This window comes from Parambassis ranga, unplaced genomic scaffold, assembly GCF_900634625.1.
Source record: "Parambassis ranga unplaced genomic scaffold, fParRan2.1 scaffold_188_arrow_ctg1, whole genome shotgun sequence".
NCBI classification, from domain to species: Eukaryota; Metazoa; Chordata; class Actinopteri; family Ambassidae; genus Parambassis; species Parambassis ranga.
Window position 1 is genome coordinate 1 of NW_021144745.1, and position 50488 is coordinate 50488.

Here is a 50488-nt window from a genome sequence, read left to right on the forward strand (position 1 = left end):
TGGGGGTGGTTCCAGAAAAGGAACTCAAGGCTCTTCTCTCCACTTCTTCCATGTAGAGGTTGGCCACAATAGGAGACACAGATGATCCCATCGCACAGCCGTGCTTCTGTCTGTAAAAGTTCCCATTGTACTGGAAATAAGTGGTGGTCAGGCAGAGGTCCAGCAGGTCACAGATGTGGTCTGGCGTGAGGTTGGTTCTTTCCTTGAGTGTGCTGTCTTGTGTGAGGCACGTCCTTACCATCTCTGTGGCTTCTGATGTAGGGATGCAGGTGAACAGGGAGGTGACATCAAATGAGGCCATAGTGTCGTCTGGGTCCATTCGGATCTTCTCCACCTTGTTCACAAAGTCCTACCAGTGGTGTCAGGAGTTCAGCCAAGTGCTTAGCCATGTTGTATGTGACTGAGTTTGTGCTGCTGACGATGGGTCTGAGGGGGACTCCTTCCTTGTGAATCTTGGGGAGTCCATACAGGCATGGAGTGGCTTCCCCAGGAAGCATACAATGCAGTGATTCCATCCATTCCCAGGAAGTTTGCACATACTCACAGCAAGAACAAAGGGCTGTCAACCAGCCCCCCTCCGGCAGTTTCATAGTCGTTAGCCAGTCGTTAGACACACCTGCCAGATCATCACAGGTAATTATGGAAACATTTAGTGCTATTGTTTCTAAGTTTGACCCAGACCCACCCACTGAGGTCTGCAACCACATATAAACCATGTTTCCCACCAAACAGTTAGAACTGATGAAGCTGCTTGGATGAGCAGCGAAACGTCTTCAAGAAAACTCTACAAGTCCAGACGCCTTGCCTCAAAGTCTATATTCTATTCTATTCTATTCTATTCTATTCTATTCTATTCTATTCTATTCTATTCTATTCTATTCTAGTATGGTCAAGATGTAAAGTGGTCATACTGCCACAAAGTCTTAAGCTGCATTCCAGGATAATGAAAATCTTGTCTGATTTTTTTCAGGTCTTTATGAACACACAAATCCAATCCACATTCCTGACTTTCAAATCAAGCACAGATGACCTGTGTTTGAGTCAACTATGAACGCTCGGCTGTGCTCGGGCATTTCTTTCTCAGCCCACCCTTCGATAGCTCAGTTGGTAGAGCGGAGGACTGTAGTGAGACAATAAAACTGAAATCCTTAGGTCGCTGGTTCAAATCCGGCTCGAAGGAGTGACTTTTAACCCTCGAGAGTTTCATCATAATGTCACATCATTTTTTCACTGGTTTTTTGGCTAAAGGGCCGATGTGACATATATGTCACAATGATTTTTATCTGATTTGATTTTTTATCTGAAGTGCATTTGTTCAATACATGTGTTTACAACACGTTTATGTAATAAAGGATGTGTTATGTAGTCATTAGAATCCTTGACTGGTCAAATCTTACCTTTAGCAAGTCGATAGAGCCTTTTTAAAATTTGCTAGCTCTGCATCTGTAAACACAAAATCACCTACAAACAAACCAGCCTGTTTGACCCCAATGGTACAGCAAATCACTCATTAAGGAATATGACATGCAGTTTTTATTTAGTAAACAATGTTTAGCTTTTAATCTTAGTGAAACTGAGGGGAAATCGCTGCATATCAGTTTACGATTAATGAATTCCTCGATAATTTGCATCCCTATTCTGACCTGGAAGATTGAGAAGATCGGACCAGTTGTATTTTGGAATATCTGAATGCTTTTTTGTGGAATACTTGATGCGGCCCAGCCTCACCCAGCCTCGACCCCCATCGCCCCCCGGGTAAATTGAGTTTGAGACCCCTGCTGTAGATCTTTGTTTAAAAAAAAAAAAAAAAAGACCATATGTCCCAGTTTTTGGGCCTCGTTGGTGCAGTAGGCAGCGCGTCAGTCTCATAATCTGAAGGTCGTGAGTTCAACCCTCACACGGGGCACAACTTTTAGAGACAGCATTGAATAAAGAGTACACACACTCACCATTTACAGGTACATAATATTACATAGTAGCATCAACAAGCTAATTTACAGAGGAAATGACCATAAAAGCAGGTGTCTGTCAGTGCTTACTATACAATCCGGTGGTTGCCTACCCATTGTGCATGTGTGGAACACAGACCTTAAGGGGCCCCACACTGAACAGACTGTGTGACAGAGGCTGGGGATCAATGCCACCATTGTGAACACAATACCAGGAAGTTTAAGGCCTTTTTTTCATATACAGTGCCCATGTTAGTGCCAATATGTCTCGTATATGTGCTGGCTACTACTCTTTTTAACCTATGAGACTGACGCGCTGCCTACTGCGGCTGTGGTTGCTCAGAAACAAGTGAAATATGGTCCTTTTTTTAACAAAGACATCTACATTGCAGTATGTTAGTGAGAATATCTCTCATATGCGCGCTGACTACTGCACCAACAAAAATTATTAATTTAACCTTTAGGAGTATGTACACACCTTAAAACTGCTGTGAAAATATGATATGTTAATACGTAGAGAAGATTGAAGCAAGGCGTCTGGACTTGTAGAGTTTTCTTGAAGACGTTTCGCTGCTCATCCAAGCAGCTTCATCAGTTCTAACTGTTTGGTGGGGAAACATGGTTTATATGTGGTTGCAGACCTCAGTGGGTGGGTCTGGGTAAAACTCACAAACAATAGCACTAAATGTTTCCATGGCTGCCTGGGCCAGGTGTGTCTAACGACTGGCTAACGACTGTGAGACTGCCGGAGGGGGGCTGGTTGACAGCCCTTTGTTCTTGCTGTGAGTATGTGCAAACTTCCTGGAATGGATGGAATCACTGTATTGTATGTGGTAGAAAGATGATGTCTGAGGCCACCACCTCTGTTAAGGGAAGGTTTTTCCAGCTTAACATAGATGCTTCCTTGACTCCTCTTTCATACCACCTTTCCTCCCTGTCTAAAATGTGGACATTGTTGTCCTCAAAGGAGTGTCCTTTGAAGATCCTGCAGAGTTTCTCTGATACTCCTGACACATATGGAATGGAGATGTTCTTTCTCCGCCGGTTGTTGTGCTTCTTCTTGTTGTTGGGGGGTCTTGTTTTTGTGGCTTTGATGAGTGCCCACTTGGGGTAGCCACAGGTCTGCAGGGCCTTTCTGGTGTGGTGTTGCTCCTTCTTCTTCCCCTCTGAGCTGGTTAGTACAGTTTGTGCTCTGTGCTGCAGGGTCCTGATGACTCCCAGTTTGTGTTCCAGTGGGTGGTGTGAATCAAACAACAGGTACTGGTCCGTGTGTGTGGGTTTCCTGCACACTTCCATGTTGAGGCTCCTGTCCTCAATATGTACTGTGCAGTCCAAGAAGGCCAGATTGTTCTCCCTGATGTCCTCCCGAGTGAACTTGATGTTGTTGTCCACTGCGTTGATGTGTTCTGTGAACCGTTGCACTTCATTGGTCACCCAGGTGTCATCCACATATCTAAACCAGTGGGTGGGGGTGGTTCCAGAAAAGGAACTCAAGGCTCTTCTCTCCACTTCTTCCATGTAGAGGTTGGCCACAATAGGAGACACAGATGATCCCATCGCACAGCCGTGCTTCTGTCTGTAAAAGTTCCCATTGTACTGGAAATAAGTGGTGGTCAGGCAGAGGTCCAGCAGGTCACAGATGTGGTCTGGCGTGAGGTTGGTTCTTTCCTTGAGTGTGCTGTCTTGTGTGAGGCACGTCCTTACCATCTCTGTGGCTTCTGATGTAGGGATGCAGGTGAACAGGGAGGTGACATCAAATGAGGCCATAGTGTCGTCTGGGTCCATTCGGATCTTCTCCACCTTGTTCACAAAGTCCTACCAGTGGTGTCAGGAGTTCAGCCAAGTGCTTAGCCATGTTGTATGTGACTGAGTTTGTGCTGCTGACGATGGGTCTGAGGGGGACTCCTTCCTTGTGAATCTTGGGGAGTCCATACAGGCATGGAGTGGCTTCCCCAGGAAGCATACAATGCAGTGATTCCATCCATTCCCAGGAAGTTTGCACATACTCACAGCAAGAACAAAGGGCTGTCAACCAGCCCCCCTCCGGCAGTTTCATAGTCGTTAGCCAGTCGTTAGACACACCTGCCAGATCATCACAGGTAATTATGGAAACATTTAGTGCTATTGTTTCTAAGTTTGACCCAGACCCACCCACTGAGGTCTGCAACCACATATAAACCATGTTTCCCACCAAACAGTTAGAACTGATGAAGCTGCTTGGATGAGCAGCGAAACGTCTTCAAGAAAACTCTACAAGTCCAGACGCCTTGCCTCAAAGTCTATATTCTATTCTATTCTATTCTATTCTATTCTATTCTATTCTATTCTATTCTAGTATGGTCAAGATGTAAAGTGGTCATACTGCCACAAAGTCTTAAGCTGCATTCCAGGATAATGAAAATCTTGTCTGATTTTTTTCAGGTCTTTATGAACACACAAATCCAATCCACATTCCTGACTTTCAAATCAAGCACAGATGACCTGTGTTTGAGTCAACTATGAACGCTCGGCTGTGCTCGGGCATTTCTTTCTCAGCCCACCCTTCGATAGCTCAGTTGGTAGAGCGGAGGACTGTAGTGAGACAATAAAACTGAAATCCTTAGGTCGCTGGTTCAAATCCGGCTCGAAGGAGTGACTTTTAACCCTCGAGAGTTTCATCATAATGTCACATCATTTTTTCACTGGTTTTTTGGCTAAAGGGCCGATGTGACATATATGTCACAATGATTTTTATCTGATTTGATTTTTTATCTGAAGTGCATTTGTTCAATACATGTGTTTACAACACGTTTATGTAATAAAGGATGTGTTATGTAGTCATTAGAATCCTTGACTGGTCAAATCTTACCTTTAGCAAGTCGATAGAGCCTTTTTAAAATTTGCTAGCTCTGCATCTGTAAACACAAAATCACCTACAAACAAACCAGCCTGTTTGACCCCAATGGTACAGCAAATCACTCATTAAGGAATATGACATGCAGTTTTTATTTAGTAAACAATGTTTAGCTTTTAATCTTAGTGAAACTGAGGGGAAATCGCTGCATATCAGTTTACGATTAATGAATTCCTCGATAATTTGCATCCCTATTCTGACCTGGAAGATTGAGAAGATCGGACCAGTTGTATTTTGGAATATCTGAATGCTTTTTTGTGGAATACTTGATGCGGCCCAGCCTCACCCAGCCTCGACCCCCATCGCCCCCCGGGTAAATTGAGTTTGAGACCCCTGCTGTAGATCTTTGTTTAAAAAAAAAAAAAAAAGACCATATGTCCCAGTTTTTGGGCCTCGTTGGCGCAGTAGGCAGCGCGTCAGTCTCATAATCTGAAGGTCGTGAGTTCAACCCTCACACGGGGCACAACTTTTAGAGACAGCATTGAATAAAGAGTACACACACTCACCATTTACAGGTACATAATATTACATAGTAGCATCAACAAGCTAATTTACAGAGGAAATGACCATAAAAGCAGGTGTCTGTCAGTGCTTACTATACAATCCGGTGGTTGCCTACCCATTGTGCATGTGTGGAACACAGACCTTAAGGGGCCCCACACTGAACAGACTGTGTGACAGAGGCTGGGGATCAATGCCACCATTGTGAACACAATACCAGGAAGTTTGGCCAAGTGGTAAGGCGTTGGTCTCGTAAACCAAAGATCATGGGTTCAATTCCCATTCATGCCTTCAAAGATCTGTAGGAGGTTCCTTTTAAAGAAAGACAAAACCCATTGAGAGTAAAAACTATAGACAGAGCTTCCGTGATGTCACCCATTTGTTTCTGAAGAGCCGTTCTGAGGCTCGTGGGAGCCGCCATGTTGGAAGCATCACGTCCGCCAAAAACTCCAAATACGTACAAAGAGGGGGAGCACGAGTGGAGTTTGGGGGCGGGCCATCGTGAAAGCAGGAAACTCGCGCTGTTATACGTCAGCCTTCTGCTGCTCAAGTGGCAACTCCTATAATTATGCAGAATTTTAAGTCCGAATATAATTAAAACGAGTAAGTTATATAAAAAAAAATCACCCCCATACAATTGACACTAGAAGAGAACCTATCATCTGAGACCAGAATTTTTTTGTACCAGGCTGTAAACATGTTCATTCCTGCTGTGAAGTCGGACATTTTAACATGGGAGTCTATGGGAAATGACTCGCTTTTGGAGCCAGCCCCCAGTGGTTGCGGCATGAATTACAAGTTTTGACACTTCCGCATGGGCTTCAAGTTTGAACCCCGAAGGTTGCCGCACAGCTGATATGCTGAAATGCTACAGACACTGCGCCACCTACTGGCCAGAGGACCTGTCTTTTGTTTAGGGGCCTTAAACAATTTCCCTCTGGGATTACTAAAGTACCTAAAATAAAAAAAAAATGTAAAAAAATTTCCCAGAATGCGTAATTTAATCCAAGTCTTCAAAATGGTGGAACAAACATTTCACACATTTCATTTCAGATCCTTTATTGTTCTGGAAAGAAAACCAAAACAAAGTCCTGACGTCCCATTACAAATATCATGGCAGCTGTTCATCCCTCTCCTGACGGTTCTCTTCCACCTCCAGCTTGTCCACACTTTCCGAGCTTTCCGAGCACATGTGACACGCGTGGTAGATAGGTCGCTAATTCCAGACAGCTATAGCGCACAGTAGTCTTTTATTCATTTACATTTCAGTTTCAGCTGCTGACACATGAAGATCAGAGGGCACACATGGCTCGTTGGTCTAGGGGTATGATTCTCGCTTAGGGTGCGAGAGGTCCCCGGTTCAAATCCCGGACGAGCCCTGATGTTTAAACTGTATTCCTTGTAGTTGACTCTTTTCAGTTCCTCTCTAACTACCACACAGCTTTACAAAGCTAACAAAGTTCTATTCAGACTCATCCCAATCCAGAGCAGTTGTTCCACAGTAACACCTGCAGGAGGACGTCATCACCCAGTATGTGACCTGCACTGTGAGCTGTAAGGTCTTATACAGACAGGTGTGTGTCTGTCCTCATCAAGTCCAATCAGTATCATCAAAGACAGCTGGACTCAGATGAAGGTGTAGAACCATCTGAAGGACGATCAGAAGAAATGGACGCACCTGAGTTCAATATATGAGAGTCACAGCAAAGGCTCTGATACTTAGGACCATGTCATATTTCACTTTGGCTTTTAATACATCTGCAAACATGTCAACAACTCTGTGTGTTTCTGTCAGTATGGGGAGCTGTGTGGACATTAATGAGGAAAAATGAACTTCAATGATTTTAGCAAATGGCTGCAATATAACAAAGTGAAACATTTAAGGGGGTCTGAATACTTCCTGCACCCACTGTACACATAACAAATGAATGTGACTGAAACAACAGCTCTGTGTGTAATATAAATATACAAACTAATGTGATTTGATCAGAACATTTTAAAAGACAGTGATGATCTGTTCTTATTGTCTAAACAGGAACAGTTGAAGCTCAGCTTGCAGCCCCTGTATCTCAGGCTTCTCAGCTTCTCTTCAGATGTTTGGACGTTTCTGCTGGAACCTCTCATTTAATGACTCACATTTAGAACTTCTGACTTTATGTGGAGGAGGGATTGATTTTGGAATGAGGAGGCTGCAGCCTGCAACCACTAGATGTAAGCATTGCACAGCATTGGTGGTTCAGTTCAGATTGAGAGAATGCAAAGAGTGTGCAAAGCTGTCATCAAAGCAAAAGCTGGCTGCTTGGAAGAATGTCAAACATCAAACATATTCTGCTTGGTTTAACACTGTTTGTTCACTGCGTCATTCCACATGTGTTCCTTCATAGCTCTGATGTCTTCCGGATGAATCTACAATGTAGAAAGTCATAAAACAAAGACAAACCACTGAGTGACTTTTGACTGGTACATTTAAAATGTCATCATATGTCCAAACCAGCAGGGGGAGCACTGATCATAAACTCTCTGTCTCACATGTTATTGTCATGTGTTTTTTGGACGATGATGCTGACTGTTGTTTTCTTGCTTCTTTCTGTAAACAGCTTGTAAACAGCAGCTTCCCTGAGGGGAAACTCAGCTAATAAATGATGCTGTAACCTCTGGGACCTGATCTGCTGGGTGGGAGTCCACTACATCAGTGGTCCCCAACCACCGGGCCGGGGACCGGTACCGGTCCGTGGGTCATTTGGAACCAGGCCGCACAGAAAGACTGAGCAAAACATATATTATTCATTATCTGAGTCTGAAAGCTGTTTCATTTATAAATCGATCAGATTCATCCGCCTGTGCCTTTAAGCACCTGTCCAGACGCTTGTCTCGGTCACGGGATACGGCACCCCAAAATTAAGCCCACAAGCTAGCACAAATGAATAAAAAACAAACGTCTTTGGAGAGCTTCTTCGGAAAGGGGAAAAGGCCTAACGAGGAGACAGGAGAAGAGGAGCCTACCCCTTCAAAGAAAAAGAAACCCGCATTTAAAAGACTATATCAGGAGTCCTATTTAAAATACGGATTTATTGCAACAGGTGATTCTCACACACCAAGTCCTCTCTGAGTGATGTGGCGACAGACTCGCAAATGAGGCAACGAAGCCTTCAAAACTGCGAGACCGAGCACCCTGCATTAAAAGACAAGCCATGGAAGAAAACATGAACAAGAACGACTGAAGCAATTAATGACGGCCAAAACTAAATTACGGAGTGGACTGGACATAAGAAACACACGGGTGTCATGTCTCCCATTATCCCTAGATGGGACCGCCTCATTGCTGAGAAAGCTCAAAGGCTCCCACTAATTAAGCATAAGAGTAAGTTGAGTAAGTCTCTTTATGCACTTTTTTTTCTGTGCCGGTCCGTGAAAGTATTGTTTTACATGATACCGGTCCGTGGTGCAAAAAAGGTTGGGGACCGCTGCACTACATCATCCATCCATCCTCATCCATCCAGCTACACCCTCCCTCATAAAACGCAGGCTGGAGGATGCGGGCATCGATCCCGCTACCTCTCGCTTGCGCTTACTGCATCGCGCTAGTCGAGCCAAAGTAAGCCCAAAGTAAGCCCACATTAGCCAATCACGTTCCTTTCCCTGGGCTTACTTTTGACCAATCACGTTCCTTTCCCTGGGCTTACTTTGACCAACCAATCGCGTTCCTTCACTGTGGCTTACTTTTGACCCTTCCTCGTGAAAACGGTAAGATGAAGTTTACTTCACCTTATTTAATTTACTATAAATCGGCCATTGTCTGTTCAGATACAGTCTGTACCTTAAGAAAACAAAACAGGCCGACATAGCGATATAGCGATTGGACATTATATAGCACACGTTTTCTTCGACGTACCCGTCAACCTGTAAATACCGACCAAAAAATGTCACTACCATTGATCGCTATCGCTGTCATGGCCACCCGCTAACAGGCTATACGTGCAATTGATTCTCTGTAAACCGGTAGATATTGCTCTATTGTTCGTTTTATGTATGTTCACATAACATACTAATATGCATGTAATACCTTGTAATGGTGTAAACCGCTTTTTGTAGATGTAAAGTAGCCTACATGTAGGAGGTCATTCACTATCTCTATAAACTATAAACGTAGGATATTGATCAGTTCAGAAATTCCAGTTTTAACATTAATATAGTAAAGTTAAGGATTCAGACATTGGGGGTTTTCAAAATACATCAGAATAAATCAAAATAGAATACTTTTTACTCTTACAAATTAAGTTATGTTATGATGTTAAAATGGTTTGTTTTCAGGTGGGTGTTTTATTACAATCCCTCCCCTTTAACAACTTACCTCTACAAATATTTAAATAAAGGTACAATACAATAGCTCAATGAAAATAACATGGTTTTGCTTTGTAGGAGACACAGTAGTACACATTATCATAGTAATGTGAATTACTTTATCAATCCCTGTGGGGAAAAGAAGTAGCTTGTTAAATGATCACACTCTAAAGTACAGGTATCTTCAGCTGTAATTGTGTTTTCATTCAGAAAATGTATGCTTATCCGGTTTTTAAGCAGCAGTCAGCCACATCACAGCGTCTCCTCATGGCGCCATCAGAGGAGGCGATGCGAACGCAAAATGTGGAATCTGGAAGGGCCAAACCTGAAGAGGAAGTGCTGGCGGAGGCCAGAACGTTTGTGAGTGTAAACGGTGGAGACCCCAGTGACCAGTTTTTGGTGCTTGCTCACTGCAAGCTCCAGTTTGGGAAGTACCAGGGCCAGAGATTTAGATGGCTCCTGGAAAACTCTCTGGGGTATGCATTGTATTGATGGACAGCATATCTAAAGAGACGGTGCAGGCAAACCCCCTGTCACAAATAAGCAGCTGTTCATCCAGTACACATCTCTTATTAGAGAGATGGCAGAGGAACTGGAGAAGTTTAAAAGAAAGCAGCAAGTGCAAGCAGAAGCCCGGGAAACTGGAGACCAGGGATGTTTGATGGTAGAGTTTGGAGACTTCAAGGGCCGGTCCATGAAGGACGTCTATGAAGACCAGAGCAAGGAGGCCCAGGCTCTCATCAAGTACCTGATCAAGGCAGATGCCAGGCCCAAAACCCTGCAGCCTCCAGTGCCTCTGCACCTACACCTGCAGCCTCCAGTGCCTCTGCACCTACACCTGCAGCCTCCAGTGCCTCCAGTGCCTCTGCACCTACACCTGCAGCCTCCAGTGCCTCTGCACCTACACCTGCAGCCTCCCACATGTCTGCTCCTTCACCTGCTGCCATCCAAACTGGTGTGTGGAAGACTGGCACTGTGAAAGCACTGTTGGCGCGTGGCAAACATTTGTCTCCTTCACAGCTGGCTAAAAAACTGATGTCACCAGTTAAACCCTGTGAGTGTAACTGTGTAACATGTACTGTATATGTATTCAGTTATCATTATGGCAGACTACACAGACTTATCCACTTGCTGTTTCCAGCCCCAGTACCGCAGTGCACTCTGCCAACAGAACCCCCAGCCAACATTTGGCACAAAGGCAGCTCTTCCCTACTGGTAAGTAACATCGTACATTGTTTGTCCTTGTGTCTTGTCAACAGTAATAATTTTATTAACCTATTAATAAATGCTAATAACATTTTATATTTGTGCTGCAGGCACTTCTGTTGCCCCTTCTGGAGCGGGTGACTTTGCTGAAGACGATGATGAGGAGCTGGTATCTGCAGTGTCACAATATGAAGCACAGCAGAATACAGGTGTGGCATACGACACAAATGCAAATATTATGAAAATGTTTAGTGAAAACACACTGTGAAGTATATTTTTGAGGAATAAAAAATCACTGTTTTTTCAAATATTTTGTTTACAGTACAGGATTATGTCGCATCGAGCTTCAAGCGGGATGCATTCTTTGAGTGCACCTCTTCAAAACCTTAAGGATATCCAAAGGTGTTGGTGTTTTCATTTGTGTTTCCCGTTGAGAAACAATCATTGGATAACATTTTCACTAACATCACTTGCTTTTCTCACTCACTATCTGTCTAATCCCCTGAACAGGACGGAGGAGATTCATTGTTTTAATGATCACAGTAACTGTTTTTCATCACTGCAACTGTGTGCACGCTTCATGTCTGTGGGCATCACTACTTTATACTAAATTCATCACAACTTATTTTCTTTGCTCTATTCCATCTAATCCTTTTCAAATACAGCTCTGGAAAAATAAGAGACCACTGTGGTTTCTTATTTTTTTATGTCTAACTATTAATTATAATCATAATCTATTAATGCTTGTCCAAATGTATGCTGTGCAGGCAGATTGTGGACTGCGATCAAATACAACAGTCATCCTTATATTATTTTTTTCTGCATTTCTCCTTCAAAAGCTCCAGCCATTGCTCATTCAGAGGCCCGTGCTGGTCCGCCTCTAGTGGTAAAAATACCAGACCCTCCACATCATCAGCCACCTACTGAGCTCCCTCGTCACTGGAAGGATCAGCTTCCACCTTTCCAGCAGGAGTGGATCCGTAAGACCCTCTTCAAGGCCAACCTACACACTGGCAAGCCAGAGCTAGTGCCCCAGCTGAAGCTTTGGTGGCATCCTCCTCAGCCCCCTCTCATTCACAGTCAGCTGGCCCGCCTCACCTGACCTCTTCTTCTGTCGGCCCCTTTTTTTATGGATGCCGCTGAAGATGTGGCAGTTCCCTCTTGTCTGTGTTCGCCCAGACTGTGGTAAACACAGACTAACAGTGGCAGGACTATATCGTACTGTGCGCAGGGTCTTAGACATCGACGGGTGGTATGAACTTGCAACAGAGTACTTGGAGTGCAAACGCTGCACAAAAAAGTATCCAGCCTGGTCCGAAGACATCTTAGGACAACTGGATATGGGTCACCGCAGTCAGTTTCCCGCTTTATTGACATACAGGTAGTCATAATTAAGATCAAACATTATTAGGTGCTTTGATTTGTGTTATTGTTTAACCAAAAACTGCATTTGTGTTATTACACTGGTCTTTCATTAGATACTCATGTGACAACCGGGTGGTGAGGATGATGAGGGAGAGGACATTGGGCAACAGTGTGACTCAGCTTCACAAGAAGTTGATGGAGCAACATGTGAGGCATGGTCGCAGCGTGTACTGCAGTACCTCACTGCCTGTGAGCCATTTGCAAAGTCCTCCCTTTGCAGCCTCCTGTGTTCCTTGAGCCTCCTCCCTTACCTGCCATACCTAAACCTAAGTGGATGTTAGCTGTATACTCCAGGGATGTTCTGGGGCGACTGCATGAGGTCAAGGCCAAAATTACATCTGTCTTTGGGTCTGTGCTCAAGATTGACTCCACTAAAAAGGTATCACAGCATTTTACCTATACAGAATGTTGGCCAGATATAAATATGTTTGCGTGCATAATGAACACTCTGTTTGACCTTTTCCAAATAGGTCACAAAGAAACTTGCTGGGGCTGCTTCAGGGGACAGCTGCTTGGTGCACAAATGTGGGAAATGAGCACGGCCAAGTCCTTGTCTCTGTGCTCACAGCTGCCGAGGGACATGGATTGGATGCCATGGTAGCTGGCCTGATGAAGCGCTATCGGGAGGCAGGACAGATGCCCCCAAAAGTGATGTATGTGGACAGAGACTGCTGCAGTCAGCATGGCCAGTCTCGTGTTAAGGCCATGTTTTCAGAGTGGGATGACCTCGAAGTGCGCCTTGACATCTGGCATTTTATGCGCCGATTTGCTGCAGGTGTCCACAACAGAGGCTCATCCACTCTATGGAGTCTTCATGGCACGTCTGTCCACGTGCATCTTTGAATGGGATCCAGAGGATGTCGCTGCTCTTCGCCGTGCAAAGGAGGGGGAGCTAGCAGCAAAGAAGACCGGCCACCTCTCAGAAAAGGCACTCAGTGCTCGCATTACCCGGAGGGAGTTGGCACTGCACTGCCGCAGGAGGACCAGAGGGATGGAGGAGACCACCAGCCTGATTGGATCACTGATTGATCACTTTGACAGTGTGGATGGGAAGGACACTCTGGGAGTTCCTCTACTGGACCATGATCGGATCCAGCAAATATGGAAAGAACAGCAGAAACATGTACTGTGTATCCAAGACCCAGAGAACTTCCCACTCTACATTAAGAAGGGGACACTGAAGAAAGGTGGTGTGGAGCTGTGCTGCTACAGGTGTGCCCGTGGCTCTACCTCCCTGGAGTCTTTCCACCTCCACTTGAACCGCTTCATCCCAGGTATCCCATATGGATTACAGTGTCTCTTTAAGTATTATAAGCACTGTAACTGTTTCCATTACTTTAAAGTAATGTCACATTCTACAGTAATATTACAGTCCTTTTCTGATGTCAGAACAGATCTTATCTCACAAGAAACTAATTTAATTACTTTTCCTCATTAATTCTGGTTATAATGATGATTTTTCATGTATTTACATAACTCTATTGCATGTAACCTCATAGTACCTCAAATGTAGCACATATCTTGCGTGTGTGTGACCCTTTTTCCTATTTTATTTAACCTTTAGGAACCAGTGCCAGTGATGCACATTTTCAGGCCTATCTCCTTGAAGGCTTGATGCGATGGAATGAAGATCGGATGGAAGAGGCTGTAAAAGGAGCCTCTTCCATCCGATCATATGGCAGTGCCCTGCGAGAGGCTGTGGACCAGCTCAGCCGAGTTGTGTTGGGAAGCCCTGGGATGAGCGCTACCCCGCCCTCCTGGAGTATACACAGGCAAGAAATACTCATTTTAACAACCAATATAAATCATTTATTCATCAATCCACATTTTTGTATTTTGAAACATTATCTGTATAACCTTTTATGTTCTGGACAAAATATTAAGAACACTTTCTTTTTTGTTTTTTTCTTGTAGGTGAATTGCTGGGGGTGGAGTATCTGTACAGCCAGACAGGCAAAACATTGACTCCAGTGCTCCAGAACCCTGAAGAGGAGGACAGGTTGGTGGAGCAAATAAATGACGAGGACCTGCAAGATGAGGGGATTTCAGGAGGAGATCATGGAGGACATCACAGTATCAGTGCTCTGTGAGGATGACCCCTGCCATGATCTTCAAAAAGAGCCCCCCATCTTTGACAACCAGTCCTCAGGCCTCTGCTCCACCCCACCCATCCACGTCAGTGATGGAGATGGACAGCATCCTGCCTCTGCCTCCTTAGTGCTGTCACAGCCGTCTGACATCTGTCAGGCTGCACTGGATCCTGGAAGCAGTCCATCAAACGAGCCTCAGGTAAGACATTTTAATGGCCTTTTAACTTTTGGTCAGCTTTTATTGCACATATATTAACATTAATCTGCATTTACTAGGGAGCAGTTATTGGCCCTGATGGTGTCACTGGGTGGGACAAGGTCCAGGAACTGCTGGTTACCTTGTGGGTCTTCGTGAGGCTTCTTACCTCACTGAGCTGCAGGTGACAGAGGCCTTCCGGCTGTGGGCAGCGCTTCCTGATGGTGACAAACAACGGGTTAACTACCAGCCTCGACATCAGCCTCGACTGACACACGGCCGCTTTAAGGCACCAAAGCGATCTGGAGTCACCCCGGGTGTGGAGAGTGTAAAACGGTGTTTGATTGGCCATCCTGGGGGGCCAGCTCAGTGGCCTAGTACCAGCCGCTTAGTTGAGGCCATATGTGTAAAGCTGTGCGCTTTACACAGGTCAACAACCAAAAAGGCTGGAGTGAGCAACCCCAGGTGCTCACTCCAGCACCAGGCTGATGGAGGAAACCACGATCCCAGCTCTTTGAGCTAAACCAGCGGACACTCATTCAGTGGTAGGCAGGGTACACTATTTGCCTCAAATGAAGTAAATACTTCTAAACACATATAATACAAATGATGTATTTTCAGGTTCAACGGCGGCAGAAGAATCAGGAAATTGAGTGTCCTTAATCAGGGACCGGCTCCATCTGCCTCAATTCCCTGTGGCTCAAACCCGGCTTACTGCTCCGAGGGAACCACTGGATGAAGCACCAGTCACGTCAGGCCCAAGACACGCATTTGTACTTCCACCAAATCAGGTAAGGACAGGCTCCTCCTCTGCGGCCTGGTCGCCGGCGCATCAGGGAGCGCCCCATCACACCTGCGCCCACAGTACCTGTCCCACAGCATCAGAAACTGCACAGCCTGTTTCAGCAGCTGGGTTAGGCACGTTAGTTCTGAACCCAAACATGACTGTGCCAGTGGTGATGGCAGCTTCTGGTACTGCAGCATCCGGTGCAGGCACAGCCCCGCTTCTTCCTGCGTCTGCTGCTCCTCTTCCTACGTGTGTCCCGTTTCACTCAGAGGAACAGGCGGCGGCGGGCTCTGGAGGAGGAGAGTGGGAGTCAAAAAAAGGAGTATGTATGTTACCTTCAACACATGCAGCAAATGTGGGCATCCTAAAACAGCAGAGTTTGGCCACAGTAGATATGGTAATGCCACATTTTGCTCGCGTTCATCCAGTGGAATGTCTCTGGATGAGTGGCTGCGCCAGCAAAAACATCCACAGTAAACACTATGTTTGGCCTGTATATATTGTATATAAGCAATTTTCTTATGTTTAAATCAACAAGCCTGTCTGTCTTTATGCAGTGCTGTTGAATGTTATTGTATAATTGTACATTGTGTAATATTTGACCTAATATTTGACCTGTATAGTTGTATATATTTTCACATGGGTGAATGGGCTGAATAGTATTTTATAGTCCTGTATGCAGTGTGTGTGTGTGTGTATTCACTTGTATTTGTTTTATATTTGTTCTGATAAATCATATAAACATTTAAGATTCACTCTGATCTTTATCAAAGAAGCTCCCACACAAAAACACGTTTGAATGCTCATTGTTCATATTATTAAACCATAAACAGGTAAACATCACAAGTCATTGGATGGGGCATATCATGTTAAAGCCAAAGTAAACACTAAATAAAGTAAAAAACGTCTGTTGATATTGTAATATATTTAAACATATCTAAACTAAGCTAAATCAATCATTAATTGATTTAGTTAATCATTAATTGATTGAACGTTGTGGGTTTTAAACATTCCAACAACTCTATACATTGTCGCACAGCTGACGGCACAGACTACGGGTTCGAGTCCAGCCCATAGCAGATGATTTGTTTCATATTTCACTTAAACTCCTTTATAATGAACAGGAATATTGCCTCAATACCGCTACACGAGACGTTTGTCCGCGCACAGCGGGGCTCCACATTTTTCTCAACTTTTCCCTTGCGTGCGACAGCGAGAAAATCGGACCCCTTCTTTTGCGCAGCGACGCTCTACCATTTGAGCTAATCCCCCTTGTACAAAGGGTCAATTGCAAGTCAATCAGATCTCACTACACTACATGAAGTGTACTAGTGAAGTATTGGAAGCATCAGACTTTTAATCTGAGGGTCCAGGGTTCAAGTCCCTGTTTGGGCAGAACACTTTGGTACTCCCTCTTGCTTGTACTCCCCTTCCCTCTCTGTTAATGTGCTTGGACAGAGCTCTGTGAACAGCCAGCCTCTTTGTGTCTTGCCCTCCTTGTGCAAGGTGTCAATGGTCGTCTTTTGGGCAACTGTCAAGTCAGCAGTCTTCCTGTGGTTGTGCAGCCTACAGAACTAGCTGAGACCAGATGTAACAAAATAATGTACTTCGCTATTTTAACATCACAATTTGTTACTGAGTACACTTATTTTGAATAATGACCGGCCTTTTCTTAACCAATAAAGATACCAGTTACAAACTGAGCACATAGCTGACGTTTGACTGACTGACTGACAGTCCGTCCTATGACAGCCAGGTGCACGGTCACTGAAGGGGACATCTGATTGGACCCTTGGACCTGATATAAAAACCGTGTGGCGCGAACGACGGTCAGACCCTCCATCATCAGCTTATGAGAGGTAAGACCTGACAATTGATAACGGAGGAGATGAGAGAGAGAGGGGGGAGAGAGAGAGAGGGGGAGAGAGAGAGAGAGAGAGGGAGAGAGAGAGAGGGAGGGAGAGAGAGGGGAGAGAGAGAGAGGGAGAGACAGGAGAGAGAGGGAGAGGAGAGAGAGAGAGAGGGAGGGAGGGAGAGAGAGAGAGAGGGAGGGAGGGGGAGAGAGAGGGAGAGAGAGGGAGAAGAGAGAGAGAGAGAGAGAGGGAGAAAGAGAGAGGCGAGAGGGAAGAGGAAGAGCAAGAGGGAGAGAGAGAGAGAGGGAGAGCAGGAGAGAGAGAGGGGGGGGGGAGAGAGGGAGGGAGAGAGGGGGAGAGAGAGAGAGAGCAAGAGGGAGAGAGAGAGAGGGAGGGAGAGGGGGAGAGGAGAGAGAGAAAGGGAGGAGAGAGAGGGAGGAGAGAGAGAGGGGGGGAGAGAGGGGAGAGAGAGAAGCAGAGGGAGAGAGAGAGGGAGGGAGAGACAGGAGAGAGGGAGAGGAGAGAGAGAGTGAGAGGGAGAGAGAGAAAGGGAGGGAGAGAGGGGGGGAAAGAGGGAGAGAGGAGTGAGAGGGAGGGAGAGAGATAGCGAGAGCTAGAGAGGGAGAGAGAGAGAGGGAGGGAGAGAGGGAGAGAGAGAAGAGGGAGGAAGAGACAGGAGAGACAGAGAGGGAGGAGAGATAAGAGGGAGGGGAGAGAGAGAGAGGAGAGGGGGGAGAGAGAGAAAGGGAGGGAGGGAGAGAGGGAGAGAGAGAGGGGGGGAGAGGAGAGAGCAAGAGGGAGAGAGAGAGGGAGGGAGAGGAGAGAGAGAGAAAGGGAGGGAGAGAGGGGGGGAGAGAGGGGAGGGGGAGAGAGAGGAGAGAGAAGAGAGAGGGAGGGAGGGGGGGGAGGGAGGGGGGAGAGAGCGAGAAAGGGAGGGAGGGAGAGAGCGAGGAGAGAGAAGAGGAGGGAGAGAGAGAGAGGGGAGAGAGAGAGGGAGGAAAGGGGAGAGAGAGAGAGAGAGAGAGAAAGGGAGGGGGAGAGAGAGAGGGGAGGAGAGGGGGGAGGGAGGGGAAGAGAGGAGGGAGGAAGAGGGGGGAGAGGAGAGAGGAGAGGGGGGGGGAGAGAGAGAGAGAAAGCTCTCCACCACCACCAGGTCTAGACCCCGGGGGATCTTATGATCCAGCAGCCTCTCCTCTTGCGTTTTCCCCCTTTCCGGATGTGGTCTTCACGATCACATCACATCACATCAATCACATTAATCACTGCATTGCTGTATATTTATTGTGATTAAATATCACTCATTTGTTTAACCTATACTCACTGGATGAACTCAATTAAATTGAATTTTCCATCCAAAAATGCAGCAGAATAGAAACAGTAAGGTGCATAACATTCCTCCAGGACATAAACCTTTGCATTTCAATATACCAAATTAAGTTGGATGAAACCCCCACATCGCTGGGCTCCTGTCTTCAGAACGTGTAAGCTGCCCTCCTATAGGGTTGAAAAACACAAACACACAACATGAGCCATGAACTTCAATGCAGCGGCTTTATATTCCTAACCAGAAATCTTTGTTCATATCTTTACCAATGTCAAACTAAGAAGAACATGTGCTTGTGTTGTTCTTCCACTGACTGAAACATGAAAAAAGACATGTCACACATGGCTCGTTGGTCTAGGGGTATGATTCTCGCTTCGGGTGCGAGAGGTCCCGGGTTCAAATCCCGGACGAGCCCTCATCTTTGAACTTCAGTAGATAGGATGGCTGCTTCATGTTTACATTTACAGCACATAAGTTCATATTCCAACTTAGTCCCTGTAAACAGCTGTCTGCTCAAACTCTCAGAAGCAATCATTCTAGAACTGCACTGCACTGAGGACCAATGTCCAGGGAGAGCTGAGGAAGAAGTACAGGGGCTGTAAGGCAGGAGTGAATAGAGGCTGCACGACATTTTAGACATTTAAGCCAGTGATCTTTGCCTTTGGAGACGGCTTATGGTGGAGAAATGAACATTCAATGCACGAGCAACAGATCTGGTTGACATTCCTGCTGTCAGCATGCCAATTGCACGCTCCCTCAATGCTTGTGGCATCTGTGGCATTTTGCTGTGAGACAAAACTGCACATTTCAGGGTGGCCTTTTATTGTGGGCAGTTTGAGGTACACCTGTGCACTAATCATGATGTCAGATCAGCATCTTGATGTGGCACACCTGTGAGGTGGGATGGATTATCTCAGCAAAGCAGAAGTGCTCACTATCACACATTTAGACAGATTTGTGAACAATGTTTGAGAGGAATGGTAATATTGTGTATCTGGAATGAAGTTTAGATCTTCAAGTCCATCTCATGAAACATGGGAGTTCTCAGTGCAGTCGTATTCTATTCTATCTTTTTGTGCTGGGTCATGGCCACACTAAGGCTTGCAGTGCATTATTGCAAACCTTTCAACCCTTTCCTGTGGCAGTTCTCTGGAACACAGAGCACACACAGCAGCATTTCAAATGACCAGAAACCTTTGTTTGTTTGCTTTTCAGTCTCAGCGTGTTCCTGCCCCAGTGCATCATGGACTGTCTGAAGCCAAATGACAAGGCTGATGAGCACATACATGAGAGTGCAGACTGGGTTTAAGTCAATGCTACTGCACTCCAGCAGCATCCTTAATGCAATACATGTACTTCACTAATCCTAGCCACATATGCACTTAGTACCAAACTGCACGCTGCAAGCTGTTAAAGTCATGTATGTATTTCAACTTATTGTAAATGTCTGACACAGCAACATTTAAACTTTGCCTTGTTGGTCCTATCATGAGCTACATATTTACAATAAATGTGTTTAGTGTTGGTGGAAGCAACAATACTCCAGATGACCAGAACATGTTTTAAAATGACATTAACAGTGAGAAATGTAGGTAGAAAATAATCATTTGTACACATCAAATATTTGTAGAAAAATCCCTGAATGTGCTTTTACTCAGTCTGCAAATGCAGCTGTCACCTTAAGAAGAGTTTAACAGCAACTCACTGTACACACCTGAACACAGATCTTGCAGTGTGAGCAGGTTTTGGATGCACTTAACCCTCAGGTCACTGTGGACTTCTTTGTCCAGTGGGTATTTTTGCCTCTTTACCCGGCACCATTGTATCTGTGTTGGTGCATATGGCACAGTTTGTGTAACAGAGACTCTCTCTAGACACATTGTCCAGTGTTATATGGTTTTGCAGTGTTTCCACTTGAAAGGATGACTCTTTGTGACTGAAGGTCAGCTGGACTCCACTCAGTCATCGCTTTATTTCTGCTTTGCTTTATTGAATCTTGTAGTGTCAGAATCAGGTTCAGATCAGATCAGATCAGGTGAAAAACCTCAAAAAAACATACAAACAAATGTTCAGAATTGAAAGATGAAAGTGACAGTGCATATTTTAGCAGCTAGCTTAGCACACTATGCAGGTAAGTGCACTTTAAATGAAGGACTGTATTTGAACAGACAGTTTGTGTAACCAGTTCTAACAGTATAAAAGTGAATTACAGTATAATAATGATGAAATCTGGACCAGAACCAGAAGAAACCAAATTGGACAGGAGCCACTGTGCTGAGCAGCAATAATGAGGCAGACACAAGAGGAACAGTTGAGTAGCCACTCTTATATTATTACAAATGACAAGATCATTTGTCTGGTTTGTACAAAATATCAAATAACTCAAAGAGTTAGGAAAAGAAAAAGAAATAGTGTGCACACTATAAAAATGACAGATTTCCCGTTGGGGCCCTTAAACCAAAATCACAATGGTCTCAGGTATATGGGTTGTAGAGTTACGGCAGTTCACCTTGTTCCAAGGATGCTTGTTCTGTGATGTAAGTGTGAATGGGTGTGTATACGTGGATATCTACTCGGTGCTGGAATCTCTTCAGGGGACTTGGCTCGCCATCGGTTTCAGCACAGATGTTGGTCCTGGACAACATCCGTCCTCAAAAAAACCCTGACCTACAGACCAGGTCAGAAAATGACATTCAACACCATGAATTCTCAGATGCATCATTCAGGACATCAAATGTCAGAAACATAAGTCTTTCCATGTAACTCTGACATTAATCTTAATCTCTATTCAAATCTCTAATCTAACTTTCAGTTGTACAACATTCAGTACATCTAAGTATATCATTTCTGAGAACTTGGCATTAAAGTGCTCAAACATTCACTACTGTTCATGTGAGCAGTGTTTCAATAACACTTATGGTCTTATGGTCTTTTTATACCTGGCTACATCTGCCACTAATGTCCCTGAACATGTTTGGATTCCACAGCTTTAGTTTGAAGCAGTGTTTTACTAATAATTTATGCTTTTACCACATGTTTAAATCAATCTTATCAATAACTAACAAAAAAACGTGTAAAAGCGCACATTTACGGAGCGTCATTGAACGCACCGCGACAGCGCCACAAAGATTTAGTTAAACGCAGCGATCGTAGCGCGCTCTGACCGGCTGTGCTTCAGGGTTGGTTCAGAAAGGTCCACAGCTGCGTGGTGCGCTGCAGTGTCTCTCTGAGTCTTTCTCTGTGTCTTTGCTTCTTTTTAACGTCCCGGGCAGGAGCAGGTGAGTGATCGCAGTTCCGCCGACGTCACAGGTTGAGGAGAAAAAGGGCAATCGGGCAGTTCAACACAAATTTTAGAATTCAAATGTAAATGTTTCTGATCCATCACCAGAACACTGGGAAACACATTTACTACCCTTTGTGTCATCAGGGACAAAAATGTCCGCTTCTAAAAACTGCTCTAAAAACTGAACAGATTCATATTTTTCTGCATCAATATGTGGAACAACTTCAGGACTGCTCAGAACTACCAAACATGACATCATTGGAGGAGTTTAACACTTTAAATGCCAGGTAGATTGCATGATGCAAATATTTCATGTAAACATGCACAAAACAAGTTATGTTACAAGTTGGGAGGCTCAGGCATTATTTTATATCTGTCATGTCAAAGTTGATCCAAAATATTGAGTTGGAGTTATTAGTGTTTGTATTGCAGCAGTTTTAAATGGTGTTTTCCACTTAGGTCCATTAACTCCTATTATAATACTACATTTTAATATCAGAGCCATAACAACATGGAATCATGCATTTCTTAATGTAAGGGTTTCATTTGTGAGGACATGTCAAAGTTCATGATCATAAATTCAGCTTCACATTCTTCATTTCACTGCTTCTAAGACAAAAACATGTTCTGACCTGAAATCACAGTCAGTGATTCAAATGAAAGTGAAACATCATCAACATTTAAAGCACAAAGTTGAAGCTGCTGTCACTTCCACACACTCTGCTTCTACACACAGCACAGACTCACTGAGGAACCAGAACCCAACCAGAACCCAGCATGTAGAGGCTGAGTGAATGTGGTGCTGAAGGTGTGGGGTGGATCAGTGTGTCAGAGGAGACTCTGTAGAAGGACAGAGTGCCAGCAGGACAGTCCACATACACTGCTGCTCTGTCAGAGACAGAGGAGGAGATGGATGTTCTCTGTTATTGTGACGACAGAGTAACCACGATCAGAGCAGATCAGACTCCAGGACTGATTGTTTCTCCAAACACGCAGTCATCACTGCTCCTTTCCTTCTGATTCTTCTGTAACTCACTGATATATAACCCTCCTCTCCACTCGACCTCCCAGTAACAGCGACCAGTCAGAACATTTCTACACAGCAGCTGAGGCCACGTGTCAAATCTGTCTGGATGATCAGGATATGGCTGCTCCTCCTCCACATGTGTCACCTTCCTGTTGTTGTCAGACAGTTTGAGTTTTGTGTCACTGAGTTTGTGTCGACTTCAAGTTGACAGAAATCTGATGGAGAGAAAAAGACACAGCTGCAGTTTATCATCTGACACATCTGATGGCTTCATTCTGTCTTTACTGACTGATGTGTTGTTCATTCATACAAAGTTTATCATCAGACTTTTTGTCACTAATGTTTGAATGAACAAACACACAACTATCAGCTTTGTGTTCAAACACAAACTGGATATTTGCAGCAATGTGAGTAAAGACAGACGACACATTTAGAACATGAGAAGAACAGCAGCATCAACTGTATCATTGGATAAAGAGCATCATCCAAAAGCTCCTTCATCAGAGTCTGGAGGAGGATCTGGACTGAAAGACCAGACTCAGACCTCCTGATCTATCCTGATATTGTTCCACTGTTACTATTGTAAATACTTATTCCGCTTCTGTATTATTCTCCTTCTTCTGGACACATTTTCAGCAGAACTAGTCCCACAGCTTTAATGTGAGCGACCTGAAACTTTACAGGACGTCCGGCTGTACCGGGACACCTGTGCTATGACTTTTCTTTCCGTTCCGACGTACGGTTTTCACGTAAATCGCAAAAAACCAGTGGGCGAACGACATAGACGGTGAATGAGAGAGAGAGAAAAAGGCAAAAGTCACAAAACCAGGAAGCCGAAAACTGAGGGAGCCGTTTCCATGGTAACCAGGTGCTCTGACTGATTCTCTGAATCATCAAAGATGCCACAACAACACACATACACACGCATGCACCACACACACACACACTCACACAACACACACACACTCACACACACACACACACACACACACACACACACTGATTTTCAAAATAAAAGCCTCCAAATCATTACAGACCTTACTAGGCCTGGTAAACTACACACAAGCCACCCAGAAATATGCAGACACACACTATACACACCTGCCAACACACAGACACACAAACATGGATTTTCAAAATAAAAGACCCTGCACAATAACAGGATATGGCTGACGTGTATATTTTCAAAATAAAACACTTAAACATGTTTTAACATGCATTAGGGAGTGTCCCCAACCCCCCCCCCCCCCCCCCAACACACACACTTACACAGACACACACTGATTTTCAAAATAAAAGCCTCTAATTCATTCACAGCTAACTAGCGCTAGCCACCCCTACAAATTATACATCAAATCGACCGGCTCGGTCAGGACTACTACCCTCTGAGGTTTGGTAGCGATCGGATAACGGTGTTTGAAAAAATCCAGAAAAACTGCGATCGACCCTCCCCACAGGCATCAAATCACTGTCAAACTTTGAAGGCATGGTTTGGGCATGCTTTCACACAGAACCTTCATTCAAAATGTAAAATGTAGATAAACATTAGACCTCTGACATATTGAGTCCCCATGTCTGTGCCACTTTTTGTTTTGACAGGCAAGCCACTTAAGCTGACCTAACCCCCCTCATAGGAAATAATGGGAAACTGGTGAGATCCCTGACAAAACCCAGCTAACTTTGGAAGCCTATCAGTCTGGCATGCCTCTACACAGAATATTCATTTCAACTGCAAACTGCTCATAAGGAGTTGGACTTTATCATACTGAGTCCTCATGTTCATGTCTTTTACCAAACTTCATAAAATAGCAGCCAAAGTCACATCCACATCTTTAGGATTCCTCCATTCAGAATGAATGGAGAAGCTTGGGGCCTATTAAACCTTATATAAAACCAATCAGAAACACTGTAAAAGCATGAAATGTCATCAGTGGCATCTTTCACATCTGCCGGTGATCAGGAATGAGGTTTGGTGGTATATAATGGGGCGGACCGGCAGCAGTGTGGGTGAGCGCGCATTGGCCCACTCAAAATTTCTTGTGAAATTTTCTAGGTTATATACAATAGTTATTTCTATTTTCTTTCCTGTTTGGTTCTTCTGTCCTTATGTTCCTTTCTTTGGTTGGGATTGTTGGTGCATTATCATTGAGGGTTCTTCCTGTAGAACAGACCAAAAGTCCAGTTCATATGTTCACTGGGCCGAAGCCTCTGTCATAAAATCAATAATGTCATAATATGCCACCAGTACTGTTGTCCACAGGATGAAATCACACCTTTAAAAATGATTATTATTTTATATTTTAACATTTCACCACAAGATGGCAGCAAACATGGTCAAACTCTCACCACCCTGTTTGCCAGTGATCTGTGTTTTTTTATTGCCCATTTCTAAAATGGCAAGTGTGAGTAAGAAAAGGAAGGTTGACAGCGAAGGCCGAAGTTTCAGGACAAGTGGAAATGGAAGAAGAATGTGAGGGCAAGACATCTTGCACATTGAAACCTGTGTTGGAGCCAGACCTGCCCCCTTTACTGCAGCTGAGAGCCCAGTCTCTTCCTTCTCATCAGAGGTCCCTCGTTAATCGCGGGGTTACGTTCCAAAAATAACCCGCAAAAGGTGAAATCCGTGAAGTGATGGGCTTTATTTTTTACAGTTATTCTAGATGCTTTAAGGCTGTGAACCCCTCACTACACACTTTATACTCCTTTCTCTCCTGTTCAAACACTGTCAGAGTTCAAACCTTCATAAAATAAGTCCAGTGTTACAGAATGAAACCAAAGCACAAAGCAAAATAAAAGGAAATATAATAACTGAAGATTAAACAATGGTTTGTGAAATGGAAGTTGTGGCGGCTGCACTAAAATGAATGATAAGTTAATGTGGTCTGTTCAGAGCTGTCAGTAAAAGCTTGTTTAACTGGTTTCGGCTGTCCCGCCTAACAAATGAAGAGATTGCTTCCAAAACGCGATAAATCCAGAAAAAAGTGTTTTCTTTCCAAAAAGGGTTTATATGAAACTTCTAGTTTTCATATAAACCCTCCGCCATGACAGCTGGAAAGCTGCCCCGTGATTGGTTGAATGGAAATGCTGCATTGTGCTGAAAATCAGGGTGTTTGTAGCAGATTGGGGAAAAAGAGAAGAAGCGGTGCAGGGAAACATGGCGGATAACGTGTTTTGTTACTAATTGATTAAAAACTTTAAACAGAGACCCCGTGTGAAACTTATTTTGGTGGTAACTCGTTTTCTTAAACAGTGGCGTTTCTCGCCCTAACCCTAACCCTAATAATGCTGCTCACAGCTCAGTGTCTCAGTGTCTTCACTCTTCAGTCCATCAGTCCAGTCTGACCCTTTGGATGAGATTCTTTGTGTCTGAGTCCTGCCTGCTTTTGGACTGTGGAGCTGTTTCTTCCTGTGTTTGGACCTTTTCAACCCTTTGTGGTCTCTTATTGGATTTTGTCCTTTGTCTGCTTTGGTTGTCTCTGTTATGTCCCAGGCTGAGGGGAAACCCACACACAGCATGTCTGCACCTCCCCACTCGTCCCCACTCTCAGATCGGCAGCTACACAGGCTGGTTTCAGTGTTAGGCTGCAGTTCATGAACTCAGAGCTGAGCAGTGCCCAAACAAACACAGAGACACTACAACACACTAAAGCTCCCTAACAAGAGAAAAAAGGAAAACCAATGACAAAGCTGGAACCTAAAACTCCTGCTGGGGAGTAATAAACTCCAGTAAACACCAAAGAAATCCAACCGCCGAGGCTGCGCTACAACAGCTCTGATGGACTGATAGAACACTGACTCATGCACAATAACATGAGGAAAGACTGAGTCAAACTTACACTTCCTCAGCCCAGGTTTTAACCACTGCTCTCCACCATGCTCCACCCTGCAGGAAGAAACACAGTCAGAATGATTTTCTAACCAACATGAGTCCAAACTGCTGATCAACATGAAGCAGAGTTCCTCAGTTTGTCAGAGACACACAAACAGACTGAAACTCATCTGTGTCGACTCCAGAAGAGTCTCTCCTGATCTGCTCTGTGTTTATTCATGTCCTCCATTCTGTGAAATATTGCTCTCTGTCAGTGCTTTACTGTAAAATCCTCTTCATGCAGCAACAGTGTAGGTTTGATCTCAGCATTGTGCATTTATCCAAAGCAGCAAACAAGCCACACTGTCTCTGACTGTTTGTTCCTTTCACTCTATATGCAAACACAAGCCTGGTTCACATGTGTCATGGATGGAAGAGTTTCTGACACACTTCAAATAAATACATTCACTCATGTCTGTGTGTAGTTTTTACAGTGATAATATTGTAGTGTCTCCCTGCTCTCTGTCTCTGACTGAAGGAACTCCTCCTTCTACCATTGTGTTGTTGTCTCCTCTGAAGCTTCACATATGGATTGTTTCAGGAACATTTGTTTGTGGAAATAATTCAGTGCTTCTTACAGCTGAGGACATTAATAAGTAGGGCATCATTTAGTATTTGATCTGCACTAAGTGTGACTGAAAATCAGTCTGTTTGTATTTTGACATGAAGAACGTGTATAAAGAAAAGTGAAGTTAACATGATGGACACTTAATGATGGAGGAAGATGAACATCAGGGATCAGTGATTATTTCTTCTCTGCAGTTTCAGTCCATCCATCAACAGCTGTGGATATATGAGCTAAACTGACAGACTGAGGAGGACTCATGCTCTGTGGTCTCTGTGTACCTGAGAGTCTTCAGACTACAATCTGGACTGTTGAGTAAAGCAGACAGCAGCTTCACTCCTGAGTCTCCTGGATGATTGTAGCTCAGGTCCAGCTCTCTCAGATAGGAGGGGTTGGAGGTCAGAGCCGAGGCCAGAGAAGCACAGCCCTCCTGTGTGATCAGACAACCTGACAGACTGGAGGAACAAAACATGTCATGAACTCAAGAAGAAAGAAGGAAAATCCAACAGATCTTCAACATGAACATGAAGCAGAATTTAACTGATGATCAACAAGCTGGATCCTGACCTGAGAGTCTCCAGTCTGCAGTCTGGACCCCCTAATCCATGAGACAGCTGCTTCACTCCTGAATCCTGCAGGTCGTTATTATCCAGATCCAGCTCTCTCAGACTAGAGGACTGGGAGCTGAGGACTGAGGACAGAGCTTCACAGCTTCTCTCTGAGAGGTTACAGCTGCTCAGACTGAAAGAAATGAAATGTGTACATTTAACAATACTGATAATTGTAAGAAGTAGAGTGCAATGAAAAAACAATTCTACAACATGAAAGGACACTATTGTCTAAGCTTAGTAATGTCAGTGGTTATAATTTGTGAATTATGTTTGTACATTTTTTATTATTAATCATCTGTCATTTCTATGGCAGAGAACAGGAATCAGCCAATCAGAAAAAATGTATTGTTGCCAGGTGAGGTCTGAGATTCAGCTGCAAGCACACGTGCAGCAGACGTTATGGCATATAGGGCAGGCCAGGAGTGAGAGACAGGGAGCGGGTTTCCTTCTATATTGATCCTCCCTTTGTGTTTCAGTCACTTCATGTGAACTGATTGTGTGCTGATCAACACAAGCAGACACATCAGCACAGATTCATGTGAACTAAGTTACCTGTGTGCAGCTTTTTTTGGAGGCTTTGGGTAATCTGTTTCTAATCTGTTTAATCTGATCTGTTCTGTGAAGTCTCTAAAACCTGACAGTGCAGCTGATGGCCTCATTGGGAATACAGTGAAACAGAAATGTGGTTTTTGTGGTTAAAGTCATGGTGGCACAGAGGTAGACAGTAACAGATGTAAACATTTTGTTCTAATAACCTGTTAGTGTAGTGCCACCATGAGGCTGACAGAACTGTTTCATTTTCAGTTGGTTTTATATTTGTCATCATGGCTTAAAATAAATAAGGAGTTATTGAATCTCTCAGTAATAGTTGTTGAGTTAACCCTTTACTTCTGTCAGTATAATAGCTGTTGAAATCCACCAGAATGCAGGAAATGGCTTCTACTTCATCCAAAATGTTCTGGGGGAGGTAACTCTGATACTTTTCCACATTAAAACCATACAGCCTGTCCTTATTAGCTTTAGATATGATTCCAGCCTCAGACCTTTATGGTGTATTTCCAGGCTATTCTTTAAGGTCAGTGACTTCATATTGTTCATCTTCAGCAGTTTCTGTTTCATAACTTCCTAATGTTCAAAGGTTTTCTACTTTTCACAATAAAACAGCTTCATCTATTCAAAGTGTTTCAGCAACTTAAATTCAGACTGCAGATTCTCCAGCAATTCAGAGCAATCCTTCACATCATTCAGAGCAATGCTTCAGCTGCAGCAACCAAACTCACATTTTCTGCAGGAAATGCTTTCTAGTTAACTTTGTGTTCATAGTGTGTCAATTCATATTTTCGTCTTGTTTAATGAGTTGCAGTTTAATGTTATAGATGTACTTGCACAATCCATCATCATTTAATCTCTTGAGTGAAGCCTACATCTAGAAGGTTTCATTCCTAAATGTGTTTTGTTTGTAACCCAGTTTAAAATCCCCACATGTTTTAATGAGTGTTGATCATTTCAGTTCAAGTTTAAATGTGTAAGCATTTAAAATGTGATTTAAAAGGGTAAAAAGTGTTACATGTTTGTTGTGTTATGTTAAAGAATGTTGCTGAAAGATGTCCCACCAGCATAGATGGGGTTAATAACATGTGACAGGACCGTGAGCACAGTGTGACACAGACTAGGAGAGGTGTGTCGGAGAACATGTGTAACAGAGATTTTCTGTCTTCATTTCTAAGTTAGCAGTGCACAAAACGGTGTGTAACTTGTGTCTTAAGGTTGTTGACAGGACAATCTGTGAGAAGAAGTCTAGCAGCATACTGAGAGGCGGGAAGACTTTCGCCTGCTGCGGTATATGTCAGTCTGTAATCATTTAAGTTGCTGCTTTATAGAGTGTATTAAGGTGTGGGGGCCACAACTTTTGTTTAAGTGACCTTGAGGTTGGTAAACTGAGTTTCTGAATTCATTAGAGGGTTAAGAAAAAAGGTTATATTGTGTTTTTGCCTCCAAACAGCTGGAGTGTTTTTCTTTAAAAAAGTGACATTTGATGTTTAAGGCTCCAAAACAATATTCTAATTTTATTTTCATGTCTTAGTTCACCAGCATTAACCTTTTCTTAAATAACTGAGAATTATTTTTCTAAAACCTTGTGTTGTGTTACTTATTACTCACCTGAGAAAGGGCAGGGATTCAATTGCAGAGACATATGCAGACGTAGTTAAGATCTTCATTAAAAATATAATTTAAAGAGGGCCATTTGATTGATGGGTCAAACACTGCACTTGTGTGTATTAAAGGGACATCCAAGATAATAATTAAAACTGAGTTAATCTGGTTAAGAAACATTGGATAAATACTTTAAAAGAACCTAAAAGTCTGCCCTCATCTGTAATGTGGTGAGAGTTGCTCCTCTGGCACTTCCTGTGTTTTTCATTTCTTGCTCGTTTCCTTGTTTTTGTTCTTTCCAGGCGCGATGGTCCAGCTGGGTGGAGTCGTGGCTTCTTCTCACCTGGGTTCCGTTTCCCGTCATTCCGCCGGCTACTTAAGCGCCGCCTCCCTTCTCCTCGGCGCCAGTTCTTCACTGCTATTTTCGTACTAAGCAACCAGCCACCTTTCTGTCCGTTCTAAGTGACCAGTGACTTACCTTGTTTTTTGCCTAGGCCTCCAGCCACGCCACCCGGTTGTTTCTCGCCCTGGACCTGAGTTGTGCTTCGCCCTCGTGGTTGTTTTTCGTTCCTCCTTCAAGTTACCTCGTAGTTCGCCCTTGTGGTTGTTTTTGGTTATTTTGGACTCAGCTCAGTTTTCGCCTCAGTGGTAGTTTTTTGTTTTCTCTATTAAAGTGAGTAAATGTACCTGCTTCTGGATCTCCGTCTGTGATCGCACATAACATCATCAATATGACTACAGAGGGGAGCGCTACATGTTGTTGAAGTGTTTTCTATATTCACACATGTTTGTCGGAAATATTTTACACCAGAAAGTTCCAACAATTTTATCTTGGAACTCATTTGTACTTGTTATATCTGCAACTCATGCTGATATACAACTGAAAACAAAACCATGCTGCATCTCAAAGAGCTTCAGTAAACCCAAACCTCCCTCATTGATCAGACAACTTGACAAGAGTAGAGTTACAAAATCATAAACTCAAAAAGCAAGAACTAAACCCCTACAGACATTCAACATCTGGGGTTGGGTGGGGTTAGTAATTAGGGATGTCCCGATCAGGTTTTTTTGCCCTCGAGTCCGAGTCTGAGTCATTTGATTTTGAGTATCTGCCGATACCGAGTCCCGATCCGATTTTCTATAAAGGCACTCATTGCGGCAAAACCCGTGTATGTGTGTGTGTGCAGGCCTGTCACGATAACAGATTTTGCTGGGCGATTAATTGCCAAGAGAAATTATTGCGATAAGCGATAATATTGTCAAATCAATGTTCAACTAACATAATGATAATGACATATAATGCAAGTACACCCTTTCAAAGATCAATAAACTTTAATTTCTAAAGAACATTTAACATTGGAAAGGCCCCCAATTATCAACACTATTATTATTATTGTTTTATTAATGATATTAATATTATTATTATGAGTAGTGGTAGGCCTATTACCATGGCTTATCTGAGCATAGTCAATGGAGTTAAGTCAAACCAACTAGCACGTCATGAGCAACAGAGCCAAACAACACGCACTCTACCTGCTGCTGGGAGTGGGCTCACCTGTGCGCACATGTGTTTGTGTGCGCACGCGTATGCGTGTGTGTATGTGCATCAGCGAATTTTAAAAACGCCACCATGTAGACAGAAACACATAAAATAGCAGAGATGGCACCAGAGGACTGGGCAAGAGAACTAGACTAGGTGGCGCTGCCGTGAGTGCCGCCAGTGAGAAGGCAGAGAACTTCACTCGTACAACGCGGACTCTCTCTGATGGCACGTTGTATTCATGAGCATGTGTAGTGTCGTGGTGAATTGTGTGGAAGTGTTGAACCAGAGTTCTGCAGCTTCACAGCTCTCTGTGTCGCTGTAACGTCCAAGCCCTGCAGCGCTGTGACGCACCGTGGTGACGCGAGCTGACAGAGGTCTGCTCAGAACTTCCCGTAAACGGCACACAATGAGTTAAAAAATAAGAACTACCTGTTGATTTGACACATTTTAAGACAGAAGCCGCGGGACATATTAAATCTGACGGCCGGACTTTGCACACTTTATACGCTACGACGCACCGAGTGACGCCTTTTGTCATCCAGCCTCTTTGACAGCGAGAGAGAGAGAGGAAAACAAACAAGCGTGCAAATGTAATTTAAAGTTATCGTGCAATTAATTGATTTATTGTTTATCGACAGGCCTGTGTGTGCGTGTGCCGCCACACTGGGAGATTTCACACACGCAGCACATCGAGGTCTCGAACCAGGACCTGTCGCACCAAAAGCAGCTGTCATACCCCTGCACTACAAGACACAGAGCCACCCTGCACAGAAGGCGTTAACTTTGACAGCCCTAAAAAATATCCGAGTCCTGATCGGGAGGTAATGTCCGATTCCGATCGAGTCTGAAATCACGTAATCGGGCCCGATTTCCGATCATGTGATCGGATCGGGACATCCCTATTAGTAATGCATCATAAGTTCAAAACATAAGCAGCAAAATCCAACCGATCAACCAATGAAATGTGAAGACTGGATCAACACCCAGATTTACCCTGACCCGAGGATCTGCAGTCTTGGGACTTCAGAGCTCACCCCACCACAAACTTTACATCACAACACATAAAACTATTGAGACTGACCTCAGAGTCTGCAGTCCACAACTCTCCAGAAAACCACGTAGCTGCTCCACATCCTGCAGGTGGTTCCCACTGAGGTCCAGATATCTCAGCTGGGAGGGGTTAGCCTTCAGAGCTGATCCCAGAGAGCTGATCTCTGACAAACCACAGCCACACAACCTAATAAAACAATACAAGACATTGATAGAGCCATTGATACCACTGATCATCTAATAATATGGGATAACATTAGAACATACAGATGACTGTTACTGGGAGGGAAGAAAATAATAATTATTCACTGAATTACTGAGCAACATTTGAACATATGAGTAGATCTGATTTGTCATCAGAGCAACAGTGACTGAAGATACACATGTCTGTGGTCCTTTTCTGTCTGTCAGTCCTGACAGATGATTTAAAAACTGGACCTCAGCCTAATAATAACATTAACTGACCTAAGAACCTGCAGTATGCAGTGAGGACTGTCCAGTCCAGCACATAGCTGCTTCAGTCCTGAATCCTCCAGGTTGTTCTGGTTCATGTCGAGCTCTGTCAGATGGGAGGGGTCGGACTTCAGAGCTGAGGCCACAACTTCACAGTGAGTCTCTGAGAGTTTACAGTCAGAAAGTCTGTGATGACAGAAATATCAGAACATTATGAAAGGGACACTTTAAGTAGTAGCAGTGATCTCATTTGATCTGACTGTTTGACATGTAACAATAGTTCTGATCATTCTCATCGTCTCATTTTGACAGTGTATTTCAGTTTATTCCTCTGTTGTAGGTTCTTCCAGCTGATATTGCTGAAAGATAAATTCTTCTCTTTCATGCAGAGACTTTTAAGAGTTATTCTGTTGTGTGACATCCTGATTGAACTGTTTGTGTAATGGTATGTGTCTGCATGTTTGCATACCATGATGTTGCGCTGCAGTTTTTGCAGTCTTTGTATCTATGTAGTTTGTGCAGCTCTTTGGCCACATGCAGCTGTTTTAACTACAAAAAAGACACATTTATGTCCATTCATTTAACAGCTTCAAACAGAAACATACAAACAATGTTTTCACAGTAGAAGAACATCTGAGACAAAAACACAGCTGATGTGATGAATCAGTCTTTCTACTTACCTGAGAAAGGGCAGTGATTCAATTGCAGAGACATATGCAGACGTAGTTAAGATCTTTAGTAAAATATAATTTAAAGATGGCCATTTGATTGATGGGTCAAACACTGCACTTGTGTGTATTAAAGGGACATCCAAGATAATAATTAAAACTGAGTTAATCAGGGTTAAGAAACATTGGATAAATACTTTAAAAGAACCTAAAAGCCTGCCCTCATCTGTAGTGGTGAGAGTTGCTCCTCTGGCACTTCCTGTGTTTTTCATTTCTTGCTCGTTTCCTTGTTTTTGTTCTTTCCAGGCGCGATGGTCCAGCTGGGTGGAGTCGTGGCTTCTTCTCACCTGGGTTCCGTTTCCCGTCATTCCGCCGGCTACTTAAGCGCCGCCTCCCTTCTCCTCGGCGCCAGTTCTTCACTGCTATTTTCGTACTAAGCAACCAGCCACCTTTCTGTCCGTTCTAAGTGACCAGTGACTTACCTTGTTTTTTGCCTAGGCCTCCAGCCACGCCACCCGGTTGTTTCTCGCCCTGGACCTGAGTTGTGCTTCGCCCTCGTGGTTGTTTTTCGTTCCTCCTTCAAGTTACCTCGTAGTTCGCCCTTGTGGTTGTTTTTGGTTATATTTTGGACTCAGCTCAGTTTTCTCCTCAGTGGTAGTTTTTTGTTTTCTCTATTAAAGTGAGTAAATGTACCTGCTTCTGGATCTCCGTCTGTGATCGCACATAACATCATCAATATGACTACAGAGGGGAGCGCTACATGTTGTTGAAGTGTTTTCTATGTTCACACATGTTTGTCGGAAATATTTTACCAGAAAGTTCCAACAATTTTATCTTGGAACTCATTTGTACTAGTTATATCTACAACTCATGCTGATATACAACTGAAAACAAAACCATGCTGCATCTCAAAGAGCTTCAGTAAACCCAAACCTCCCTCATTGATCAGACAACTTGACAAGAGTAGAGTTACAAAATCATAAACTCAAAAAGCAAGAACTAAACCCCTACAGACATTCAACATCTGGGGTTGGGTGGGTTAGTAATGCATCATCAGTTCAAAACATAAGCAGCAAAATCCAACCGATCAACCAATGAAATGTGAAGACTGGATCAACACCCAGATTTACCCTGACCCGATGATCTGCAGTCTTGGGACTTCAGAGCTCACCCCACCACAAACTTTACATCACAACACATAAAACTATTGAGACTGACCTCAGAGTCTGCAGTCCACAACTCTCCAGAAAACCACGTAGCTGCTCCACATCCTGCAGGTGGTTCCCACTGAGGTCCAGATATCTCAGCTGGGAGGGGTTAGCCTTCAGAGCTGATCCCAGAGAGCTGATCTCTGACAAACCCAGCGACACAACCTAATAAAACAATCAAGACATTGATAGAGCCATTGATACCACTGATCATCTAATAATATGGGATAACATTAAACATACAGATTACTGTTACTGGGAGGGAAGAAAATAATAATTATTCACTGAATTACTGAGCAACATTTGAACATATGAGTAGATCTGATTTGTCATCAGAGCAACAGTGACTGAAGATACACATGTCTGTGGTCCTTTTCTGTCTGTCAGTCCTGACAGATGATTTAAAAACTGGACCTCAGCCTAATAATAACATTAACTGACCTGAGAACCTGCAGTATGCAGTGAGGACTGTCCAGTCCAGCACATAGCTGCTTCAGTCCTGAATCCTCCAGGTCGTTCCAGTTCATGTCGAGCTCTGTCAGATGGGAGGGGTCGGACTTCAGAGCTGAGGCCACAACTTCACAGTGAGTCTCTGAGAGTTTACAGTCAGAAAGTCTGTGATGACAGAAACATCAGAACATTATGAAAGGGACACTTTAAGTAGTAGCAGTGATCTCATTTGATCTGACTGTTTGACATGTAACAATAGTTCTGATCATTCTCATCGTCTCATTTTGACAGTGTATTTCACTTTATTCCTCTGTTGTAGGTTCTTCCAGCTGATATTGCTGAAAGATAAATTCTTCTCTTTCATTCAGAGACTTTTAAGAGTTATTCTGTTGTGTGACATCCTGATTGAACTGTTTGTGTAATGGTATGTGTGCATGTTTGCATACCATGATGTTGTTCTGCAGTTTGATTGTGTGAATGTGTCTAAGAACTAAACCAGTAATCTACACTGATTGGTCACATCTGGACTCACCTGAACTTTCTGCAGTTCCTCACAGCTGGAAGCAGTCTCAATCGTCCTTCTGTTGTTGTGTTGTACTTCATCAGGTCTAGCTCATCAAGAACCTCCTCTGACATCTGCAGCATGTAGGCCAGCTGAGCAGTGGATCTCAGAGAGTTCCTTCTCTGATCTGTTCTCTGACTGCAGGAACTCTTGGATCTCCTGATGCACTGAGAGGTCGTTCATCTCCATCAGACAGTGGAAGATGTTGATGCTTCTGTCAGGAGACACTGTATCAGTGCGTCTCCGTTTCAGGTTTGATGGCTCTCTGGATGGCCTCTGAACTGATCTCTGTCTGACCCAGCAGGTCTCCTAAGAGTCTCTGGTTTGACTGCAGGGAGAGACCATGAAGGAAGCGAACCATCAGGTCCAGGTGGCCAGTTTTACTGTTCAGAGATTTCTCCATGACTCTGTCCAGGATGTTATCCAGAGATGACCAATACCTTTTTTTCTTACCCAGGAATGGCCAATACCTCTTTTTCTCTCCCAGGAATACCATCAGCTTCTTAGTGTCCCCATCAATGAAACAGCGTATGAGGTGGAAAGCAGCCAGAAACTCCTGAACGCTCAGGTGAACAAAGCAGAATGTTGTGAATTTCTGTTTCCTTCTCTTCTCTTCTTTGAAGATCTCTGTGAACACTCCTGAGTACACTGAGGCTTCACTGAAATCGATGCCACACTCTTTCAGATCCTTCTCATAGAAGATTATGTTGCCCTTTTCCAGCTGCTGAAGAGCCAGCTTTGCTAGTGACAAAATGTACTTCCTGGACTTCTCTGGTCCTTTCTTTTTCTTTTTGGTGTGATTTACCTGAAACATCAGAAACTCTGCATACATCTCAGTCAGGGTCTTGGGCAGCTCTGCTCCCTCTCTGGTTTTCAACCTGTCCTCCAGAACTGTAGCAGTGATCCAGCAGAAGACTGGGATGTGGCACATGATGTGGAGGCTTCGTGATGTCTTGATGTGGGAGATGATCCTGCTGGCCTGCTCCTCCTCTCTGAACCTCTTCCTGAAGTACTCTCCTTCTGTGGTCAGTGAACCTCTGACCTCTGTCACCACATCCACACAGTCAGTGGGGATCTGTTTGGCTGCTGCAGGCCGTGTGGTTATCCATATGCGAGCAGAACGCAGCAGTTTTCCATTGATGAGGTTTTTCACCAAGATATCGGTGGTGGTGGACTTAGTCACTCTGTTGATGTAACTATCATCAACATGAAGGTCCAGATGAAGGCGGCTCTCATCCAGTCCATCAAACACAAACAGAAGCTTGAATTCACTCTCGTCGTAGTTGCCGTTTCCTGATGATTCTAAAGCATTAAAGATGCAATTAAGAGCCTCCTCTTTGATGCCCTTAGCCTCTGGGAACATTCATGAATGAGGTTTGCCAAACTGAACTGTTTTCCCATCCGTGGATTCAGCTGGCGGAAGGAGAAGGGGAAAATGAGATGCACATCTTGATTGGCTGTTCCTTCAGCCCAGTCCAGCATAAACTTTTGCACCAGGAAGGTCTTTCCAATTCCTGCGATTCCGTTGGTCAGCACTGTTTGTACAGGTCTTTTTTCCAGAAGGATGTTGGAACATGTCTCTGGGTTTGACAGATGTCTCAGTGTCTCTGGGCCTCCAGACTTTCTGGATCTGTTGGACCTCATGCTGTGTGTTGATGTGTATGTCACGGCTGGCTGTGATGTATAGCTCTGTGTAGATATCAACCAGACACTCTTTATCTTCTGCCCAGCCTTCTCGTGCACACAGAAACTTGTCCTGGAAGTGTGATTGGAGTTTCTGTTGGTAATATGTGATGTGGCGTGGCTCCGGTACTGGAACCATCCCATCTGTGTCAAAGACAGTGAGTGTTAGTGTGTGTTTACACATATAGCAGACCTTGTCTGTCTTAACTAACTTTCCCAGGCAGCTCAGTGTGTTCCTACAAAGCAGAACAGATCCATTATCATCCAAAAAACGAATTCATCTTGGCAATGCTATGGCTAAGAGAGTAAATCAAGGCAACTGAACACATGGATCCAGTAATGTGCAATGACACTGTGACTGAATACAAGAGACAAGTGTCCATTAAAGACAGGACTTCTGATGGACTGATAGAACACTGACTCATGCACAATAACATGAGGAAAGACTGAGTCAAACTTACACCTCCTCGGCCCAGGTTTTAACCTCTGCTCTCCACCATGCTCCACCCTGCAGGAAGAAACACAGTCAGAATGATTTTCTAACCACATGAGTCCAAACTGCTGATCACATGAAGCAAGTTCCTCATTTGTCAGAGACACACAAACAGACTGAAACTCATCTGTGTCGACTCCAGAAGAGTCTCTCCTGATCTGCTCTGTGTTTATTCATGTCCTCCATTCTGTGAAAATTGCTCTCTGTCAGTGCTTTACTGTAAAATCCTCTTCATGCAGCAACAGTGTAGGTTGATCTCAGCATTGTGCATTTATCCAAAGCAGCAAACAAGCCACACTGTCTCTGACTGTTTGTCCTTTCACTCTATATGCAAACACAAGCCTGGTTCACATGTGTCATGGATGGAAGAGTTTCTGACACTTCAAATAAATACATTCACTCATGTCTGTGTGTAGTTTTTACAGTGATAATATTGTAGTGTCTCCCTGCTCTCTGTCTCTGACTGAAGGAACTCCTCCTTCTACCATTGTGTTGTTGTCTCCTCTGAAGCTTCACATATGGATTGTTTCAGGAACATTTAACCAAGCACTGTTGTTCCTGTTTGGATTTTATTGTACAGCACTTTGAAACTGTGTGTGTTAAAAAAGTGCTTTATAAATAAAGTTATTATTATTATTATTATTTGTTTGTGGGATAATTCAGTGGTTCTTACAGCTGAGGACATTAATAGTAAGCGGTCGAAAATGGATGGATGGACAAAGAGCAAAACTGGTTCGGTGAACAAAAGGCTGAACCCAGTTTTCTAAGCTTTAGGCATACACTAGGGCTAGACAAAGAGTTATCCAAAATAGTCAAAAGGTCAAAACTTCAGTTAATAAACAAATAGTATGGCTTGAACTCTTGGAGGGACACAAGATGCTCTGGCAAGGAGTACAGGGACAGATTCACACTAAGACCCTGTTTCCACACAGGTATGTGTAAAAAATAATTTCCTTGCCTCCATTTTCCAAAATAACATCGTGCACATGTTTTATTGGGATAACCTTATTAGTGAGAAAACAGGACACTCATAGTATTTCTGACTAAACCATCTTACAATGTTCACAAAGAAACCAGGGAAGATGAAGCATTTGCTAATGATAATATGGAGTAAGGAGGCGTTCAGTTCATGTGTTGTGCTTAAAATATTGTTCATATTACGATGTTAAAATACATTTTCCTCTCTGTTTTTTTGAGAGTGCTTTAAAAAAAAGAAAATGGGAGATGAGTAGTTCTAGTATGGAAAGTAATGGTCCAGCCAAATTGTCTCATGTTAATGTTGATATTTATAATCAGTTAAGCTGATAAGGAATATTTATAATGATCATTGAGAGGCCATGTTTTACATGGTACATGGTTGTGTATACATGTGTTTATATGTCCGTATCTATATGTAAAGACATATTCTGTTATGAGAATATTATTGTTATAACCCTATTTTGGCCTATACAGGCCGGGTCTCTTTTCTTTATGTGGATCCCTGGGTTCAAGATCTTTCAGAGCCGAAAACTCTGTTTATATGTAAACGAAGGGAAAGTAAAGGTACACGAGTAAAATATAGAAATATATATTGTTCCCTCATGATGACACTGGTGTTCAGGCCTGGGTGTCCTCACAGAGCTTACCTCTTATTGAGGTCATCGATGAGCAGCTGCTCGTGCGTCTGGAGTGTGGTAGAATTTATCTTTGGCCTCTGTTCCAGCTTGCAGGAACGTGTAGAGCTCCCTGACCTTGTCCTGGCTGGTGGGCTGAGCTCTGATCCGATCATATGCTTCCTGCTGGATGACCGAGCCCAAGAGCTGGTCCAGGATGGGGTCGATGTTGCTGATTCTCTGGATCAGGTCGGCTCTGTGTTCATCCACAAAGTGCGTGTCTGAGAGGAGAGCAGAGAAAGATGATGACCTCTGTGGTGCGTTCAGGAACCCCTGCCCTCTGTCCTGTGAGGACTGATGGGCTTCAGGGTGTATAGAACGCTGAGTGCCTGACATTTCCCAGTTTGGGATCAATCAAAGAATAAAGATCATCAGTCTATCAGCTGGTTTATGGTGTGTTCAAGAGGAACTGGTGCTGACCTTGGACTCTGCCCTCTTTGTGAGGTCAGAGAGGTCAAAGGTCAGGTCAGTAAAAACCCAAATACTCGCACTGAGGTGTGTGTGGTGTACAGAGAGAAGATTGTACTCACGGTCAGTGGGCTTTGCCATCAGTCCAGCTGTGTCTTCAGCTGAAACAGAGAAGGAGACACCGTCAGTGACAGTGGCTGGACCTTCAAAGTTTGAACTAGCTGCAAGTGAAGTAGCTGTGAACAAGTGTAGAACCTGCAGAGTTATAGAGTTGTCTGAAGAGGTTTCACTGCTCCTCCAAGCAGCTTCATGTAGTTCTAACATGCCTCTCGTTTCAGGTGTCTTCACTTCCTTGTGTCTCCTCTGCTGATCACCTGCTGGCCCTAATGTGTCTCACCTGTGTCCTGTTTTTTCCTGCTCCTCGTGTGTTTTTCTTGCCGACATCTTTCAAATATAGTATCACAATAAATAATCTACAGAAATACATTTGAAAATAAATATTTATATTTATTCTCATAATAAAGGCACAATTCAAGTCCATATTTTAGGAACTAATTAACATGTACTAATTTAATGTTTACTCATTAATTTAAACTCCTGAATAAAGATTACAGGCACTTTCTGAGTGCAAAACGTGACAAGCTCTTTAAGGAAATATCAATCCACATTTATTTCAGTGTAGAAATGTGAGCTGTTTAGTTGGTGTTAGTGTGTCAGTGTAATAAATGTCAGATTATGTTGAAACGACTTAACACAGTCTTGTTAGCTTCACATAATTTAGTTATTTCGATTGAACACAACTAAGTTCTGTGGAACTTGTTGACATAACTATATTAAGTAAATTGGACAACTTCATCAAAGGGGAACTGTGCATGTCACACAGCCAAGTGCTGCCACCTGGTGTCAGGTGTAGGTATCAGGTTGGTGAGCGTTCAGTTTACTCAACAATGTTGTGTTGAATTGACTTAGTTGGTTTGTGTGCTTCAACAAGTTTACATTTTAAGTTTAGGTTTTAAACCAAACACACAAATGTTAATGAAATTGCACATAATTACATTTATTTGATCCAACAACTCACTGAGATCACTTTCACTACCTGGGACTGTCAAACAGCAGGCCCAGGTATGAGGGTACAACACTGCACTTTTCACACTTTTATATGCCTGGGTCCAGTAGACCCAAACATCCTGTATATAATAGAAATGTGTGTGTGTGGGTCAATGAAAATGTGTTCAGATATATGTTCATCACAGTCAATGAGCCAGGGCCAGTGAGTCTCAGTTTAAAACAATAATTGGTTGGATCATTTTTCTGTTGATGAAAAACAAAGGGTCCCACAGACAGTCAGAGTCAGTTTGACCTTTGACCTCATGCTCCTCATGTGCTCTAACATGCACTGTGAGCTGTAAGTCTTATACAGACAGGTGTGTGTCTTTCCTCATCAAGTCCAATCAGCATCACCAAACACAGCTGGACTCAGATGAAGGTTAGAACCATCTGAATCATATTTCACTTTTTGTTTTTTAATCTGCAGAAATGTTTCCTGTCAACATGGGGTGCTGTGTGTACAAAAAATAACTGAAATGATTTCAAATGGCTGCAGCTGTTTACGTGAGCAGATGCTGTGACTTAATGACTGGAATGTTTAATCATTTATTTCATTTCATCCCAAAAGGACCGGATCAGGACTGACCTCACGTTTTTAACCTCACATGTTCTCATGTACAGACTGAAGGGGATATTTGACATCACGTACTGTATGTCTGTGTGTATATTAATAACACACTGTAAAGTCTTTCAGTTGGTTCATAGCCTGTCCAAAATACTGTAGAGTTCAGATAATTGCACTGAAGATGTGAATGGGTTAACAGTAGATCAAACAGATATGAGTGCAGTGTCATCCACACGTCAGGTAGATTTCTCTGGAAGGATTTGTGATGAGATGGGCTCCAGCCCCCTGTGAGCCTGCACTGCAGGACAAAGCGGGTTACTAGAGAACGAATGGATTTGTGAGGATCAGTTGTAATTACGCATGTGTACCACTAGGATGCACTAATTACCTGTCACTATGTGTGGATATAATCTGAGTTTCAGAGAGGGAGCGATTGTAGAACAGACGTTTCAGTTAAACAACAATAAAGATCAATCAGTTACACTGCAGTAAAATCAATGAGGTGGTCAAACTGATCACTGATCAGATATTGACAGATTCTCACCTGCTGAGTCAGCTCTGACTTCCAGAAGTTTCCAGCTTCATGTGTGGAGCTGCTCATCTGCTGCTGTCTGTCAGGAAATGAACAAGAAGTAACTCCAGAGAAACCACGCCTTTAACCCTTTCTACCCCAAGGGACCCAAGTTTGGGGGCTTTTTCATCCACCAAAAAAATAAAAGCCATATAACACTGTACTAACCATGTAAAAAATAATCATATTGCATATCAAACTAAACAGGAGAAACTTTACTACAAGCACATATAAGCCATCTTTACACACATCAAACATAACTTCAACACCATGCAAATCAATCATCACTCATCAAAATAAAATTCTCATATCAAAGTCGACACACTTGCCACATTCTTATTCTAGCTCTGTGATACTTCAGGTCACACAAACAAGGTGTCATATGAAAGCTGAGACTTCACCAATTGACACTCTTACAGTTGTTTTGCTATTATAAATATTTGGTGAAGTAGAATATAAAGAATATAAAAGTAAAAAAATCACGAGTAATAAAAAATTCTGTCTTTCTTCTGTAAATTTGCAATAATCAGTCATATTTGTGTCAGGGTTTGTCACAATTGCAGAGGCACAGAGCGGTTACAGCTAACAAAAAGCTCCTTATTCAAAGCCAGGAAGGCAAAACAACACAAAAACCAACAATCACACTCAGCGTGGTAAAACTACATAAAGGAAAACAGGCACAGGGCGTAAAAGGCAGGAACAAAAACATAAGAACAAAGCAACTACCTGGAGCACCCTGAGGTCAGGCAGAAGTACATGGCATGGTAGGCGAGGATCAAGGCATGGACGAGACAAGGACAGAAACAAACCCCCACCGGACAAGACGAACTAGCAAAGACAGAGGGAAGACACAGACTATATACAAAGGGACCAGGGAAGACAACGAGACACAGGTACCACACATGAGGGCAGGTGATCACACAAGGAGGGAAACCACAGGAAGTAAAACTCAAGACATGCACGGTGGGGGGGCAGGACTACCAAAGTACACAAGACAAGACAAGAACTAAACACAAACCCAGGGAAACAAAACACCAGAACTACAGGAAAATAACTAAACACAGATTAAACTAAAAACCCAAAACCAGGAAAACTAACCCATAAACAAACTCCAGGTCGTGACAATTTGAGGGCAAAAACGCTTGGTTCAGATAGACCAACATGTCTGTGTTTATTCAAGACTAAAAATATTAGGATTAGACATTTATCATGTTTGTGGAGGACTTTTTTGGGGGAGAATGTGGCAACGGTCGTTTAGCTTACAATGCATTTTCTTTGGTGAGTATAGCACTAATATTACTACTACCTGTCAAATCTACTGGTTCTGACCTTTTGATAGAGGTGTCAATCACCCTAATCAACCTGCATATTGACAAGGTATTAGCTTAGCATTAGTGGGCGTGGCCTATCTGCTTTATATCTGTTATAACCTATAGATGTGTAATAATGTTGTATACAAGTAGAAACTGATGTGAATAGAAGTGATGAACACCAATAGTGACTTAAACGTGGAATATATAGTTTGGTTCATTAAATTTTAAGACATTTAAAAATGTCTACATAGGTTGGACTAAACCCTCTGTAATCTTGTTTCCCTTAATTAAAATAAATAAAACTTGGCAGACATAATGTCCACAAACTTAGCACCAGATTGAGATAAGTAGATTGCTTCATCTACATCATTTGTAAGGAGATATTCATTGTAAAAGTGTAGATTTTCAACAGACGAGGACATTTTTGATCATTTCTGCTTTGTGCCATCTTAATTTACAAAGAGCCAGAGGCATACAAACTAATACTTACACAACTGTGAACATCAGCAGCTCAGTGAAACAACACAGAAAATAAAATCACTGTTTCCTAAAACAAATCTGCTAACACACAACAAAGAAGATTTACATTCAGGATTTTTTAAACTGTGCAGCTCAGTGAACACAAACATCACAGAAAGTCATCCAGTCGGAGCGGTTCTGACACTCCCTGCATTTCTCACTGATCATGTGACCTGAGAGTTTGTTCAACTACAAGTAAAAAACACACTGATCTGATAAACTCAGCATAAACCAACATTTTCTATTTAAAGTGGTTTTAGACAAGTTGTTCTGAGTTTCAGAGAGGGAGCGATTGTAGAACAGACGTTTCAGTTGAACAACAATAAAGATCAATCAGTTACACTGCAGTAAAATCAACGAGGTGGTCAAACTGATCACTGATCAGATATTGACAGATTCTCACCTGCTGAGTCAGCTCTGACTTCCAGAAGTTTCCAGCTTCATGTGTGGAGCTGCTCATCTGCTGCTGTCTGTCAGGAAATGAACAAGAAGTAACTCCAGAGAAACCACGCCTTGAAAACAGGACACCTGACACAGAACTGACATGAATGGGTTAACAGTGGATAGAACAGGTCTGAGTGCAGAGTCACCCAGCTGTCAGACCGGTTCTGACACTTCCTTCATATTTCACTGATCATGAGACCTGAGGGCTGATTCTAAAGAAAAACACCAGAAGTTACACAACTTGTTGTGAAGCATCAGTTACAGTGTGACTCTGACCTGTGTTGTGTTGAGCAGATGGAAATGCACTGTGCTGCTTCAGACATGACTTTCATCTGTCAGCTTTGCATCACATGCTACATGACTGCAAAACACTTTGTGCACTTCTTATGTCTGTGTCTGTGTTTTTACAGCAGCAGTGACATCATGAGCAGAGCAGCTCTACCTCTGCAATGTGGCCGGAGTGATGTCAGAACCAGACTGACTGAGGTTAAGATGGACTTTATGAATCCCTGTAGGGGATTAGCTTGTAGCAGCAGCAGCATGTAACAAAGAAATAATAAATAAATAGAATATATATACAGGTACATATACAGCTGCTCTTGAACCTTCTCTTCACTGACTTCCAGTACAATCCAGACTTCAAAATCCTCCTCCTTACTCTCAAGGCCCTTAATGATCAAGCTCTGTTACACCTGCAGGATCTAATAGTCCCATATATTCCCAATAGAACACCAGATCTCAGAGTGCAGGTTTACTTGTAGTTCCTAGAATCCATTAAAGTAGACTGGGAGGAGCCTTTAATTACTAGGAGCCCTTCCTCTGGAACCAGGTGTAAATTTGGATTAGAGAGGCAGACACCACCTCCACCTTTAAGACCAGATTTAAAACCTTCCCATTAGCAGGTGGTACAGCTAGTCTACACTGTGGTGTGTAGGGCTGATAATCAGAGCTATAGACATCAGTGTTTCTCCTACCATTATATCAGCAGGGTGCCCTGTCCCCCACAGGCACCCACTGACCCTCCTTGAAGGTCCAGTTCATTTGATTGTCTTTACAGTATGTCTCTATGGCGTCAGTCCTGGAAGTAGTCTGATCTGATGAACTCAGAACAAACCGACATTTTCACAGCAGTGTTTAAATGCTGTCAAATCATACAAACTCCACTGTGGTCATGAATGGGTTAACAGTAGATACAAGTGATGAGTGCAGTGTCATTCAGCTGTCAGACCGGTTCTGACACTCCCTGCATTCCTCACTGATCATGTGACCTGAGAGTTCTACAGTCTGCTGTGACTGGAACAGAAAAACACTACAGTAACACAAGTTGTTCTGAAACAGCTGTTCATCTGCTATAAAAGTCATCAAGTGTCTGAAAGACATTTCCTGATTCACTTCTACTGTCTGTCCACTAGATGGAGCTCAGCAATCAATGAGCTACAGATCAGCACAGATCGATGACTGGTCTGAATCCTTCAGATCATTTTTGCTCCATATTTAATACTGTATCATTTTCCAATAAACAAACATACTACATCTTAAACCAAGCCCAGTGGAATCTGTTGCCTGGCAACACTTAAGGGAGTCACCATGAGAGGGCGCTGCACCAGCACCAAGGTTCTCCTCTTTGTGAGCATCCAGCTCCACTCACATCTCAGCAGGCTACAACCTCCTCACAGCTGCACATTGATAAGGGTGATGTATTGAAATTCTAAACACCAGTTTACAATGAGTTGATCCTGTTACAACCAAACTACATTCTCTTTATCAGGGCTGACCTGGGACTAAAATGTGGCCCTGGCATTTCTGTCCATGGCCCACCATGGTTATTTATAAGTTATGCATACCAGAGCATATATGTGCTGTTCAAAGATGAAATAAAGCACAGTAGACTACACGGAAGAGAGTGGCCATGCTAAAAACATTCTTGTAACACTCAGAGCTTTCATCTGGGGAGAGATGGCCACAGGGCCACCATTCCCATCTTGAAGCTAAAGTGGCCGTCAAAGAAACGCTGCTAAATGTAATGTACTGTTTACACCAAGTCACCATGACAACAAGTCATAGCACGATTTGTAAACAAAAGCAACAAAGGCAACAGTCACTCATCTACTGCTCCCGTACTTCTACCGGCTGACAGGAGCTATTCTGACTCCTGCTCCGGTCCCTGCTGGCTCTCGCCTCTCCTCCTCCTCCCTCTGTGTTACTACTCTGCTGCTCATTAAAGCTGTGTGCACTCTGACGGCCTGTGCACTCCATGGACCTGCTTCTGCACTGATGTGGGCCCTGCACCTGCTGCTGCTACAGTGTGCTGCAAACATATCTGTGGTTTTGACACTAAGCAGCCACTTGTAGGCTTTTGAGCCTTTTCTCTCTCTTCATCAACATTTTTACTTTACCTGTGACCTCATGATGTCACCTTCATAATAGAACATGATAACATAAAGCCATTGATTCCTACTGATCTATCCAGCTAATGTCCACATTAAAACTCTGCACTCAACATGTTGGAAGCATTTTCTCATTATTCCTTCACAGTGAGTGAGTCTTACCTGTGCTGTTGGTTTCTGTGACGAAGCAGAGAGCAGTCAGTGTTCAGGGTGTTTATACTCCATCATAGGAGGAGCCTCTGTGGTCACATGACTTCCTAGGAACTCTGAACAGGTTTAAACAGACTGTTGGTTCAGCTGGGAGCCAGGTGTCAGCAGCCAACTCTCTGAAGCAGAGCCACGACCCAGCCTCTGACAGACAACAAGAAAACACACAAGCTAAACACTGTCTGGACCGATTTCTTTACATGACTTGGTCGACATAATGTGCTGCAAACCCTGAAGTCAAATACAGTAAATATAAGAATCAGCTGTCGCAGCCGGACTCTCTGTAACCTGCATTCCTGTCACACCTTCATGGTCCTGAGGGCAGACATGATTCAACGTGTGTCTGCTACAGTCTAACAGTGTTATTGAGAATGGTTGCTGACTGAATGAGACCTCACTGTGAGTATCAATCACTGAGCAGAAGCAGCATGGATCACACACCTTACACAGTGCAGCAGGGATGAGGTCCCTCAGGGAAATTCAGGATATTATCATCCATCTATTTCATTACCTTGAAAACAGGACACCTGACAACACTGACATGAATGGGTTAACAGTGGATAGAACAGGTCTGAGTGCAGAGTCACCCAGCTGTCAGACCGGTTCTGACACTTCCTTCATATTTCACTGATCATGAGACCTGAGGGCTGATTGTAAAGAAAAACACCAGAAGTTACACAACTTGTTGTGAAGCATCAGTTACAGTGTGACTCTGACCTGTTGTTGTGTTGAGCAGATGGAAATGCACTGTGCTGCTTCAGACATGACTTTCATCTGTCAGCTTTGCATCACATGCTACATGACTGCAAAACACTTTGTGCACTTCTTATGTCTGTGTCTGTGTTTTTACAGCAGCAGTGACATCATGAGCAGAGCAGCTCCACCTCTGCAATGTGGCCGGAGTGATGTCAGAACCAGACTGACTGAAAGATTGACCATATTTTCTGGATTATAGGGCGCACCGAGTACAAGTCCACCGGACTATGACTAAGTGCACCAACCTCTTGAATTCCTCTTAACTTAAATGGTGCGGCCACTGTCGAGCACAAAAAGAGGGCTTATCCATCTTAATGTTCTTAAACATGCTCCTTATACTGGCTTCCAAACAGGACTTCATAAGTGGTTATACACGGTCAAAGACTAATTGCGTTCCACACTACCCTTTTTTACCAATACCGATACTTTTACTTTGGAAGTTTCATGATCATACAATGATTATTTTTGCCTTCTTTTTGCCTTTAATCAGTTGATCATGATTAGCAGAATAATAACACACAATAAACATCTGTTAAGTAAATCAAGCTGCAAACAAAGTGCAGAACTGTATAACTTGTATGAAGTTATAACTTCACATGTCAGCGATGCTCCTTGTGACAGCCACGGCTCTTTATGAATCATGTAGGTTAAATAACATAATGAAGATTTTGATCAAAGTCTGACACCTCTCTGCATGGAGCCTAAATATGAAGAGTAAAGGTCCTTCTACAGGTGATAATAATTATACCAACCATACTGAAATACATATCATTATATAAACTTGTATCATTACATTATTAGATATATTTTGAATTTGGGAACAACATTTATTTCAGCTGGTGATATGATGACAGTTCATTCTGCTCAAACTGCATGTGTTATCACTGCACTCAGAAAGACGCCATTAATTCATGCTGCAGATTCAGTCTGAACCTTCACTTCTTTAAACCCTCTCCTGGATATTCATGAGTGTTGTGCAGTAAAGCCTCTGTCAGTGACCTCTGTCTCTGGTTCATGTTTGGGGATCTGCCTCTCTCCTCCTCCCTGTTTCCTCTGCAGCTCGAGGTCTTTGTGCTCTGCTGCTTTATGTTAGTGTAAATGAGTTGTGTTTCCACAGTGGCAGGTCGCTTCTGCACCTCACAGTAGCAGTTTCTTAGGGTAGGGTTAGGGTTAGCTTCAGTTAGTACCTCAGCTGTACCTAGTAACTTATAACTTAAGTTACATGCAAATGGTCACAATGACATGCTTTCCTTACTAATGCCATGTAACCCTCTTTTACATCGGAGTTTATGTTTTACTGACACTGATTGTGGTCTGACCACAAGCTGGTCTGGTCTGGTTGTTCAACAACTGTCATGTGTGGGCTGTGTAGCTGTTGGCACACCTGCCTTTCCTGAGGCCATCGCGAGATAGACAGGTGGTTAGGTCCAGGTCAGTGCCATCTAGTTGGCGCTCATATATGTAATAGAACTCTGTTCAGTACATTGGTAGCAGGTTCCTGGATCTTCTATTGACAACATATAACAGCAAGTAGCCCCCTAAACCTCAGAGGCCAGATTCTGCATTTCATGGATTTTGTCAGTTTCAGGTCAAATCAGGGGATTGACCTGAAACAGGGAGCTGCAAATCTGGTTCTAACATATGTGACAGAGTTCTTCAAGGGCTTTCAAGACCACTTAGAGCCACATTGCTGACCAATTGTATTGCTGAGTTATGGCCCTTTAGATTTCAGAGGTCAACAGGTCAAAGTAAACTTTGGCACCCTCTAACATGGTTCCAAGTGTTCTTGAAAGCTCCTGAAGAACTCTAGCTGTCAGAACCAGATTGACCAGACCTCTTGCTTGGTACCAGAATCAGTCCAATCCTTAGAGCGACGTTTTTGATGTTTTGTCAGTTCTCTCTGAAATAAGTAGGGATGTCCCGATCCGATCACATGATCGGAAATCGGGCCCGATTACGTGATTTCAGACTCGATCGGAATCGGACATTACCTCCCGATCAGGACTCGGATATATACTTTTTAGGGCTGTCAAAGTTAACGCCTTCTGTGCAGGGTGGCTCTGTGTCTTGTAGTGCAGGGGTATGACAGCTGCTTTTGGTGCGACAGGTCCTGGTTCGAGACCTCGATGTGCTGCGTGTGTGAAATCTCCCAGTGTGGCGGCACACGCACACAGGCCTGTCGCGATAAACAATAAATCAATTAATTGCACGATAACTTTAAATGGGCTCGATAAGTTTTTCGGCCGCGATAAATTACATTTGCACGCTTGTTTGTTTTCCTCTCTCTCTCTCTCGCTGCCAAATAGCCTGGATGACAAAGGCGTCACTCGGTGCGTCGTAGCGTATAAAGTGTGCAAAGTCCGGCCGTCAGATTTA

At 43.5% G+C, this 50488-nt stretch overlaps 5 non-coding genes across 5 annotated transcripts; all 5 read left to right on the plus strand.

The window, feature by feature from the left end:
• The first annotated feature begins 1089 nt into the window (after positions 1 to 1089).
• On the plus strand, positions 1090 to 1180 carry trnay-gua (transfer RNA tyrosine (anticodon GUA)). The gene is given in 2 exon segments: positions 1090 to 1126; positions 1145 to 1180. It is a non-coding gene; the product is annotated as a tRNA-Tyr (tRNA).
• Positions 1181 to 4489: 3309 nt separating this feature from the next.
• trnay-gua (transfer RNA tyrosine (anticodon GUA)) lies at positions 4490 to 4580 on the plus strand. Its single transcript is given in 2 exon segments — positions 4490 to 4526; positions 4545 to 4580. It is a non-coding gene; the product is annotated as a tRNA-Tyr (tRNA).
• A 652-nt stretch (positions 4581 to 5232) lies between these two features.
• On the plus strand, positions 5233 to 5305 carry trnam-cau (transfer RNA methionine (anticodon CAU)). Its single transcript has one exon. It is a non-coding gene; the product is annotated as a tRNA-Met (tRNA).
• A 257-nt stretch (positions 5306 to 5562) lies between these two features.
• Positions 5563 to 5634, plus strand: trnat-cgu (transfer RNA threonine (anticodon CGU)). Its single transcript has one exon. It is a non-coding gene; the product is annotated as a tRNA-Thr (tRNA).
• Positions 5635 to 18908: 13274 nt separating this feature from the next.
• Positions 18909 to 18980, plus strand: trnap-cgg (transfer RNA proline (anticodon CGG)). Its single transcript has one exon. It is a non-coding gene; the product is annotated as a tRNA-Pro (tRNA).
• Positions 18981 to 50488: the final 31508 nt, after the last annotated feature.